The sequence below is a fragment of the Pan troglodytes genome, chromosome 2, assembly GCF_028858775.2.
Source record: "Pan troglodytes isolate AG18354 chromosome 2, NHGRI_mPanTro3-v2.0_pri, whole genome shotgun sequence".
NCBI classification, from domain to species: domain Eukaryota; kingdom Metazoa; phylum Chordata; class Mammalia; order Primates; family Hominidae; genus Pan; species Pan troglodytes.
The window spans coordinates 36,608,623-36,680,711 of NC_086015.1; the positions used below are offsets into that span (position 1 = coordinate 36,608,623).

A 72,089-nucleotide genomic window follows, 5' to 3' on the forward strand; every position below is an offset into this window, starting at 1 on the left:
TGCCTCTTCCCATTCCTTCATTCCTTCAACCAAAACATTTATATACCCATCATTTGCAAGACACCAGGAATAGAAGGTTGAGTGATAGATGGATGTGCTCAGAGTTGGGCAAACAATGGACAGTAAAAGCTACCCCATAGGGAGACATAAAGATGGTGCTAAGCAAGTCAATTGCCTCCTTAAACTGGTTGAGTGACCACATAATTTATTCCAAACCAAGGCACTTTTGAGAGTGAAAGAGGAGGTTATTAATAGCTACACCAGGATGACAGGCATAAACTGGGACAATCCTGGAGGCCCTATTCTTAGGGCACCACAAAGCCCTAGTTCCTTCCAGATTTTCTTTTTTCTTTTTAACTTTTGTTTGAGGGTACATGTGAAGATTTATTACATAGGTAAACATGTGTCATCAGTGTTTGTTGTGCAGATCATTTCGTCATTCAGGTATTAAGCCCAGTACCCAAGTTATATTTTCTCCCTCCATGCCCCCCAATCAAGTAGACCTCAGTGTCTGTTGTTTCCTTCTTTGTGTTCATATGTTACCATTTAACTTGCCCTCCCCTCCCGTCCCCTCCCCTCCCCTCTCCTCTCCTCCCCGCACCTCCCCTCCCCTCCCTCCCTTCCCTTCCTTTTCTGGTCAAAGACCTTTATTCTGGTCCTCATCGTGCAGTAAGCCACTTAAGCAGAACACTTTCTTCATCTCTGCTCCAAGCAGCAGCGGCTGCATCCAGGCCTGACTGGAAGACGGACACACGTTGTGGAAGATCTTGTAGGGAAAAGCCAACGGTTGAGATGGAGGCTTATACCGGTGTGAGTGAGGGTAGAACAGGAAGAGTATGTATGCAAGTGCCAAGACTGTTCTTCTCAACGCTGAAGCCTGCGGAGAGGGGCGAGCTGAAGGATGCAGATGAAGGCCGGGAACCTGCACTGCTGAGCAATCGACCTGAAGTACCTTCCAAAAAAGCAGATTCATCCACAGCTTCTGTTGCATTATCCAAATCTCTCCTCTGGAGGGTTTTCCTGTTTCCCTGTTGAGCACAGCAGTAGGCATCTTTTGCAATGGTCTCCACACACAGTTCCCCGGCTCAGGCCAGAATGACTGTTCTCTGTCCCGCCCGTGTCTCGTTGGGGTCAACCTTCGCCAAGGCCTTCGCTGGGCCCGAGGCAGCCTCGAGGGACGAACCCCAGGCACTCTCGTCGGGGCTTGGGGCTGTGGGACCTATGCCTCCCCACCAGGTTGCCCCTCCACTGCTTCCAGCTGCCCCTGAGTGCGCTGCCCGGCCACCTATTGTGTTCAGAAAAAGAAAGTTACCATTTTATCAGTTTATCTGTTTTTGTGTGTGCTTGTTTGTTTTTATTTTGTTTTGTTTTGTTTTTTAGACAGAGTCTCTCTCTGTGGCCCAGGCTGGAATGCAGTGGCGCAGTCTCTGCTCACGGTATTCTCCGCCTCTCGGGTTCAAGCGATTCTCCCACCTCAGCCTCCTTGAATACCTGGGGCCGCAAGTGCGTGCCACCACTGCCGGCTAATTTTTTTTTCTTTCTTTCTGTAAAGACGGGGAATCTCTCTGTATTGCCCAGGCTGGCCTCGAACTTCTGGCTTCAAGGGATCCGCCTGCCTCAGCCTCCCAAAGTGCTGGGATTACAGGCTTAATCCCACTGCAACTGGCCTGAATTAATTTTACTGTGTATATTTGAAGTTTATAGCATGATGTTATGGGATACATATATTAATAGTAAAATGGTTGCTTCAGTGAAGCAGATGAACATATCTGTCATCTCACAGATACTTCTGTTTTGTAACAAGAGCTGCCAAAATCTACTTGTTTAACAAAAATCCCTAATACAACACAATTTTATTAACTATATCCTCACATTATACATTAGCTCTCTAGACTTGTTCATCTTACATCCTTCCAGACCTTCAAATCCTCTCTTTGTCTTTCCCACTCTTCACCCATTTCTTTCCCTCCTGGCACAGGTCCTGAAATGTCCTATTGCGTTACCTCAAAAGCTAGTCACAGGAGAACAATGATTTGCTTTGGCAAGGCGAAGACAGTACCGAGTCATTGCATAATCTCCACTCACATTCGGAGTTTCTGAGCAGCTGCTCTGGAGGTGGATGAAAATAACCCATCATTTCAGTTTGTATAACCCATTCAGGTGAGAATACTATTTTTAAGGCACAATAATTTAAAAGCTCTTGCTGGCCTAGGGGGAAATATCTTCAACCCTTTAGAGAAATGAAGTGGGTTCTTGTCTTTTCTTTTCTGGCCAGTGTCCAGAAAGAGTTTTTTCTTTGTAGAGACATGAAATGATTCGCTGCTTACTTGCACTGAGGGTTTTAAAAACTGGTGCTAAAAATACCCAACTTAGAAAGTTTCAGACCATTGGAATTTAGGACACCTTCCAGCTTCATGGTCTTCATTTATCGAAATAAACTTAATGTCCCCTAATTTCACCTTGATTTTTTGGAGGTAAAAGTGATACCCTTTGAGTACTGTCAGATACATAAGGAATGAGGTTCTCTTAGTTTGTATTTCCCCAAAGCAGACCTTGAAACAAGGATCTGGGGGCAAATAGTTTATTCAAGACCAAAGTGAGAGAGTGGGTAGGGGAGACAAGGAAGGAAGGAAAGCTAATAAAGCATATATTAATAAGAATACTTCTGCTGTAGGCAAATTTTGTTCTTGTTGTTGTTCTTTTTGAGACTAAGTCTTGCTCTGTTGCCCAGGCTGGAGTGCAGTGGCACAATCTCGGCTCACTGCAACCTCTGCCCTCCCTGGTTCAAGTGATTCTCCTGCCTCAGCCTCCTGAGTACCTGGGATTACAGGCACGTGCCGCCATGCCCAGCTAATTTTTGAATTTTTAGTAGAGATGGTGTTTCGCCATGTCGGTCAGGCTGGTCTTGAACTCCACCTCAAGTGATCCGCCCACCTCAGCCTTCCAAAGTGCTGGGATTACAGGCATAAGCCACTGTGCCTGGCTGGCAAATGGGTTTTAATCCTGCTGAGTCTACTGGAACATGCCTCAAAAGTCTCCCACTGTGGGGTGAGAGAGTTGAGGTATTTATATTCCAATGCCCATCCCTTAGTGATTGAGAGCTGCTCCTGGAACATTAACTACCTGACACTTCTGAACTACTCTGAAGTGGACTGATCAACTCCTACTCCAAGGACAGGGAGTGTGCTAGAACAGAGAGACATAGGAAGTCCTCCAGGTAGGCAAAGAACATATGGGTGGGGCACTGACAGCATCTGCTACAAGGGTCAAATTTGGGTTCATCAATGAACCATGTATTCCTCACTTAAGACATATAGTATGGTCATTTGGAAAACCATTTTTGCCTTGCAAAGTCTGTTTGCCTTTAATAAAGTAGCAGAAAATCCAGCTGTATGTACTAGCTGTGGAGCAAGCACAATGTGGAATTAAAGCCCTCATCATTTGCAATTCCCATCCCCCAACTCCAGCGGCACTAAGAGTAAATGAGATCACCCTCTCTCTTTAGTGTCAGCACAAGTCTGGGCAGAAGATGACACCACTGACACTCAAAAACTGAGACAGCAGCATTTGCGAGATACAGGAAAGAATAGGGCTCCGACTCCATCATTATATCTAGACAATGCAAGTAGCAATGCTAATTACCTATGATAGCCATGACAATTAAATCCAGTGAGTAAAAGATGTCCAGAATAGTGCCTGGTGCCCATATTAGAACTCTCGCAGACAAATACGAAGGCCCAAATATGTACTGTTTTAATTCTTCTGAAAAGAAAAAACACTTGTTTTTTTTTTCCTGTTTATAAAAATAAGACATATTTCTGGTATTTGTAGAAAATGTAGAAAATACAGAAAAAGATAAAGGGGAAAACTAGAATTCCATCTTATGATCTTTGATAAACAAATATATATATAAAAGTTTAAATATATACATTTCAGCTCTTTTATAATATAATTGTATATTGGAACCAGTTGGATCTTTCTACATACAGCATATGGTTTTATTTCCTGGTTTTTTTTGTTTTTGTTTTTGTTTTTTGAGATGGAGTTTTGCGCTTGTCGCCCAGGCTGGAGTGCAGTGGCATGATCCTGGCTCCTGGCTCACTGCAACCTCTATCTCCTGGGTTCAAGCAATTCTCCTGCCTCAGCCCCTGCGAAGAGCTGGGGTTACAGGTATGCACCACTGCGCCCAGCTAATTTTTGTATTTTTAGTAGAGATGGGGTTTCACCATGTAGCCAGGTTGGTCTTGAACTCCTGACCTCAGGTGACCTGCCTGCCTCAGCCTTCGAAAGTGCTGGGATTACAAGCATGAGCCACCACATGCCTGGCCCATATCCTGTTTTTCATATGGTGTATAATAGGCTGTATAATTAATTCTGTATGCCACTGAACATTCTTTGAAATATTGCTATTGTCCGAATCATATTTAATCAGCTGGATGTTCCATAAATCATTTGGTGATTCTTCTGTGAATTTCCATTTACAGTAACTGTGGTGAACACTTTTGTACTGACCACTTGGCATCTGAGTATTTAGTTGGGATGTACTCTCAGATGTGAGATTACAGAGTCAAAAGGTAAGAAGGCCAAAAGTCTGGGACTGAGTTGTAAGGGACCATCTCCTACCAGTGGTCTTCAGTGGAAATCTGTGACATGATGACTCCCCTTGGCTGTGGAGCTGCAGGCCAGATCTGCCACCATATAGAATCAGAGACCTCAAGCTTGTAGAAACCCCGGAGATTATCTCCCCCCACACCCTCTTTGCTTTTCTGATAAAGGAACTGAATTTCAAAGAGGCTAAGTCATTTGCAATTTTTGGCTATTATCTACCATTTCTTTTGGACACACATGTAAGCCCTTGACAAGCCTCTCTGAGAGAGCACAAATGGACCAGACTTGGCCAGGCCATCAGACTCTGGTCTTGGGTTGTTTTTAGATATTAAATTACATCATGACACAGAAGATAGAAAGGCTAGACAGCTGGCTTCCCCGCCAGAAGGGAGGATATGCTCTTCCAGTTCTCAGGAGCCTGAAAGGGTACCTCCTTCATCAGCTGACTACACATAAGATAAACTATCTCTTCCTACACTTGGAAGAACCACGAGGTTTGGTGGACTGCCTTGGAGCAAAAATAAGCCTTCAGGAGAAACAGTCCACTGGGTCAGACTGAGTCAATAAAACCCACACTGGAAAGGGCAAAGTGCTTTTTTTTTTTTTTTTTGAGACGGAGTTTTGCTCTTGTTGCCCAGGCTGGAGTGCAAGGGCGCGATCTCGGCTCACCGCAACCTCCGCCTCCTGGGTTAAAGCGATTCTCCTGCCTCAGCCTCTGAGTAGCTGGGATTACAGGCATGCGCCACCACGCCTGGCTAATTTTGCATTTTTAGTAGAGATGGGGTTTCTCTATGTTGGTCAGTCTGGTCTCGAACTCCTGACCCCAGGTGATTCACCCACCTCGGCCTCCCAAAGTGCTGGGATTACAGGCGTGAGCCACCACGCCTGGCCAAGGGCAAAGCGCTTTCATGAGATTGGCTAGTTCTTTCCTTATTTATTAAATGGGGATTTGGACTCTTAGATATAGGATGTATTTTGCAGACATTGTCACAGCCGTACTTATATTTCCAAAAACATCAACCACTTTCTACAGCAAGCACCTGAGAAGTTTTATCTAAGAGCTTTCTCTAACTTCAGGAGTCTGAAGTTAGAGAAGCCTTGGTCAGGCCCATCAGGCTCTCCTCTACCAATTCTTTCTGGCATCAGCCCCAACTCACATCCTTTGGTTCAGGTCTGCCTCTTGGGAAACCCAACTGAAGACGATCTAGCCCTTTGAGAGTAATTGCAGGAAACCCTGATAAGAGAAACCAGTTAGTGTAGCAGATAACCATTGTTACAGATGTTAGATTCAGCAGACAAGCACATTCAAACCACTACTCTAACTGTTTTCCATGTGTTCGAAAAACTAGAGGGAAGATTGACCATGTGAAGAAGACATGGAAGATATTTTAAAAGCCCAGTGGAATTTCTCCAGATGAAACAGAAAAAGGGAAGCAACTCAGAAAAAATGCAGGCAATGGCTGCGGTGGAGAAGGATCCCAGGCTGAGAGGCAGAAGCCAAATTATAATTGTTACAATTAGGGTCAGGTACATAAAACAGGAAGAAAAATTAGCAGTAGCTTAAACAAGAGAGGTTATTCCTCTCTCATGTAAAATAAATTTTACAGTGCAAAGCTGAAGGGGAGAGTAAGAAACAATAAAGGAACCAAAAAGATCACCAATAAAGGAACAAGATTTATACTAGCATCACATTATCATCATGAGAAGTCTTAGAAATTCTGTCTCCTCTTTCTACAGAAGAAAGATGTAGTATATCAGAAACAGTGAAACTTCCCAAAGAGAACTATGAAAAGAGACTCTAAGATACCAGCTATTTAAGCAGCCTAAACACATCCAGTTCACATTCAATCAAAACCTCAGTGAGCTCCCACAAGAATGCTTTCAAGAAGCACGGAATAAATTTTGAGCAACAGAAAATAATACACTTTGGGAGGCCACGGTAGGAGGACTGCTTGAGGCCAGGAGTTCAAGACCAGCCTGGGCAACATGACGAAACCCTGTTTCTACAAAAAATACAAAAATTAGCCATGTGTGGTGGCATACACCTGTAGCCCCAGCTACTAGGGAGGCTGAGGTGGGAGGATTGCTTAAGCCCAGGAGTTAGAGACCAGCCTGACCAACATAGTGAAACCCCGTCTCTTCTAAAAATACAAAAAATTAGCGGGGTGTGGTGGTGCATGCTGTAATCCCAGCCACTCAAGAGTCTGAAGTAGAAGAATCACTTGAACCCGGGAGGTGGAGGCTGCAGTGAGCTGAGATGGCACCACTGCACTCCAGCCTGCATGACAGAGCAAGACTCTGTCTTAAAAAAAAAAAAAAAAAAAAGTGGCCCAGCGCAATGGCTCACACCTGCAATCCCAGCACTTTGAGAGGCCAAGGCGGGCGGATCACAAGGTCAGGAGATCGAGACCATCCTGGCTAACACAGTGAAACCCCGTCTCTACTAAAAATACAAAAAAATTAGCCAGGCATGGTGGCAGGCACCTGTAGTCCCAGCTACTCAGGAGGCTAAGGCAGGAAAATGACGTGAACCCAGGAGGTGGAGCTTGCAGTGAGCCGAGATGGTGCCACTGCACTCCAGCCTGGGCTACAGAGCAAGACACCATCTCAAAAAAAAAAAAAAAAAAAGAATATTCAAGTGATTACATGATTACAGAGGTCATGACATTGATTGGCCCTGTTGTGAAGGAAATGTACTTCTGTCATCCCACTTGACTCAGCCAGGAGTAATATTTGCAAAATAATGTAAACTCTGTTTCTTGAATTTCAGCATTTAGGAATAACATGGATGGTTGAACCCATGGATACAGAGGGCCAACTGCACATACAATGAATGCTTGAAGTGCACTGATCTTCAGTGAACAGCTCACTGACTCTTTACAGGTGTGTATACTAGAGCAGCTATCACTCAGATGGAGACATAGAACATCACCAGCACCCCAAAACATTTCCTCATGCTCCTTCCCCATCAATCCACCTCTTCCTAGAAATAATCCCTATTCTAACTTCTATCACCATTGATCTGTTTTGCCTGTTCTTGATCTTCGATAAATCAAAAAGTATATTTTCTTGTGTTTGTCTTTTTTCACCAAATATAATGAAAATTATTTCTATTGCTGCTACCTCAGTAGTTTATTCTTTTTATTGCAGTGTGGTATTCCATCATATGACTAGTCTAGAAACTGGGTTTTACCATGTTGTCCATGCAGGTCTCAAACTCGTGAGCTCAAGCGATCTGCCCACCTCAGACTCCAAAGTGCTGAAATTATAGGCATGAGCCACCATGCCTGGTCAGCATTGGGGAGTTTCAAGAACTATTCCAGCAAAGGAGGGGAACTTCACCACCACTGCATGTCCTAGGCTTGGAAGTCAGGCAGCATTGCTTCTGCTGTGTTCTCTTTGTTACAAGTAAGTCACCAACACACCCAGATTCAAGGGTAAGGAAAATAAAATCTACCTTTTGGTAGGTGAGTGGCAGTATGCTAGATGAGCATGTGGGAGATCCTTTGCAGCCAATTTTGGAAAAATACACTCAACCATGCTGTCCCATACCCAGTTTTTTTTCTCCATCGTCCTTTTTCTTATTGGATATTATCTTATTTATTTATTTGTGTTTAGTGAACCACCTCCCTTTACTGGAATATATGCCCTGAAATGGCAAAAACTCTCTCTGTTATTCTCTACCCTCTCACCAGTACCTGAAGGTGCTTGTACATAGTAGGTAATAAACATGTTGACTAAAATAGTAAAAATTTTGACCAGGCACCATGACTCTCACCTGTAATCCCAGCATTTTGGGAGGCCAAGGCAGGTGGATCATCTGAGGTCAGGGGTTTGAGACCTGCCTGGCCAACATGACAAAACCCCGTCTCTACTAAAAATACAAAAATTAGCTGGGCATGGTGGCAGGTGCCTATAATCCCAGCTACTCAGGAGGCTGAGGCAAGAAAATCGCTTGAACCTGGGAGGCGGAGCTTGCAGTGAGCCGAGATCATACCATTGCACTCCAGCATGGGCAACAAGAGTGAAACTCCATCTCAAAAAAAAAAAAAAAAAAAAAAGTAAGAATTTTGTATCAGGGAACAAGTAGATGCCTCTGGTCAATAAACCAATTAATAGAACTACAAGAATATTTTTAGACATGTGGACCTAACCGCTCAAAGAACTAAAACCAGAATTAGTTTTAAGGAGTTGCCTGTAGGGTACAAGATGGGAAGAGGAAAGATAGGGCAGAGGGTTAGTGCCGTTCTGTGGCATGTGTACGTATGACAATTTGTTTTGTTTTGTTTTTGAGATAGGGTCTCGCTCTGTCTCTTAGGCTGGAGTGCAGTGGCACAATCTCGGCTCACTGCAACCTCTGCCTCCCGGGCTGAGGCAAGCGATCCTCCCACTTCAGCCTCCTTGAGTAGCTGGGACTTCAGGCACCTGCCACCACTGACAGCTAATTTTTTGTATCTTTTGTAGAGATGGGATCTTGCCACATTTGTAGAGATGGGGTCTTGCCATGTTGCCCTGGCTGGTCTTGAACTCTTGGACTCAAAGTGATCTGCCCACCTTGGCCTCCCAAATTCCCAAAGCTGCTGTCTCCTGCAGCTTAACACCCAACACCATGCCTGGCCCGTATGACAGTTTTTAAAATCCATGTACTTATATTTCTTAGATATTGAAAATTTGCTACCTGCACCTGCTGCGTTCCCACCCTCTGGAGACCTGGGAACCTGGCTGCAGCCTGGGAAGGCTGGAGAAGCAGATGGCAGCACCCACCAGCTCCTCTCCCTGTCCCACCTCTTCCCTGGGGAACCAGACCCTACCTGTGTGGTGGTGGGTGGGCTGATTGTCAAGACATGTGTCATATACATTTGTATCAAAAATAAAGAAGTGACTATGAAAAAAAAAAGAAAATTTGAAGAGATTAAATTTTTAAAAAGGTGATTGTACAAAATGTGGAAAAACTAGAAGAGAATACAAAGGAATAAAGTATTATTTGTAATCCTGCCACCTAGAAAGAACCACTGTAAACAGTTTGGTCTATTATCTTCTTGTCGAAATTAAAATAGACAGTTCTGTGTCTTGCCTTTCCCTTTTCCATTCATTAATTCTCTTTTTGATCTAGTGCTAAGAGTCATACTCATTAATTCTGTTATGAGGATTTGCACTGGGCCAGAAATGCTGCCTGACAAACGTATTTGACCTAAAGTTAAAAATTCTGTTAGTTCTTGTTTCTCCTGCTAGAGGACTGCATAATTATACCCTTTATCTTTTCCTCTCTCCACCCTTGCAGTCCACCCGCACAATCCTGCTTAACCGTCTCTTAACCCTGCTCTCTTCCCCTTGTTCAGGGACTGCTTGAGCCCATCATTATCTCGTTCTCCTCAGCCACAGGACAGCAGTGTGTGTCTTTTTAAGCTATGGCCACATAACAAACTACCCAAAACACAGTGGTTTAAAACAACAAGGATTGTACTATTTTTCAAAATTCTATGGGTCAGGAATTTGAACAGGGCACAGCTCCATCATATCTATTCCATATGCTGTCTGCTGCAGCTTAACGCCCAACACATCTGAAGTCTCAACTAGGATCACTGGAAAGACCAAAGACAAATGAGACCCCTTAAATTGAGGTCATGTGTCTGGGGCTTCGCTCACACTGTCATCTGAGTGCTGGTGTGTTCTCTCCAGCGGGGTAGTCTGCCTTCTTACAAGGCAGCTTGGGGCTCCCAAGAGCTTAGACCTTGAACTGTGATGGCATTCCATTGGCTAAAGCAAGTCACAGGCCCAGCCCAGAGTCGAGAGGAAGGAAGCACACAGGGTACAAACACCAGGAGGCGTGGGATGCTGGTGGCCACCAATATATCCGACTACCACGCATCAGATGGACTGGAATCCAGATCCGGTCTACAGGCTATATTGCCTTGGCTTGATTTCTTCACTTCTCTTAGCCACCATTTCCTTTCTTATCTGTAAAATAATTAGGATATCATTTCTCCCGGGCAGAATCATTGTGTGCATTCAATTATGCATTGTGCCTGGAACCTTCGCTGCATGAGATTTCATAGAAGAGACTCAAGCATTAGAAAGGGTAGACTGTAAACCTGATGGGACCATGAGAACATAAGCTCCTGGCAACCCGAAAAAAATCTTTGGGAGAGCTTCAGACTTCCAAGGAATCAGAAGTTGGAGGCAACGGTGTTTAAATCTCAAACAAAAAAATGATCCCAGTGAAAAAAATAGATAATATTATATGGTTGCAGGAGTGCAGAAGTTTTTCTTCTTTTTTTCTCCATCTTGACTTTTTTCTTCTCTTTAGCAATCTCTTGTGTCTATTTTAAGTTTACTCTTTTTCTTCTTATCTCTTACTGAATAATTTTCTCTGCCAAGTAACCTCTTGTTCTAGCTCAAAACCTGGAACCTCAAGAAGCCCTTCCCATGTTTATCCACCTTCTTCTCTGGAAGAGTCCCCATAACTGGTCCCCACCAAGGCTGGAAGAAAGCAGAGCTCACACCCCACAGGAGGTCACGAGAATTCTGCCTGGGCTCTTCCTCCTGGCCTCCTGCCTTGCCATGTCCACTCTGAGGCCCCTCCCCCCACACGGTTCGAGGCTCCCTCAAAGGGATGTGTAAGCAAGTGACCTTTAACCCAATTAGAATCCTCCTGCAATCTGTGCTAATCTTCTTAGGTGTTAATATTTAGCATTACCTTGTACTACCCAGGTGCCAGTCAGGGCAGCTGCCTGAAGTCTTATCAGCAAACCCTTTAAAAACGCTTCCTTGCTTTTCTTCCCCCTGCTTTGTTGATGAGGATTCTGGGGCTGGCAAGGGGTGGGTAGAAATGACTCTTCCTTTGAAAGTCAAAGACTTAATGAAGGGCACAGGAACTATTTCTCAGAGTCACTATCTGCTGCAGGATAATTAGCACTTTATTAAAGGCGCATATTTAATGTAACAGTGAGGAAGGTGATTGGTGCTTCTCAAGCTTGAAAGAGTGGATTCTGGTCCAGTAGGTCTGGGGTGGGTCCTGAGTTTCCAGATATCTAAGCTTCAGGAGACACTGCTCCTGGTGGAGGTGGTCTGGGAACCACATTTAGTGTACTAGTCAGGGTTCTCCAGAGAAACAGAACCAATAGGATACATACCTTTATGATATATACACACACAGATGTAGCACACATGGGAAGTCCTCAATGTCATCGACAGGTTTTAAGTGAAATGATGTATAACAAAACCAACTCTACCATAGGCTAGATGATACAAACAAGACTTAAATTTCTATGGCATATTTCTGGTCACAAAAACATCAGCGAACTTCTAAATAAACACTTATTAACATTGAAATAAATATGAGTTATTCATACATTTAAGAAAAATTAATAAAAATAAGTAGGATAATCATTTACCCAGTTTTTGGGGAATCATTGAGTGATGGTGATTATAGTGGCTGTGAAATAAAATCAAGAAATCAATGTTTGCAAAGTGAAAATTGTAAGGAGCACCTCCTGTGACCATAGGGCTCATAAACAATCACATATAGGGAGGGCTCAAAAAGTGCTTTTGTCCCACATTGTTTATTGTGGTGCATTTGTATGATTATCAGATACTTTACACATTTTTATTTTATAATAATTTGTATTTATCCATTCATTTTCCAACCTTCTTATTCAAGTACAGGGTTGCAGTGGCAGGAGCTTATCCCAGCAGTTCAGGGGCAAAGCAGGAACCAGCCCTGGACAAGACCCATTCCATTACAGGGCACACTCATGTGCACATGCACACTCAACAGGCTGTGACCATTTAGACACACCAATTCACCTAATGTGCACATCTTTGGGATTCAGGAGGAACTCAGAGTACTGGGGGAAACCCATGCAGACATGGGGAGAATGTGCAAACTCCACACAGACAGTGGCCCTGGCCAGGAATGAATTTTTTTTCTCTTCGACATTATAATGAAATGACTTTGAATGAAACGATGTTATTGGCTGGGTGCGGTGGCTCCCACCTGTTATCCTGGCACTTTGGGAGGCTGAGGCAGGAAAATTGCTTGAGGCCAGGAGTTTGAGACCAACCTGGGTAACATAGCAAGACCCTGTGTCTACAAAAAAAAATGTTTTTAATAGACAGATGTGGTAGATTGTGCTTGTAGTTCTAGCTACTTGGGAGGCTGAGAAGAGAGAGAGAGGGAAGGAAGGAGGAAGAAAAAAAGGAAGGAAGTAAGAGAGGGAGGGAGGGAGGGGCTGACTCTGGGCACACCTAGGAGTTAGCCCTGCTCTGGAAGGAGCAGCTCTGGTTCAATGAAAGATTATTTTCTTTTTTTGAGACAAAGTTTCTCTCTTGTTGCCCAGGCTGGAGTGTAATGGCGCCATCTCGGCTCACTGGAACCTCTATCTCCCAGGTTCATGGGATTCTCCTGCCTCAGCCTCTGGAGTAGCTGGGATTACAGGCACCTATCACCACGCCCAGATAATTTTTTGTATTTTTAATAGAGACAGGGTTTCACCATGTTGGCCAGGCTGGTCTCAAACTCCTGACCTCAGGCGATCCACCCGCCTCAGCCTCCCAAAATGCTGGGATTACAGGCATGAACCACTGCGCCCGGCCTCAGTGAAAGATTGTTTAACCTCACCAGTTGAATTATTTCCTGGGTGAAGCCCCAGTGATGGCACTTGCTTGCATCAATAGCACCCTTCTATCTCCCTGTCTCAGCCTAGGCACTTGCTTCCAAGCTGAAACTACCTGCTATATCTCTATATTTAAGAGATATAAGAAGTTTAATTTTTCCTTTGGATAAAGGCAATTAGCTAACACAAATGACAACCTCAATTACCAGGTGAATTTAGGATGAACTATGTGTAGGAAACAGTGCAACCAAATCAAATAAAGTGGGTTGCTCCAGGTCTTATAAATCAAAAGAGTGGGCTGGGCACGGTGGCTCACACCTGTAATCCCAGCACTTTGGGAGGCTGAGGCGGGCAGATCACCTGAGGTCAGTAGTTCGAGACCAGCCTCAACATGGAGAAACCCCATCTCTACTAAAACTACAAAATTAGCCAGGTATGGTGGTACATGCCTGTAATCCCAGCTACTCAGGAGGCTGAAGCAGGAGAATTGCTTGAACCTGGGGGGCGGAGGTTGCGGTGAGCCGAGATCGCCCCATTGCACTCCAGCCTGGGCAGCAAGAGCAAAACTCCGTCTCAAAAAAAAAAAAAAAAAAAAAAAAAATCAAAAGAGTGGTCATCCCTTTGCAGCAAGCCATTTCCCATAATACAGAGGTCGGGGGGTCAGGGCCCTTCTTTCCAGAATCACAGACTCTGGTAAAGTTCAACATTGTCAACATACAATTAGTGATTATGTTGTGAATTCTTGACCAATAAAACTGATAATTTAATTCCTAGTTAAAAGAAAAAAGAAGGAAGGGAGGAAGGAAGGGAGGGAGGAAGGAAGGAAGGAAGGAAGGAAGGAAGGAAGGAAGGAAGGAAAGAAGGAAGGAGAAAGAAGGAAAGGGCCAGGCACAGTGGCTCACACCTGTAATCCTAGCACTCTGGAAGGTCGAGGCAGGTGGATCACTTGAGGTCAGAAGTTCGAGACCAGCCTGGCCAACATGGTGAAACCCTATCTCTACTAAAAATACAAAAAGGAGCTGGGTGTGGTGGCACTCGCCTGCAGTCCCAGCTATTCGGGAGGCTGAGGCAGGAGAATTGCTTAAATGCAGAAGGCTGAGATCTTGCCACTGCACTCCAGCCTCCATCTCAAAAGAAAAAAATGAAGAGGAGAGAGGAGGGGAGGGGAGGGAGGAAGGAAGGAAGGAAGGAAGGAAGGGAAGGAAGGAAAGGAGGAAGAAGGGAAAGAGAAAGAGAAAGAAAGAAAGAGAAAGAAGAAAGGAAAGAAAGAACCGCTATTATTCAAGGACCTGCTGTATACTGCTGTGTGTGTATACACACACATACACACACACACTTAGCAAGGAAATGCTACTAAGTAGTAAGGAAGGGAAGGGATGGGCTATGGACATCTTTCTGCAGCTCTGAGAAGCAGCAAACAACTCTCCATTTTTCCAGACATCTCTTAGCAGCAAAGAGCTTGGGATTTTGAGTCAGACAAGGCTGAGGCTGTCTTCTACTCTGCTTTCTACTCCTTGTGGTCTTGGGCAAGTCATTTGAGCTGAGAGTCAGTTCCCTCATGTAAAAAATGGGGTGGGGATAACATCAATCTCTCTGAATTGTTCAGGGGATGTTGTGCCACAGTGAGTATGATGGCCTAGCAATGCCTGGCACATAGTGGGCCTCCACAAATGGTACCACGTCTTGCTATTGCAAGGATGGAATCCAGAAACCTAAGCAAGCACTCACTGTCTTCAGCTTTTCCATATTCAGAGTGAGGATGTGGCTTTGTTTTCACAGGTCGAGAGTTAATTAACAGCAGTGTTAGTGGGTGTGCTCCCATGTTCAGATGGATCTCTGCTTTGATGGGTACACTTCAGCCACCCTAGGGCAAAATGAAGTCATGCTTTGGAAGCGGGAAGAGAAGGCCTCCTTCTCATTAGCTGTCACACCCTCACATGTTTAAGTGTTTTTCATAGACTTTGTTTTCCATTATTAAGTGACACCCTTAGTAACAGACATCCTTGTCACAGATCCTTCTCAAATGGCAAAAAATGAGAACATTTCACAGTTCTTGTGAGTTCAAGTCCATTTTTTTCTCCTTAACTCACAAAAGCATTTTCTTTGCCTCCATGTGTTTTATTCCTAAGCTTCTGACTTTCCCAGACTTCCTACCTAAGCTGCCATACCTGTAAATCCTTTAAAGGACTTACTCTGTTTGTCTGAACTTTCAAATTACTTTAATATAACTACGGACTGTTCTGCTGATAAGCAGAAGATAGGACCAACTTATTTCTCTGGGTTTCTCCTGTTTTGACTCTTGCCATTTACTCTGACGTGTTATTTAAATTTTACTGATGATTCAACAGAAGCTGCCACCAGCAAAACCAGTTGTTTTGTGCCTGAGAACATCCTTCTGCTGGCCTAATTGTCTGTGATGACAACAACAACCTGATTTCTTTGGCTTTCTCTCTCAAGATGCTTGGGAAGAGTTGTAGCAACAGCATGTATGATTAATTCATTAACATATCTCCAAATTTCTTTCTCCTTACTTATAGGACTGGTTTATTATAGCAGTTTTAAAAAGACTAGATCTTGAGCACAGTCATCGTCTCTTCATTTAGCAAAATGAAGCAAAATTTAGCAAAACTCCTAAACTGCAATTGCTACGATTTCTAAATTAAGAGAACAAAATTGGGCAATGGGAGGTATAGAGTATAGAGTTGTCAAGAAAGAAAGGAAGTTAATGGAGCCAGGCTGAAGAGTGTGACTTGGGAAATCAAAGATGGTGCCCAAATGGTTTACTTCGCTAGCTGCGAAAGTGTATTAACCAACCTGATTTGCATTTCAGAGACCTCCTGAATTCAAGTTAAGGGTTTTTTGTTCTTGCTGTTTGTTTGTTTGTTTGCTATTTGAGACGGAGTTTCGCTCTTGTAGCCCAGGCTGGAGTGCAATGGCGTGAACTCGGCTCACCACAACCTCCACCTCCCGGGTTCAAGCGATTCTCCTGCCTCAGGCTCCCGAGTAGCTGGGATTATAGGCATGCGCCACCACGCCCGGCTAATTTTGTATTTCTAGTAGAGACGGGGTTTCTCCATGTTGGTCAGGCTGGTCTCAAACTCCTGACCTCAGGTGATCCGCCCGCCTCGGCCTCCCAAAGTGCTGGGATTACAGGCATGAGCCACCAAGGTTGTTTTTTTTAAGCCTTAAAGCAATTTAGCAGTAATTAGTATATAAAATGTTTTACATTTAAGAAACAAAGATAGGTCGTGAGATAGGTTAATTAATTGGGAGGAAATTTTGATGAAGAAAAAATATAAACAAAAGCAAGAGGAGTATAAATTTGTTTTTCCTCCAGAGACCACATACTCAAGCAATGTTGATGAAATTCAACACAATAGTAGAAGAAAGAGAAGAAATACTTTCACTGGATTCTTGGAGGCCCTTACTCTCGATTGAATGCTCCCAGGTGGTCCTTCAACTTCTTATTTTTAATGATCCCTTGGTATTAACTTGTTAAAAGGTTTAAGTGTTAATTGCTAATGTCTAATCATTTAACTTGTTTTCTTTAAGTTTTAAGTGTTTACACTAGTACTAAACAAGTATCTGGCTAGGATGTTAGGAAGAAGTTTCTGAACTGGGACAGAGTTTAGACTAGAATGATGACCCCCAAGCTTTCTCCTAACGTCAAGATTCAACAAAATCCTTGGTTCTAGAACAGTCTAGGGATTTTCCTCTCTCATAGCCCTTGGCATTTAGAGTACAACTCTGGGTATGCTGGGGTGTTCTCAGGTCCTTTTATTTTGCTGCCTCTAACCAAAGCTACTGGTCTTAGGCCAGAGGGGTGCTTTGCCAGTAATAATTCCTTTTCATGAAAGGAAGTGTTCACATTTCAACCCCATTATTGAGTGTAAGTTCTAAATCCTTCCCTGCTGTTCCTTGGAATTGTAATTTAACATAACTGGTGGCACCAGAACGCAGTAAAACACATGCTTCTACTTGCGAGATTATTATGTAAATGATGCAGTTTCATTATTGCCTTTCGGAGCCATCCTTCATGTACTAGTACCTATGTGAACTGTTTTTCAAAGGGTTCAATAGAGAAAAATGTTAGAATAGTTGTAATTAAATTAATTCTTTTTTACTTTAACTTTTATGATTTTTAGTGTGTTTATTACAGAGTAATTAGAAAGCATAGTAAAGAGAAAAATAACAGTAGCACTTTATGTGGAAGGCTGTTTTTGTTGTTATACTAGCAGAATTTGAGTTTCGTGGGTCCATGGCTGGGGGTGGCATCCTTTAACATTTTTCTCTAACTGGGATGCCTTCTTTTTTGAAGAATCTTATCCCTAGAAAAGTTTGTTTTATTGAGGAGGATTTCCATGAAAATTATACCTATTCTAGACTTTTTTAAAAGGCAATTCCAATAAGTAAACTAGAAATTAATAGGTTTTTGAAATTCAACTTCTGAAGATTTCAAAGTCCCTAATTCTGGTCCTGAAATCGAATCACTCTGGGAAAATACTCCTCCCACCCCAATTCTATTACACACTTTTTTGGTTTTTTGAGACCGAGTCTCACTCTGTGCCCAGACTGGAGTGCAGTGGCGCAATCTCAGCTCACTGCAACCTCTGCTTCCCGGATTCAAGCGATTCTCATGCCTCAGCCTCCTGAGTAGCTGGGACTACAGGCATGCGCCACCACACCACACTAATTTTTGTATTTTTAGTGTAGAGGGAGTTTCACCATGTTGGCCAGGCTGGTCTTGAATTCTTGACCTCAGGTGATCCACCCACCTTGGCCTCCCAAAGTGCTGGGACTACAGGCATTAAGCCACTGTGCCCGGCCTCTATTACACATTTTAAGGTTAAAATACATGTACATGAATCATTAAAAAGTTCAGAAAGATATAAAATGAAGCATAAGAGCCTTCCTTCCCCTTCACCTCCAGTTTTTCCCCCTAAAGGGACTTAAGTTTCTTCTCTATACTTCTAAAATATGGGGATCAGGATCAGATGAGGTCCCTAACCTCTTGGAACCTATACCCTTGTAGAGGAGCCCATTATTAATGAAATGATCAGACAATTACAACATTGCAATTGTAGCAAGTGCCTACCAAGGAAAGCTATTAGGTGCCATGAGAGCCTGTAGCTGGGGTACGTGCCCAGGAGATGGGAAGGCTGCAAAGGTTTCCAGAATGAAGTGACACTTGAGTTGAAAGGGGAGATAGGAATTAACTAGGTCAAGAGGACCGGGTGGAGATGGAGAGTATTTCAGGAAGAAAAACAGCATGTGCAAAGCCCTGTAGTGGGAGGATGGCTCATATGAAAGACTGACAGGCAGAGAGTGAACAGCACAAAGGGAGCATGGGAAAGATAAGGCCAAGAGGGAGACAGAGGCTAGACCATAAAAAGCGTTACAAACCATATGAAGAATGGTTTCCATCCTAAGAGCAAGAGTGTGACAGATTGGTGCCCATCTATTCTACCCTTTGGTGTGACTGCAGAGGCTGGAAAGCTAAAAACTACATTCACAAACACCTTGCAACTAGGGCACTGGAGGCGTCTAGATTCAGCCAATCAGATTCACTCACATGAGGCCTAGAAGGTGGAGATGAGGCAAGTCCATGCTTCACTGTTTCTGCAGTTTCTGCTGGTGAGCATGGTCCAGAGCATAGTTAGGAAGTGCTCTGGGGTCAAGGGGTCCAATGTTCTAAGAACATATGGGGGTGTTTTAAATTTATTTATTCATTTGGCCATTGCAGATCTAGGAGAGGCAGCATTACTCTGGAGCCAACAAGTATAGCAGTAGCAATGCCCTCATCCCTGGATAAGATCATGTGCTATGGAGCCCACAGTTCCAGTGGCAACTCCCAGTTTCTCCATTTGGGATGAAGATAACAGCTCCCTTAATAGTCCAGTTCTATTGTATTCTGAAAGTCATTCCTGGGGACCCAATTTGGAACCCACTCCCCTTAGTTCTCCCAACAGTTTCATAAGCACTTAATTCCCTGTATCAAACTCCTTTTTGCTGGGAAGAGTCATAGGTAAGTTGTCTGCAAACGAACCCTCACAGATAAAAATCAAAGCTAGTGTAACTTTTGAGGCAGGAGAGTGCTAAGATCAGATGACCTCAATATGGAAAGTTAGCCGGAGGGCTTTAGGGTGGGTATGTGAAGGCCAATTAGAAAGCTATTTGTTCAGGGCCGGGTGCGGTGACTCACACTTGTAATCACAGCATTTTGGGAGCCTGAGACAGGTGGATTACTTGAGATCAGGAGTTTGAGACCAGCCTGGCCAACATGGCAAAACCCTGTCTCTTCTAAAAATACAAAAATTAGCTGGGCACAGTGGCAGGTGCCTGTAATCCCAGTTACTCGGGAGGCTGAGGCAGGAGAATTGCTTGAACCTGGGAGGCGGAGGTTGCAGTGAGCCTGGATTGCGCCACTGCACTCCAGCCTGGCCGACAGAGTAAGACTCCATCTCAAAAAAAAAAAAAAAAAGGAAGAAAAAAGAAAGGAAAATGTTTTGTTTTGTTTTAATTTTCTTTTGTTTTCTTTTCTTTTTTTTTTTTTGAGATAGAGTTTTGCTTTGTCGCCCAGGCTGGAGTGCACTGGTGCAATCCCACTCACTGCAACCTCTATTTCCCAGGTTCAAGTGATTCTCCTGCCTCAGCCTCCAGATTAGCTGGGATTACAAGTGAGCACCACCACTCCTGGCTAATTTTTGTAGTTTTAGTAGAGATGGGGTTTCGCCATGTTTGCCAGGCTGGTTTTGAACCCCTGACTTCAAGTGATCTGCCTGCCTCTGTCTCCCAAAGTGCTGGGATTACAGGCATGAGCCACCGCGCCTGGCCTAATATTTTGTTTACTTAAGTGCAGTGACCTTGTTTCTAATCATAAGGCCGAGTTTCCCATGATTGGTGTTTTAAATGGAATATTGATGTTTATGTGGAATATTTTTCTTTCGCTCCCTGTGGATAAAACATCTTAATAACCATAGGATCAGAATCTGAAGCTGCTAGAAATCAACACCCTAAGCGTTCTTTCATCCATCCCCATTCTCAGCAGGATCCAGCAAGAACATCCCAAAGAAATGAAAACTTACTTGTTTTGAAGAGACACAGCAAAGATACTGTGGGGCAAGGGAGAACAAACCAACAGTAAAACATGTACTCCAAGCAAGAAAGAGGTTTCTGCTTATACTTTTAAAAAATCATAAAAGATGAATTCATTATTATCCCAAGACATCTTGAATCAGAAATTTGGGTACCTAATTATTCCATAAAATTAAAATGACAGCATCTTTGGAGAGACAGTTGCCTGGCAACTCAAACCAGGAGATTGTCTTTAGATCCTCTGCAATCATGTGTGTCTATTTTGGTTTTTGTGTTGAGCTCATTTCCTTCCCTACAATCCAAAACTGAACAATTTCTGGAGTAAAATTCCACTCAGAAAAAAGACTATTTTCTTTCAGAAGATATTTTTATTAGTAAGTGCAGCTGTCTGCATGCAGTTGAATCGCTCTATTTTCAGGGCTGGTGTGTGAACATATGAGAAAAGAAAAAATCCCAGCTGAGAGGAGGTTTCAGATGGAGTGTATGTTTTGAGACCAAAAGCCAGACACCAGCTTTCTAAGAGAAAAATCTGGTTCAGCATCTCACAAAAGATCAAAGTATAATTTAACCAGGTGAGAGGACCTTTGCAAACTCCTACCTCTTCATCGAAGCAAGGAGGGCTATCCAGGTAGGCTTTTCCTTTTCAAGATTAGAAGCCCTGAGTCTCCCATCTCCTGAATTAGTGATCTGGTTCCAGATTTTTTCATTCTGCATATAGACCAAAAAAAGTTAGATAACTGCATTATTTATGATTCTTTTTATTATAAGCAAGAGAACTCAAGTTGAGAGAACTTACACAAAAGAGAATTTACCAAAAGATTTGGGACACTCACAAAAGGCCCTCCAAATAACTTGGAAATGGGCAAGAACCACAGAAGGGTCCAGAAGAAGCCTGTGCTGAGATAAGTCAATTTCAACAGTCTATTCTGTCTTTGTATTACTCACTCAAAACTCATAATCCCAGCATAGAGTGTTGAATTGGCTGAGTTGAGATTACGTGTCTGGGCCTGCTGTACTAGGGCAATAAGAGGAAGAGTCCTGTGGGAGGAACACGCAGTAACTCCTTCAGCTTCTAGATGGAGGGGCGAGTATCTAGATTTACAGTCACAACAAGACTGTCCACAAAGAGGGAAAGGAAGCAGATTTCCCAAAAAAGAAATTCTGGGGCCAGGTGCAGTGGCTCACACCTGTAATCCCAGCACTTTGGGAGGCCAAGGTGGGCAGACCACGAGGTCAGGAGATCGAAACCATACTGGCCAACATGGTGAAACCCCATCTCTACTAAAAAAACACAAAAAATTGGCCGGGCATGGTGGCACGCCCCTGTAGTCCCAGTTACTCGGGAGGCTGAGGCAGGAGAATCGCTTGAACCCAGGAGGCAGAGGTTGCAGTAAGCCGAGATTGCGTCATTGAACTCTAGCCTGGCAACAGAGCAAGACTCTGCCTAAAAAAAGAAAAAAGAAACTCTGGTTCTATTAGGAAGAGGGAATGAAGGCCAAAAATATCAAATGTTCATCACTGTCTAAGTTGAGTTCCCAGAAGAAACCGAGGCAGGGATTCTTGTACTAGAGACATATTGAAGATGTACTTTCAGTAGAAACCTGTAAGAAGGTAAAGGATAGAGCAGGGGCAGAGGTGAAACAATGATAGGGTTTCAGCTGAAGTCTAATTTCAGCCTGATCCCATGGACGGTGTGAATTACATCACAGAGTCATCGTCTTTAAGGAAAGGGCTCAACATTTGTTTATCTCCCTGCCCCCATATCAGTCAGTCATTGGGTGCATGATGCCCTGATAGAAAATATAACCTCCCAAGTATTTCTAGAGAAAAGCGTACGTTTGTGCCATTAGCAGGCAATGCTTATAGTAGCTGGGGCTGGGAATGCCAGCACAGTAAAGGGGATGAGGGTGGTGCACTGACATTATTGACTACAATTATAATAATAAAGGCAAGGTACCTGAATTTAATTTGCTAAGTCCAGACTTCCCGTCTATGAACTGCCACATCCCATGATTACCATAGGACCCTGGGACTACCACTAATTCTGGGACAGAATAAAGGAAAGAGATGGATTATTTATTGTGCGGCTGTTTCATTGTGGAAAATGATGTAATTAACAAAGAAATGCCAATAGAGAGTATAAAGAGGTAAATTTTCTTTAACCATTTCTCATTTGCCCCAAGAACTCTGCACTGGCAGCAAGCTGCACTTTTTTTTTCCCCTAAATTATAAATGGGTTAAACAAAAAAAGATGTGGAAACTTACAGACATTTTCAATGAACAATGGCTAAAGGAGAGAGGGTTCTAGGAAGGAGGGCACCGAAAAAATTTAAACTAATATACTTTCTAATGCATTTGAAGAAATGAACCAGAAAAAAAATATTGAAAAACTCTTATAGACCTAATGGGCAATTTGGGAATAATTAGTGATACAGGCACAGAAAATAAAACAAACAAAAGGTTGTTAACTCTAGAAAAAAACCAAAAAGTTGTACAAGAAAGAAAATGTAACTACAATTAACAACACTTACCACATAAATAAGCAACATTACTCATTATATTATGATTAATATAAAATATATACATAAAGGGAAAGCCATTGAATAGAATTTGATCCTCGTCATCCATAATGGGAGGATATGCTGGGTATTTGCTTATTTGTTCTTAAATTCATTTCCTGCCTTTCCCCTTCCCAGGCTCATATTGCACAGGCTACTTCTGTAAACTATGCTTCCAAGATCTCGATGACTGTTTTGGCTGAGTTCAGCCAACAGGAAGTGGTAGCCAGGGATTGGAGGATGGCAGTGAAGGAGACACCAGGATATTTCTCCTTCCCACTCTTTCTGCCTTAGATAGAGCCCCTCTGGCTCTGGAGATAATAATGATTGTTTCCTGCAGCTGCTTAAGTTAAGGGTACCTCCGCTTCCCCTAATTATCCTTCCAGGTTTTCTAAGCCAGGGTTCTCAACCTCAACACTATTGACATTTTGGTCTGGATGGCTCTTTGTTTTGGGGGATTGTCCTGTGTATTATAAAATGAGTTGCAGCATTCCTTGAGAGACTCCATCCACTAGATACCAGTAGTCACCACCCAGCTGTGACAACAAAAATGTCTCCAGAAATTGCCAAATGTTCCCTAGGGGGCAAAATCACCCCTAATTAAGAACTAAAGGCTGGGCCGGGCGCAGTGGCTCACACCTGTAATCCCAGCACTTTGGGTGGCCGAGGTGGATGGATCACTTGAGCCAGGAGTTTGAGACCAGCCTGGCCAACATGGTGACCATGTTGAGATGTAACCCATCTCTACTAAAAATACAAAAATTAGCCAGGTGTGGTGGCGTGCACTTATAATCCCACCTGCTCAGGAGGCTGATGCAGGAGAATCGCCTGAACCTGGGAGGCAGAGGTTGCAGTGAGCCGAGCTCGTGCCACTGCACTCCAGCCTGGGCGACAGAGTAAGACTCTGTCTCAAAAAAAAAAAAAAAAAAAAAAAAAGAAGAGAAAAGAAAAGAAAAGAACTGAAGTTCCAACCCCTTTATAACTGTATTAAATTTTCTCTACTAAATTTGCTAAGGGTTTTAGTTTTCTGACTTGAAGCTGACTGATTCAGAAAGCTATAAACAATGTCTAAATTTGATCAATCAGAAATTAACACAATAAGCATATTATTTAGAAATATGCAACCAATAAAAGAATAAACAAATAAGAGTATTGAATGTAGTTGCTTCTAGAGTGTAGGACTGGAGAACAAAGGAGAGGTGATTTTGAACTTTTTAATATTTTGTTTTTTAAAATGTATGCATATATAGCTAATAAAAATAAAATACTGGGGCCGGGTGCGGTGGCTCACGCCTATAATACCAGCACTTTGGGAGCCCGAGGTGGGAGGATCACGAGATCGAGACCATCCTGGTTAACACGGTGAAACCCCGTCTCTACTAAAAATACTAAAAATTAGCCGGGTGTGGTGGCGGGCGCCTGGAGTCCCAGCTACTCGGAAGCTGAGGCAAGAGAATTGCGTGAACCTGGGAGGCGGAGCTTGCAGTAAGCGGAGATTTCGTCACTGCACTCCACCTGGAGCAAGACAGTGAGACTCCATCTCAAAAAAATAAATAAATAAAATAAAAAATAAAATACTGGGAAAAGAGAACATGAGCAATTCAGTATTCTAAGTAGAAAGCTCCAGGGAGAGGCTTAAAATTCTTATTCTCAAAAACTGATTAAAGAAGTGCTTATTCTGATCTTTTGTTTTTAATCTTACCTAAACCATATTCTCTTATATTTTACCCAGAGCCAAGTATGGCAGTCACCTAGCTTTTATAAATGAGTCATATTTATTTCTTTTCCAAGATATCTCCAGGCTGCCTCCTCCCAAATTGTTTTGGCTGCAGAACTGGCTTACCTGGTTGTAATCATGTAGTAGTCAGAGAAAACTACTAAAGGCACTATTGTAAATATTACAGGAACACTGAAATAACATTAGAGTCCCTGGATCTGTGTGGGTTGTGTCCCTCCAGAAAAGGTAGAGGGGAAGGTTTGCAGATGTTGCTTTACTGACTTGTGTCCATGTTTCTTATTTCAATAGCATGCCTTTCCCAAATCTCCATTCATCTCATCTCCCAAACACTGTGATTTCTACCATCAGCTCTGGTTTATCTTTGTCTCTCCCCATCATAGCAACTGAAACAAAGTTTTCAGATTGAATTCTTGATTTGCTTGATTGCCATGACTGTGTTCCAGTTATTTTGGAAATGCATCCGTCTGATATATGACCAACTAATAGAAGGCAGTTTTCAATCTTCTAAAACATAAAACGATGGAAATATATGTATGTGTGTGTATTTTTGTGTGAATAAATATATAAATACATATACCAATATGACATATATTATACATGCATCTATATATATTTTATATACTAAATACATACGTGTATGTTTTTGTATATACATTAATATTATCATATGCATTTATTTACATGGAAATACTTTTTGTTCTGACTAAAAAAGTAATAGATACTAATTATGGGAAAACTAGGTAATACAAAAAATATAAAGCAATAGATAAAAACTGGCTGGGCACGGTGGCTCACACCTGTAATCCTAGCACTTTGGGAGGCTGAGGCGGGTGGATCACCTGAGGTCAGGAGTTCGAGACCAGCCTGGCCGACATGGTGAAACCCCTGTCTCTACTAAAAATGCAAAAAAGATTAGCCAGGCGTGATGGCAGGCACCTGTAATCCCAGCTACTCGGGAGATGGAGGCAGGAGAATCGCTTGAACCTGGGAGGTGGAGGTGGCAGTGAGCCGAGGTCGCGCCGTTGCACTCCAGCCTGGGCTACAGGAGCAAGACTGAAAAAAAAAAAAAAGAAAGAAAAGAAAAAGAAGAGAAATAGATAAAAATCATGAATACTCCTAAAGTTCAGTAATAGCTACTGTATGAGTCAAAATTAATTTCAGCTACAATTACCCAGAAAAAATATCCAAAATAACATCAAATAAAGGATATTTCTCTAATATAAAATGTCTGGCCACTGGCTATCTAGTGCTTGTACAGTGGTTCCAAATCCATCATAATCCATCAACTTCCAGATCTTCACTCCATCATTCTTAAAACCCCCATCCTCATGGTCTAAGATATCTGCACTCCACCTGGGGCAAGACAGTGAGACTCCATCTCAAAAAAATAAATAAATAAAATAAAAAATAAAATACTGGGAAAAGAGAACATGAGCAATTCAGTATTCTAAGTAGAAAGCTCCAGGGAGAGGCTTAAAATTCTTATTCTCAAAAACTGATTAAAGAAGTGCTTTACACTTCTTTAATCAGTCATTACATGATGAAGTCATTACATTCACATTCCAAGTAGCAGATTGGTGAAAAGAGGCAAGCAAGGTACAAAGAACATGTCCTTTTAAAGTGGTTTTGTTTTTTACTTTTTTCTTTAACTTTAAAAAATATGTAGGCTGGGTACAGTGGCTCATGCCTGTAATCTCAGCACTTTAGGAGGCCAAAGCAGGAGGATCACTTGAGCCTGGGATTTCAAGACCAGCCTGGACAACATAGTGTGAACCTGTCTACAAAAAATTTAAAAATTAGCTGGGCCTGGCAAAGCACACCTGTGGTCCCAGCTACTTGAGAGGCTGAGATTGGGGGATTGCTTGAGCCCAGGAGGCTATAGGGAGCTGTGATCACACCAGTGCACGTCAGCCTGGGTGACAGACTGAGACCTTGTCTCTAAATAAATAAGTAAATAAATAAATAATAGAAATAGAGTCTAGCTATGTTTCCCAGGCTGATCTTAAACTCCTGGACTCACGTGATCCTCCCAGTTTAGCCTCCCAAAGTGCTGAGATTACAGGTGTGAGTCACCACATCTGTGATAAGGTGGTTTTCGAAGAAGCTGCCATGCAATATATTTTATAACTAATTGACCAAACTCAGTCACACAGCCACATAGCTGCCAGAAAAAAGGGAAATATAGAACATTTAGGTGGGCACTGGAGTGGGAACAACAGAATAAGGATCTCCAAAAATCTACTCCTCCATAACAGTAATAAAAACACTGAAAAAAATAGTCAAAATCAACTTTTTCAGAATACTGGATATTAATCAAAGGCTTGCAACAATCCAAAAAGCATTTCTTGAAGAAATTGGCTGAATCGTGGTTAAAAAAAAAAAAGTGAGCTTTGTGACATTTTAACTAGCCCTGTTTACAGATTCTCTCCCCACATGAAGAAATAAAGAAATACCACTGGTAATGGTAACTACATAAGTAAATACAAAAAACAGTATAAAGGTAATTTTTGTTTGAAATGTTCCTTTTCTCCTATCTGATTTAAAAGATAACTGCATAAAACAATACTTACAAATCTATGTCAATGGGTATATAATGTATAAAGATATAATTTTTATGTCAATAATAGAACAAAGGGGGAGGGAAGGAATGAGCCATATAGGGAAAAAGTTTGTCTATACTATTGAAATTAATCTGGTATTAATACAAACTAAATTGTTTTAAGTTTAGATGTTAATTGTAATCTCTAAGGCAATCACAAAATAACTCAAAGAATCCTAAAATAAATTAGAAGGGAATAAAAATGGTACAGTAAAACACATTTAACGATATAGGAAAAAATAGGAAAATGGCAATTATAAAGCCTCTTATTCATAATTACACTAAGTGTAAATGGTTTAAACACTCCAATTAAAGGCAGAGATTGGCAAAATTGATGAAAAACATGATCCAACTATATTGTGTTTACAAGTGACACACTTTATTTTTATTATTATTGTTATTGTTATTATTATTATTTTATTTCAATAGGTTTTTTTGGGGACAGGCAGTGTTTGGTTACATGAATAAGTTCTTTAGTGGTGATTTCTGAGATTTTGGTGCACCCATCACCTGAGCAGTGTACACTGTACCCAACATGTAGTCTTTTATCCCTCACTCCCTAACCCCCTTTCCCCCAAGTTCCCAACGTCTATTGTATCATTCCTATGCCTTTGCATCCTCATAGCTTAGCTACCACTTATGAGTGAGAACATATGATGTTTGGTTTTCCATTCCTGACTTACTTCACTTAGAATAATGGTCTCCAATTCCATCCAGGTTGCTGCAAATGCCATTATTTCATTCTACAAGAGACACACTTTAGGTTCAAGATATAAAGAGCTTAAAAGCAAAAGAATGGGAAAAGATATACCATGCAAAGAGTAACTAAAAGAGAGCTAAAATGGCTGTATTAATATAAGACAAAATGGACTTAAGACAAAAAATTGTTACTAAAGACAGAGGCCATTTTCTAATGATAAAAGAGTCAGTCCTCAAGAAAGTGTAACAGTTATAAACATATATTAACCTAATAACAGAGCCAAAAAGTAAATGAAACAAAAACTGACAGAATTAAAGGAAAAATAGACAATTCAACAATAAGAGTTGGAGACTTCAATACCTCACATTCAGTAATGGATAAAACAACTAGACAGAAGATCAACAAGAAAACAGAATGCTTAAATAATACTATAAACCAACTAGGTCTAATAGACATCTATAGAACACTCCACCCAACAACAACAGAATACACATTTTTCTCAAGTATATATAGGCCACTCTCTAGGACAGAACGTATATTAGGCCATAAAATGCATATCAAAATCTATCACTGTATTTTCTTTTTTTTAATAGAAGGGACTTTTATTATTTTTTCAGAGAATTCAGACAGCCATTGATTAAACAGAGCCATTTCTCAGCGCTCTTTTCTCTCCATTTAAGAAATTGGAATACAGCATGATGAGAATGATGATGCCAAAACAAGATTGCTGGCTCACATCATCTAGGGTACAAATACGCACTTACTTAATCACTTGACACTTCACTGAATGCAAAGCAATATTTAGCATCTTTGCCTTCGTTGTACACAGCTGAAGCGGGAGCCCAGGGAGGGGAACACTGCATGGTTTTCCTTGGTGGGGGAGGTGTGCACCCTGCAGACCTGTCGTGTTGGGGGAAGATCAGCCCATGTTCTGTCGGTTGCCATAGCCCCCAGGATGGGTGTCCTTCCAGTTATCCCACTCCCGAACTCTGTACAGTGTTCATCATCCTCTCCCTCCTTCACTTCTTGATACTTCTGTTGCTGAGCTGCTTTTCTGATTTCCTCTGGTGTTGCAGTGGCTATTCCCTGATCTGGCAATGCTCCATATTTCCGATGTTGTTCATACCAGTCACTCACTGTCATAGTTGCCAGACTTGGATAACTAGCTCCAAATAATTTGGCTTGGGCTGTGTTCCGCGTGAGAATGAAGGATTTCACTGGAGGCCTCTCCTGGAGAGATGAGTTAGAAGCTAATGACTGTCTTCAAGAGTCTCTCTCAGGATCTTTATTTCCTGGTCAATGCTCTCAATCTCTTCTAAGCTGGTATCAATCCACCTCTGAAGGTGAAGAAGATAATATTCACGAACATGCTCATCATCTGCTTGACCACTTTCCACAGCAGATTTCATTGCAGACAACCTATGGTCCAACTCCTTCTTCTGCTTGTATCTCTCTATTTTAGCCTGCCTTTGAGATGCCATAGCAACGAGGCTAGGATAAGCCATGGAGGAATTAGCAGTGTGATTTTCAGCTGAGTTGTTCTTGGTTTTGGGCAGCTCAAACTCTGCAACGTGATAGTAATGGCACTGAGTTAAGTAGTTAATAAAATGTTCTCGAGCCCGCTGCAAGACGCTTGCTAGGGTTGACTTGTTTCATGGTGAGGGCTCCTTGAAGTGCTGGCACCAACAGGTACTTCAGCTCGGTGAAAGCAATCTCTTCCAAATCTTCATTTCAATTGAACAAGTCGAGCTGCGATAACATTTCGGGAGACTTCTCAAGGAGGCCCAGGCCCTTGAACACCTTCTCCTGGACTATCTGGTAACCGGTGGTTTCAGCTGCTAATTCTACTTCGTCCAGAAGCTGTTTGCCTGTTTCGAGCAGCATGGGGAGCCGCGGCAACAGTAACTCATCTTCAGCAGCCATCTTGGGGAGGGAGGGTGTATTTTCTTTTTAAGAGAGACAGATCGCACTATTTTGCCCATGCTGGACTTAACCCCTGGGCTCAAGTGATTCTCCTTCCTCAGCATCCCAAATATCAAAAATGTTAAAATTTTAAATGGATTGAAATCATTCAAATTATCTTCTTCAATCACAATGGAATCAAATTAAATTCAATAACAGAAGGAAATCTGGAGAATTTGCAAGTATGTGAAAATGAAACAGTACACTCATAAATAACTAAAGGGTCAAAAGAGAAATCACTGGTGAAATTAGAAAATACTTTGAGTTGAATAAAAATGAAAACACAATATTCAAAAACTTATGGGATTCAGATAAAACAGTGCTAACAGGAAATTTATAGCTGTAAGTACTTACAATTTAAAAAAAAGAAAGATGTCAAAACAATTGCCAACCTTCCTTATCATGAAACTAAAATAAGAAGAGCAAATTAAACCCAAAGCAAGTAGGAGGAAGGAAATAATAAAGATTCAAGCAGAAATAAATGAAATACAGAACAGAAAAGTAATGGAGAAAATAAAATCAAAAGTTGGTTCTTTGAAAAGATCAACAAAATTGACAAATCTTTAGCTAGACTAGGAAAAAAGAGAGAAGATGCAGGTTTCTAAAATCAGGAATAAAAGAGGGAACATTACCACAGAGTTTACAGAAATAAAAAAGGTTATAAGGGACTACTATGAATAATTGTATGTTAACAAATTAGATAACCTAGAAATAGAAAATCTCAATAGAGTTATAACAAGTGAAGAAAATGAATTAGTAATCTAGGCATCAATGTGCCAAGATAATCAGGATTCTTAATGTTAAGGAAGAGGAAGATTGCAGGAGGCTACCATCAGTCTCTGCCACAACTACTGTTGACACTTAGGTTGACACTCCTAGAATAATATATATGTGTAATTTATCATGTAGACCATTTGGTGACTTAACCAATTTGGTTTATTGGAAATTTAAAATGTAACAGCATTTCAAAGGAAGAAAGCCTGAGTTATTCACTAAGTTTACTACCTTGCCAAATTGGCGATTTGTCCGTAAAGAAACAATTGGTTGTTTTTTCTTACTTCGTTTTCTAACAGGGTAATGTGAAAGCGTTCTCTGAGAGAGCTCATGTAATTCCACAGCTCCAGTTACTAACTGTACTAATTTCTCTAAAACTTTTTCTCTAGCCTAATGTTTTCTCTTAAGCTCCAGAGCCTTATACCCAGGGGCTTCCTGAACATCTCCGCTTGGATGTTTTGCACGTGCTTCCAACTCTAGATGTCTAAAACTAGACTCTCTGGGTGTGGCCTTTCTTTCAGTTTTTTTTCTTTCAAAAGATGTGATCTCACTATGTTGCCTAGGCTGGCTTTGAACTCCTGGGCTCACGCCATCTTCCCACCTCAGCCTTCTGAGTAGCTGGGACTAGGCATGTACCACTGTGTCCAGCTTGAGTGTGGCCTTTCTGATTAAAAGGTAGCATTTTTGGCTGGGCGCAGCGGCTCACATCTGAAATCCCAGCACTTTGGGAGGCAAAGGTGGATAGATCGCTTGAGCCTAAGAGTTTGAGACTAGCCTGGGCAACATGGTGAAACCCCATCTCTACAAAAAATAAAAATAAAAAATTAGCTGGGCATGGTGGCATGCGCCTATAGTCCCAGCCACTTGGGAAGCTGAGATGGGAGGATCGCTTGAGCCTGTGTGGATTTATCTAATCTGGATATTTCATATAAATGAAATTGTACAAAATGTGACATTTCGTGTCTGGTTTCTTTCACTTAGCATAATATTTTGGAGGCCATCCACATTGTAGCACACATGAGTATTTTGTTTCTTTTTATGGCTGAATAATATCCCATTGTATTTCATTCCATAATTTGTTTATTCTCCATTGATGGACAGTTAGACTTTTTCTACTTTTTGGCTATTGTGTATAGTGCTGCTATGAATGTGTACATGTACTTGTTTGAGTGCTCATCTTCAATTCGTTTGGTATATCCTTAGTAATGAAATTGTAGGGTCATATGGCTATTTTATGTTTAACTTTTTGAGGAACCGCCAGTTTTTTACTGTGACTGAACCATTTTGCATTCCTACCACAAATTACCTGTGTTCCAGTTTCTTTACATCCTTACCAACATTTGTCATTTTCTGTTTGTTTGTTTTTTAAATAACAGCCATCTTAATGTTTGTGAAATGGTTTCTCACTGTGTTTTTGATTTGCATTTTCCTGATGATTAGTGATGTTGAGCATCTTCTCCTGTGCTTATTGGCCATTTGTATATCTTCGTTTTTGTTTTACTTTATAATTCTTTATGCTTAAAATAATTTTTAATAGAGACAGGGTCTCACTATGTTGCCCAGGCTGGTTTTTCTTTTCTTTTCTTTTCTTTTTTTTTTTGAGACGCAGTCTTGCTCTGTCACCAGGCTGGAGTGCAGTGGCGTGGTCTTGGCTCACTGCAACCTCCCGCCTCCCATTCTCCTGCCTCAGCCTCCCGAGTAGCTGGGATTACAGGTGCCTGCCACCATGCCCAGCTGATTTTTGTATTTTTAGTAGAGATGGGGTTTTACCATGTTGGCCGGGATGGTCTCGAACTCCTGGCCTCAGGTGATCCGACCGCCTCGGCCTCCCAAAGTGCTGAGATTACAGGCGTGAGCCACTGCGCCTGGCCATCCCCCCCAGGCTGGTCTTGAACTCCTGGCCTCAAGCAGTCCTCCTGCCTTGGCCTCCCAAAATGTGGAGATTACTAGCATGAGCCACCACACCCAGCCTGTATATCTTCTTTGGAGAAATATCTATGTAATTCCTTTGCCTTTTAAAAAATCAGATTGTTTGTTTTCCTGTTCTTGACTTGCAGGAGTTCTTTATGCATTCTGGATATTAATCCCTTGTCAGATATATGATTTGCATATATATTCTCCCATATCATAGGTTATTTTTTCACTCTGTTGATAGTGTCCTTTGATGCATGAAAGTTTTTACTTCTGATGAGTTCAGTTTATCTATTTTTTCTTTGGTTTCCTGTGCACTTGGTGTCATATCCAATAAATCATTGCCAAATCCAGTGTCATGAAGTTTTTCCCTGTTTTTGTCTAAGAGTTTTATAGTGTTGCTCTTATGTTTAGAGCTTTGATCCATTTTGAGTTAATTTTTTTCTTTTCTAGACCTTTGATAATTAAGTTAATTTTTCTATATAAGAGTTCAACTTCATTCTTTTGCATATGGAGATCCTGTTTGCCTCTTCTACTCTTTCGTTTTTAGCTTTTTATATTTAATGCATGCTCATGTGGAAACAATTTTGAAGTTACTAATCCATTTTCCCATCCTCAGTTATTTTTTTTTTTGCAGCCTGAATAAAAGGCTGGATAACTGTCCCCAATTATTATTTTATAACAGCTTTATTGAGATATAATTCACATACCATACCATTCACGCATTTAGAATGTACAATTCAGTGATTCTTAGTGGCCCTATCATCACAATAATTTTAGAACATTTTTATCACCCCAAAAAGAAACTCATACCCTTTATAGCAGTCGCCCTGAGAGGTGACAGCATGCGCCCTCGCTCGCTCTCGGCGCCTCCTCGGTCTTGGCGCCCACTCTGGCCGCGTTTGAGGAGCCCTTCAGCCCACCGCTGCACTGTGGGAGCCCCTTTCTGGGCTGGCCAAGGCCGGAGCCGGCTCCTTCAGCATGCAGGGAGGTGTGGAGGGAGAGGCGCCAGCGGGAACCGAGGCGGCGCGCGGCGCTTGCGGGCCAGCTGGAGTTCCGGGTGGGCGTGGGCTTGGCGGGCCCCGCACTCGGAGTGGCCGGCCGGCCCTGCCGGCCCCGCGCAATGAGGGGCTTAGCACCTGGGCCAGCGGCTGCGGAGGGTGTGCTGGGTCCCCCAGTAGTGCCGGCCCACCGGCGCTGCACTGGATTTCTCGCCGGGCCTTAGCTGCCTTCCCTCGGGGCAGGGCTCGGGACCTGCAGCCCGCCATGCCTGAGCCTCCCCCCTCCCTCCGTGAGCTCTTGTGCTACCCGAGCGTCCCCGACGAGCGCCGCCCCCTGCTCCACAGCGCCCAGTCCCATCGACCACCCAAGGGCTGAGGAGTGCGGGTGCAGGGCACAGGACTGGCAGGCAGCTCCACCTGCCGCTCCTGTGAGGGATCCACTGGGTGAAGCCAGCTGGGCTCCTGAGTCTGGTGGGGACTTGGAGAACCTTTATGTCTAGCTAATGGATTGTAAATACACCAATTGGCACTGTGTATCTAGCTCAAGGTTTGTAAACACACCAATCAGCACCCTGTGTCTAGCTCAGGGTTTGTGAATGCACCAATTGACACTCTGTATCTAGCTACTCTGGTGGGGACTTGCAGAACCTTTATGTCTAGCTAAGGGATTGTGAATACACCAATCGGCACTCTGTATCTAGCTCAAGGTTTGTAAACACACCAATCAGCACCCTGTGTCTAGCTCAGGGTTTGTGAATGCACCAGTCGACACTCTGTATCTAGCTACTCTGGTGGGGACTTGGAGAACCTTTGTGTCAACACTCTGTATCTAGCTAATCTAGTGGGGACGTGGAGAACCTTTGTGTCTAGCTCAGGGATTGTAAACGCACCAATCAGCACCCTGTCAAAACAGACCACTCGGCTCTCTGTAAAATGGACCAATCAGCAGGATGTGAGTGGGGCCAGATAAGAGAATAAAAGCAGGCTGCCTGAGCCCGCAGTGGTAACCGGGTCAGGTTCTTTTCCATGGTGTGGAAGCTTTGTTCCTTTGCTCTTTGTAATAAATTTTGCTGCTGCTCACTGTTCCTTTGGGAGCTGTAGCATTCACCGCCAAAGTTTGCAGCTTTACTCCGGAGCCAGCGAGACCACGAAGCCGCCGGGAGGAATGAATAACTGCAGATGCGCCACCTTAAGAGCTGTAACACTCACCGGGAAGGTTCGCAGCTTCAGTTCTGAGCCAGCGAGACCACGAAGCCGCAGGGAAGAACCAACAATTCCAGACGCGCTGCCTTAAGAGCTGTAACACCGCGAAGGTCCGCAGCTGCACTCCTGAGCCAGCGAGCCACGAACCCCACCAGAAGGAAGAAACTCCAAACACATCTCCACATCAGAAGGAACAAACTCCGGACACGCCGCCTTTAAGAACTGTAACACTCACTACGAGGGTGCTCGGCTTCATTCTTGAAGTCTGTGAGACCAAGAACCCGCCATTTCCAGGCACAACGTCTCATTTTCTCCCAGCCATTCCAGACTTAGGCAACCACTAATCTACTTTCTGTTTCCAGAGATTTGCCTATTATCAATATTTCACAAAAGGATCATACAATATGTGGTGAGCTATTTTTATTCACTAACACTTAAGACCAAAATATGTGGGTTTTTTTCCCTAATACCAGCCAAATTCTCCAGTTCTCCAGACACCAACTGGGTGTCGAACAACTCAATTTAAATCTGACACACTTTCCACAGAATTAGTGTCACACCAAGTTAAGGACTCATTCATACAGGATCATCCCCACTTCAGTCACCAATTGCAAGTGCAAGGTTGCTACTTTTACTTCTGACCAGCTAGCTATAAATTGGGGATCTCATGAGACCCTACTCAGGCCTAGTGATTTACTAGAGTGTCTCACAAAACTCAGGGAAATGCTCTACTTGCCATTACCAGTTTATTACAAAGGATACAAGCTAGGAAAAGAGAAATGGAAGAGAAAAATAAGACAAGGTAGACGGGCAAGGGAAACAAAAGTTTCTATGTCTGCTCTGACATACCACCCTCCCAAGTACCTTGATGTGTTCACCTACTTGAAAACTCTTCAAACCCAACATTTAGGGGTTTTTATGGAGATTTCATTACTTATCCATGATTGATTAAATCACTGGTGATTGGTGATTAGCTCAATCTCCTGCCTCTCTCCTGTCCAAGGAGGTCAGGGGGTGGGAATGAAACATCCAACCCTCTAATCATGCCTCGTCTTCCTGGAGACCATCCCCCATTCTACAGTTATCTAGGAGTTACCAGCCACCAGTCATTTCATCAGCATGCAAAAGATACTCATTACTCCAGAGATACCAAGAGTTTTGGGAGCTTTGTGTCAGAAACTGGAGTCAAAGACCAAATATTTATTGTTTATTACATACATGTAGTTTTTTGTAACTGGCCTCTTTCACTTAGCATAATACTTTCAAGGTTTATTCAGGCTGTGATCAGTGGCTCACACCTGTAATCCCAGCACTTTGGGAGGCTGAGGCAGGCAGATCATCTGAGGCCAGGAGTTCAAGACCAGCCTGGCCAAATGGTGAAAACCTGTCTCTACTAAAACTACAAAAATTAGCTGGACGTGGTGGCAGGCGCCTGTAATCCCAGCTACTTGGGAGGCTGAGGCAGGAGAATCACTTGAACCTGGGAGGTGGAGGTTGCAGTGAGCCGAGAATGGCGTGAACCCAGGAGGCGGAGCTTGCAGTGAGTCAAGATTGCGCCACTGCACTCCAGCCTGAGTGACAGAGCAAGACTCCATCTCAAAAAAAAAAAAAAAAATTATATATGTATATATATATGGTTTGGTTTGGTTTGGTTTTGAGATGGAGTTTCACTCTTGTTGCCCAGGCTGGAGTGCACTGGTGCAATCTCGGCTCACTTCAACCTTCGCCTCCCGGGTTCAAGCCATTCTCCTGCCTCAGCCTCCCAAGTAGCTGGAATTACAGGCGCCCACCACCACACCCGGCCATGGTTTTCTTTTATTAATCTGCCTTTTGTTATAGGGGCCTCAGCCATGGACCTTTTGATGGGTAAGATATTATTATTTTTCTTTCCCACAATATACTCACTAAACGTCCAGCAGTGGAAATGGTGTGCATGTCATTTGTGATTTTGATGAAATATTATTGCATTAAATTTAGAAAAGCAGTTGACATACAGTAAAGAGTTAACTTGAGACAATGAATGTCATGGGATAATGCTTGATTTGGTAAAAGGTTTCATCTAAATAGTTCTCGTTGTCCCTTAGCATAGGGAATTTCTTACTCAAGCTAGTCTTGTTTAATAAATTTCCATTTTCCAGCATTTGATTAATCTTGACAGTTGGGGTGTAAGTGGTGATCCCAGCACTTTGGGAGGCCAAGGCAGGTGGATTGCTTGAGTCCAGGCGTTTGAGACCAGCCTGGGCAACATGGTGAAACCCCATCTTTATAAGAAATACAAAAAAACTGGGGCCGGACGCAGTGGCCCATGCCTGTAATCCCAGCACTTTGGGAGGCCAAGGAGGGAGGATCATCTGAGGTTAGGAGTTCAAGACCAGCTTGGCCAATACGGTGAAACCCCGTCTCTACTAAAAATACAAAAAATTAGCTGGGCGTGGGGGCGCACACCTGTAATTCCAGCTACTCGGGAGGCTGAGGCAAGAGAATCACTTAAACTAAGGAGGCAAGGTTGCAGTGAGCCAAGATCACACCACTGCACTCCAGCCTGGGTGACAGAACAAGACTCCATCTCAAAAAAAACCAAAAAACCCAAAACCAATTAGCTGAGCCTGGTGGCATGTACCTGTAGTAACAACTACTAGGGAGACTGAGGTAAGAGGATTGCTTGAGCCCAGGAGATCGAGGCTGTAGTGAGCCATGATTGTGCCACTGCACTCCAGTCTGGGTGACAGTGCTAGACCCTGTCTTTAAGAAAAAAACCCCCAAAAACTTAACAATTGGGGTTCTCCCTGGAAACACTGCAGCAAGATGCTACACCTTCCAGAAAGCATAAAAATAATTCTCTATTTATTTGTTGCCTGGCAACAATACTCTTTATTTTTATTCACAGGGAAATTTCAGAAATATTTGCTGATCAGTGCAACTGTGGCAAGGAAGGGGAAAAGTGAAAATAGCTCTCTTAAGATTCAAAAATTGATATGGCAGTTTAACCTTTTTCATTTTTACAGACCTAGGTGGTGCTCATGACCCTAAAGAGCAAAAAGCATATCAAATATAAAGGCAGAGTGAATATGATCAGAGAGGATCAAGGGTCTTTGGGATACACTACGTGAAAGTGTTGCAGTTCTCAGGAGGTACGGGTTCAGATTGCATTTATAAGGCTCAACAATAGGGCTCAGGCTAAATTTTATTTTATTGTCCATCCTGATTAGTCCCTGTGGTAGCAGTATTTTTGTTTCACAACTCCTTCTTCCTTCCCCAAGCTTGCTATGGTTTACTATAGATAAAGTATGCTTCTCCATCTAACTCACGTTGGGCATGGTCAATACAATGTGGGTGGATGTATCATATGCTATATCTGACCAGAGACTTTATATGAGTTTGTGAAATTTGGCATGACCTCCTGCATTTCTGCCTTTTGCTTTGAGGAGAGAATGCCCCAAGTAGCCATTGCCCGTTTAGCCTGGGTCCTGGAATGAGAAACACATAGGAGAGACCCAAACCTAAGCCCAAGTGAGCCTGGACAACCCACATGCAGTGCACAGACCAGTGAGTGAAAAATAAATATTTGTTCTTATGAATCACTGACATTTGGGAGTTATCTGTTGTGCAACACTATTGCATTAAATCTTGACTAATACAATCATTGAGAAACTAATTGTTCTCATCAGTGCCTATTGTGAACAATCAAACAGACTAGAATGTGCGCAATGGGTTTCAATCAGCTGTTCCCATTTTCCCAGGCATCAGTCAGATGGAGCAAAGTCTATGTAAGAGACCAACTGGCTTGTCTTGAGGATGCTGAGGGTGTTCTTAAAAGGGAAATTTGTGGGGGTTTTTAAAAGTCTGTGTTTATATACTAGACACAAATATTCCAGAAATATTATTGGTGGGAAAATCAAATTACAGAACATAATGAGAGTGACTTGTATGGACACTCTCATTCAGAAAAACATGCAATCTAGCAGCTTCAGAATTTCTATATAGGTGGGCTGGATGTGTACATAACAATCTCATTAGAAGGGAGTTGGGACAAACAAGGAGGCTTGACCTTGTATTTGCATAGCACCTTAATATAATTGAAAAATATCCCAATTGGCTATATCAAATAATTGGTTGGAGAGAAGCTGATGAAGATTATGTGGGAACTCTAAAACCCCACACTCACACATAATCCCCAGCTGAGACAGTGTTAGATTAAGTGTATCTATAAATATGTCAAGAGGGGACATAGAAATGTACATATCAAAATGTTAATCGAAATTATAAGTGAAAAGTGAAGTTTGGGGGAATCTTTACCGTCTTCTTTGTACTTATCTGTATTGTTGGAATCTTTTGCACTGAACATATATCATTTCCCCCAAAACAATGAAGCTATTTTCTACAGAGAAAAGGAATTCTACTGACCTCCCCTTTTTCCTTTATCTCAATTTAATCACCTAAATGGTGCCTAAAAATCCCTAAATTTTAGTTTTCCCCACTATGTCTTTTTTTTTTTTTGAGATGGAGTCTCTCTCTGTCACCCAGGCTGGAGTGCAGTAGTGTGATCTCAGGTCACTGCAACCTCCGCCTCCCGGGTTCAAGTGATTCTTCTGCCTCAGCCTCCCAAGTAGCTGGGACTACAGGCACATGCCACCACACCCAGCTAATTTTTTTTTTTTTTTTGTATTTTTAGCAGAGACAGGGTTTCACCATATTGGCCAGGCTGGTCTCGAACTCCGACCTTGTGATCTGCCTGCTTTGGCCTCTCAAAGTGCTGGGATTACAGGTGTGAGCCACCTTGTACGCCCCCCCACTATGTCTTACCTTTTTTTTTTTTAAGCTATCATCTTTTTCTCAAAACAACCAAATATAAAAGAAACAACACAAGGCATCTAAAAGAGCCCTGGTCTGATGGCTAAGATTCCAGTTCCAGCTCTCTATTTCTCTCGGGACCTCGGCCTCCGCATCTAAAAAGAGAAGGATTGAACTAATTAGAAGTTACAAACTCAGGTGCCTATAGGAACCAATGAGGAGCCAATGAGAGAAGCAAGTGGGGCTGTATTGCACGGGAGGATACCAGCCCAGCTAAAGGAGGAAGCCTTTATTCTGTACCACAGAAGAAGGCTGTGCTACAGGGTTTCAGGCCCAGGGTTGCAAGATCTTGCAATTTATTAAGTCTGGAAATCAAGTTTTTATATGAAATCTCCTGGTTTTTAAATGTTGGCAAGTAAAATTTTAAAATGTTTTGTGAATGCCGGGTACGGTGGCTCACACCTGTAATCCTAGCATTTTGGGAGGTGGAGGCAAGTGGATCACAAGGTCAGGAGATCGAGACCATTCTGGCCAACATGGTGAAACCCTGTCTCTACTAAAAATACAAAAATTAGCCAGGTGTGGTGGCGCGTTCCTGTAGTCCCAGCTACTCAGGAGGCTGAGGCAAGAGAATTGCTTGAACCCAGGAGGCGGAGGTTGTGGTGAGCCAAGATCGCGCCACTGCACTCCAGCCTGGGCGACAGAGCGAAATTCGGTCTCAAAAAAAAAAAAAAAGTTTTGTGAATTCCTTTCCGACCAAAAACCTCAGCTATGAATCCGTCTGGCAGCCAGTGAGTAACACTGGGTCAGATGACCTTCAGGCTCCTTGTGTCACTCTCCTGGAGCCCACCCAGGGGCAACCTAGTGACAGGAGACCTCACAGTTCCCAAGATAGCATTGTTAAAAAAAAAAAAAAAAAAACTATTTGTTTTGTTTTTTAATTAAACAGATCAAGTAAGAGATAATTTATTTGTATGTCAAAAAATTTATCTAACTAATGGGCTTGCTAAATGACCTCTGTGGCTCAATTAAAATGAATATACCAAAACATGATTTCTTCATAGCCATGGGGATCACGGGATTATGCAAAGCAAACATTCCAGGCACTGTTCTAATGTTTTAAAGTATTATTTTATTTAATCCTTACTCTAATCCTGTGAGTGAAATTTATTGCCATACCCAAGTCATCTAAGTTTTCTTTTATGTTATATTCTAGGAGTTTTAGAGTTTTGAAGTTTACATTTAGTTTTATGATCCATTTTAAGTTAGTTTTTGTGAAAAGTTTAATATCTGTTATCTAGATTTGGGTTTTGTTTGTTTGTTTTACATGTGGATGTCCAGTTTTTCCAGTACCATTTGTTGAAAAGACTATTTTTGGCCAGATGTGATGGCTCATGCCTGTAGTGCCAGCACTTTGGGAGGTTGAAGTGGGCGGATCACTTGAGGTCAGGATTTCGAGACTAGCCTGGCCAATATGGTGAAACCCCGTCTCTACTAAAAATACAGAAGTTAGCCAGGAGTGGCGGCTTGTGCTTATAGTCCCAGCTACTCAGGAGGCTGAGGCAGGAGAATCGCTTGAACCCAGGAGGTAAAGGTTGCAGTGAGTCGAGATCACACCACTGCACTCCAGCCTGGACAACAGAATGAGACTCTGTCTGAAAAAAAAAAAAAGAAAAGAAAAGACTTTTTTTTTGCTCCATTATATTGCCTTTGCTCCTTTGTCAAAGATCAATTGACTGTATTTATGTGGGTCTATTTCTGGGATCTCTGTTCTGTTTTATTGATCTTTTGTTTGTTTGTTTGTTTGTTTTTGAGACGGAGTCTCACTCTGTCACCCAGGCTGGAGTGCAGTGGTGTAATCTTGGCTCACTGCAAGCTCCCCCTCCCAGGTTCACGCCATTCTCCCGCCTCAGCCTCCCAAGTAGCTGGGACTACAGGCGCCTGCCACCATGCCCAGCTAATTTTGCTTTTGTATTTTTAGTAGAGACGAGGTTTCACTGTGTTAGCCAGGATAGTCTCGATCTCCTGACCTTGTGATCCACCCGCCTCAGCCTCCCAAAGTGCTATGGTTACAGGCGTGAGCCACCGTGCCTGGCCTTGATCTGTTTGTTCTTTCATCAATACCACATTGTCTTGATTACTACAGCTTTATATTAAGTCTTGAAGTCAGGTAGTGTCAGTTCTCCAGCTTTACTCTTCTTCAATATTGCATTGACTATTCTGGGTCTTATGCCTTTCCATGTAAACTTTAGAATCAGTTTGTTGATATCCACAAAATAACTTGCTGAGACTGGGATTGGGATTGCTTTGAATCTATAGATTAAGTTGGAAAGAATGACATCTTGACTCTATTGAGCCTTCCTATCCATGAACGTGGAATATCTCTCCATTTATTTAGTTCTTCTTTGATTTTGTTCATCAGAGTTTTCCAGTTTTCCTTGTATAGATTTAGTACACATTTTGTTAGATTTATACCTAAGTATTTCATTTTGGGGGGTGATAATGTAAATTATACTGTTTTTAATTTCAAATTCCACTTGTTCAGTGCTGGTGTATAGGTATATAGTTTCCTTTGTAATGTTTTTGGCTGCTTTGGTATTAGGGTTTAGTTAGGAAGTAGTATCCCCTTCTGCATCTATCCTCTGAAAGAGAAAGTAGATAATTAGTAGAATTTCTTCTATAGACATTTGGTAGAATTCACCAGTGAATCCATCTAGGTCTGGTGCTTTCTGTTTTGAAAAGTTATTAATTATTCACTCAATGTCTTTAATAGATACAGGCCTATTCAGATTGTCTGTTGCTTCTTGTGTGTTTTGGCAGTTTGTGTCTTTCAAGGAATTGATCCATTTCATCTAGGCTATCAAATCTGTGGGCATAAAGCTGTTGATAGTATTCTTTTATTATCCTTCTATTGCCCATCATATCTGTAGTGATGTCACCTCTGGAATTTCTGATATCAGTAATTTGTGTTCTCTCTTTTTTTCTTGGCCTAACTCATTGTTTCTTAAACCTATGTTAGTCAGATTTTTGTCCATACCACTTCCCAGAAACTGCCTTTGTCAAGGTCAACAATGACCTTCACTTGTCAATTCCAAAGGTCAGCTTTCAGTCTTTACCTTTCTTGACCTATTGGCAACACTGGACCCAGCTGATCACTCCCACTTCCTGGAAACACTGGCCTCACTTGGCTTCTATGACACCACAATTCCCCGATTTTCTTTCTGCCTCCTGTGGTTCTGTTCCTGGTCCTTTGCTGTTTCTTTCTAATCCCCACAGCCTCTTAATGTTAGAGGAGTTTAGGGCTCAGACCTTGGACGACCTCTCCTCTTTTCTAACCTCATTCTCATGGCAAACTCATCCAAATCTTATAGTTTTCAATATCACTATATGATGATGACTCTCAAAAGTATCTCTAGTACAGACATCCTCTCCCCTGAATTCCAGAACTGTGAACTCAGTGGTCTACTGAATATCTTTATTTAAGACAAATGGGGCATCTCAATCTTTTTTTTTTTTTTAAACAAGCTCGGGCAAATTTTATTAAAGGAAAATTTTGCATCGTTTACTTTTCACCAGTTTGTTCTGGCATGCTTCTAATGATGTCAGAGTCACCTGGATCAATGATAGCCAGTGTGCACACTCTGTAGTATTTTCCACATGCTGTGCCCAGTTCAATATTATTGCCACTGTAGTGATGGACACCAGTTTTGGCCAACATTGCATAGTACTCTATTTCGGATTTCCTCAAAGCTGAGCAGTTGTTAGCAAGAATGACCAATTTAGCTTTGCCTTGGCTTCAGAGTCTGCTTGTACCCCAGCACGTACTTTCCACTTTTCATAACGAGTTAGAGCCTAGAGTTGATCGACTCCAGTGACTTTTTCATCTTCTTTGCGGCCACCATCTTCCTGCCTTAGGTGCGAGACGGCCCTCAACCAAGAGCAGCCGCTAAGATGGCCAGGAAGCAAGAAAAAAAAAAGGGCATCTCAATCTTAACAAGTTCAAACTGAGCTCCTAATATTCTACCTCAAACTTACTCCGTCTGCTCTCTTTCACATCTTGGTTCTTGGGTTGGCATCTTCCATGGCTCTTCTTTTTCTCTTATACCTCCCGCTCACCCATCTTAGTCTGTCAGCAAATTCTCCTGGCCCTACATTCAGAATATATCCAGGTATAACCATTTCTTATCACTTCTGCTATCATCTGGATCCAAACTCCTGTTACCTCCCACATGAATTATTTAATTAGCCTCCTTTCTTGTCTCACTACTTTTATACTTGCCTCTGAAAATCTATTCTCAACATAGCAGCCAGAAAAATTATGTTAAAATGGAAGTCAGGATGGGGTGATGGCTCACACCTGTAATCCCAACACTCTGGGAGGCTGAGACAGGAGGATCACTTGAGGCTAGAAGTTTGAGACCAGCCCGGGCAACATAACAAGACCCTGTATCTACAGAAATTTTAAAAATTAGCCTGGTGGTATGGTGCATGGCTATAGTCCCAGCTACTAAGGAGGCTAAGGTAAGAGGATCGCTTGAGCCCAGGAGTTTGAGGCTGCAGTGAGCCATGATTGTGCCACTGCACTCTAGCATGGGTGACAGAATGACACCCTGTCTCACAAAAATAAAATGGAGATCAGAGCATGTCACTCTTCTGCTCAAATCCCTGCAGTGGCTTTCCATTTCTGTCAGAGAGGAAGCTAAAGTTCTTATAGTGCCTGAGATGCTCTGTATAATGTGAATGCCCTTTACCTGTCTGATTCATTTACTACTCTCCTTCACACATATTTCTCTCCATTTATACAAATGGAATTTGTCCTTGTTTTGCCTCAAACTTGCCAGTATGGCTACATCTTAAGGGCCTTTGGAACATCCATCTATTTGAAGTGATTCTCCCCTGCCACCAGATATTCATATGGCTCATTCCCTTTTCTTCTTCAATTTTTGCTCAACTGTCACCTTCTTAAGGAGGTCTACCCTGCCCACCCCATTAAAACATAGTCCCTCCCCTCCTCCCCTGAACACTTTTTCCTTGCTTTACTCTTTTCCCATGGTGACTTATCCCCTCTATCATACCACAGAATTAGCATAGCTCTTATGTTTATTATTTACTGCCTATCTCCTGCCAGCTAGAAAGGCAAGCTCTTTGAAAGCAAGGATTTTGTCTATTCTGTTCTCTGAAGTATCCCCACCATCTAGAATAGTGCCTTCACAGTGAGAAGGACCTATATTAGGACTTTTGACATCATTGACATTGTTTGGAATTCTTTTATGTTAAAATTATGAGATTTAGTAAATGTAAAAATATAAAATACATTACACAATATATCACATCATATTTGTCACCCTGTCTGTGCATTTCTGTGTATATATAAAACTAAGAACCTAAAAATATTAGGTAGTCTGAAACTCTTTTGATCTCTGAGGGACTCTAAGTGAATATTTCAGAGTTGCTACATTTGAAGAAATCATATTTATTGATGTACATCTCTTAAGGAGGCAAATTAAGAATTCTTAGCTGGGTGTAGTGCTGCAAGCCTGTAGTCCTAGCTACTTAGGAGGCTGAGATGGGAGGATCGCTTGAGCCCAGGAGTTCAAGGCCAGCCTGAGCAGCATAGTGAGATCCTGCATCTTAACAACACCAAAAAAATTCTGTGAAAAATAATTGTTTTCTTTTTTTTTCGAGACAGAGTCTCACTCTGTCACCCAGGCTGGAGTACAGTGGCACGATCTTGGCTCACTGCAACCTGGGCCTCCCAGGTTCAAGTGATTTTCCTGCCTCAGCCTCCTTAGTAGCTGGGATTACAGGTATGCACCACCACATCGGGCTAATTTTTGTATTTTTAGTAAAGACAGGGTTTCACCATGTTGGCCAGGCTGGTCTCGAACTCTTGACCTCAAGTGATTCACTCACCTCGGCCTCCCAAAGTGCTGGGATTATAGGAGTGAGCCACCATGCCCAGCCAGTATATGCTGTTTTATTTATTTTATCCAGCATTTTATTTGTGAGATTCATCCATATTGTCCATAGTTGTAGGTAGTTAATTTTTATTGTATTATGGTATTCATCACATGAATATATCATGATTTATTTACCTATTCAACTGTTGATGAGTAGTGAGATCGTTTCCCGTTTAGGCTATTACAAATTGTGCTTTTATGAATATTCAAGTACATGTATATTATAGGTCAAACTGTGTCTTCCAAAAAGATATATGAAGTCCTAAACCTCTGGTCCATGTGAATGTGACCTTATCTGGAAATATCTTTGCAGATATCTGCAAAGTTAGATGAGGTCATATCCAATTTGGGGGACTCTAATCCAGTATGACTGATATCCTTATAGAAGAGGAGGAAAGAAACCAACATAGAGACACACCGGGAGAACTCCATGAGAAAACAAAGGGAGAGATTGGAGTGATGCTGTAAACCAAGGAAAGACAAAATTTGCCAGCCATCTCTGGAAGCCAGGATAAAGGCACGGAACAGATTCTTCCTCAGAGCCCTCAGAAGACCCAGTCCTACCAACAGGGTTGATTTGGGACCTCTAGCCTCCAGAACTGTGAGAGAACAGATTTCTGTTCTGTCAATACATTTCTAATTTGTGCTTTTTTACAGCAGCCTTAGGAAACAAATACAATGTCTTTTGGAGAACTTATGCTAAGCAGTTTTCCAAAGTGTTTGATCATTTGGAGCTGGGCACAGTAGTGCAGTCCTGTAGTCCCAGCTACTCAGGAGGTTGAGGTGGGAAGATCCCTTGAGCCCATGTGTTCAAGGCCAGCCTGGGCAAGAAAGTGAGACCCTGTCTCAAAAAAAAAATAAAGTGCTTGGTCATTTTATATTCACACTAGTTGTATATAAGACTTCTAGTTACTCCACGTCATCACTAGCACTTGGTATTGTCAATCTTTTTAGCCCTTCTAATGAATGTGTAGTAATATCACACTGTGGTTTTAATTTCTTTAATGACTAATGTTGTTGGACGTATTTTCATGTGCTTATTTGCCATCTATACATCTTTAGTAAAGAGCATTCAAATCTCTTGCCATTTTTAAAATTGGATAGGTTGTTTTATTATTGAGTTTTGAAAATTCTTTGTATATTCTGGGCACAAGTTCTTTATCAGATAAGTGTCTTATAAATGTTTTCTGCCAGGCTATAATTTGCCTTTTCCATCTCTTAACAATATCTTTCAAAGAGAAAAAGGTTTGACTTTTGAAGAACTCTGATTTACTAATTTTGTTATGGATTATGCTTTTGGTTTTGTATCTAAGAAATCTTTGCCTACCCCAGGCTCAAAATATTTTTTTCCCTAGCTGGACACAGTGGCTTATGCCTATAATTCAAATGCTTTAGGAGGCCAAGGTGGGAGGATTGCTTAAGGCCAGGAGTTCAAGACAAACCCGGGCAACATAGCAAGACCCCATCTCTAAAAAATAAAATAAAAAGATTAGCTGCATGTGGTGGCACCCATTTGTAGTCCCAGCTACTTGGGAGGCTGAGTCAGGAGGATTGCCTGAGCCCAGGAGTTTGAAGCTGCAGTGAGATATGATTACACTACTGCACTCAGCCTGGGCAACAGGGCAAGATTCTGTCTCTAAAATATATACATATTTTTTCCCTATGTTTTTCCTGTGAACTTTTAGTAGGGAAAAACTGTCAGTTTCTCAAAATCTGCTAGTTTCTCAAAATGTTTCCCAGTTATCTCAGAAAAAAAACACATTTCAACTGTATTATTTCTCTGCCTTGGCTGGGTGCAGTGACTCATGCCTGTAATCCCTGCACTTTGGTAGGCCAAGGCGGAGAGATCATTTGAGGTCAAGAGTTCGAGACCAGCCTGGCCAACATGGTGAAACCTCGTCTCAACTAAAAATACAAAAATTAGCCAGGCGTGGTGGCGGGCGCGTGTAATACCAGCTATTCGGGAGGCTGAGGCAGGAGAATCGCTTGAACCTGGGAGGCAGAGGTTGCAGTGAGCTGAGATCGCACCACTGCACTCCAGCCTGGGTGACAGAGCCAGACTCTGTCTCAAAAAAAAATAATAAACTGCATGTTTCTCTGTCTCAAGTTAAAAAGAAACAAAATAATTCAACCAAACATATCACAAATTCAATTAACTGATACAAGTAAGAATAAATTATGTTGACTGGAATTATCATTGTCATTTGAATCTCAGCAGGATATGAAATTAGCTCTTCTAGATAGAAGCAAGATTAGGACATCATTGTTGTAATGGTCATTTTAGTTTCAAAGGACAAAAACCCAGCAAAAATGAAGAGGTGGATTTCTGGCTTTGGACATATCTAGACTACAAACTATAGCATCTCTGCCTCACTCTCTATTGCTCAGTTGTGCTTTCTTCTGGCTTGTCTGTATTCTCAAGAAGACTCTGCCAAGTCATGACAAATATGGCACTTTCTGGCACCACAAAGCAAGGAGGGAAGAGGTGGTTGTTTAGTAAAATTTGCTAGAAAAAGTGGCCCACATTTTGGGGGAAAATAAAGCTGGATTCCTCCTTAATATCACATAGAAAGGTGATTTCCAATGGATTAAAGACCTAAATTTGAAGATAAATATATAAAGTTAAATAAGAAAATGTGGGAGACTTTATGTTGAGAAGGAATTCTTCAATGAAACTCAAAAGCGTAAGCCATAAGACAAAAATGTGATAAATTTGATCAACTCTTCGTATTCAGTGAAGACCACTGTGGAAGAGTTAACAAACAAGTAACAAGATAGGAGGAGACAGTCTTAATGTCTAAAACTGATAAGTGGCTAATATCTAGAATATATAAGAGATTCATACATCAACAAGAAAAAGACAGGAACCTCAGTAAATGAGTAATTAATAAACGACAAAACCAGTCTATAACAGGCATATGCTGGGATACTCAAGCTCATTAGGAATCAGAGAAATAAGAATGAAAGACCACTGAGATTTCACTTTACACCTCTGGCAAAAATTAGAAAGATGGATAATGCAACTGCTAGCTGGCACTGGGGATTTTTCAAGACCTCTTTTTTTAAAAAAAGGAATAAACTTACCCTGTGCCACAGAATTTATCCCTGGTTAAATATCCCAAAGGAATTTTGATACTGGCCCATATGAAGACAAAGGAAAGAGTATTATCATAGTCTAGTTTGTATTGATGGGAAACTGGATGCAGTCTGAGAGGTCACACTGGAGGAGTCAATAGGCAAAATACAGTGGAACACCATGCAGCTGTTAGAAAAAAGGGATTAAATAAATATGTAGCAACACGAACAAATCTTTAAAACAGTGCTGATGTACTTATCAGAATATCATTTATGTTAATTTAAAATACATGCATACAAATCAGCAGTACACATTTAGAAGGAAGATCTGTAAACAAAATGTGGATTTTAAATGCCTTGGAGTGTTTGCCAGCAGTGGGAAGAGGATGGAAAGGGAAACAGGAGTAACAAGAGGATCAAGAAATAAAACGCAAGAGGTCTTGTGTGGACTGTGATAATGATGTCATGAACAATGACATCACTAACTCAGCCCTCTACATCTGAGATTCAACAAAAGAGAAACGTAAGAATTGCACCGATCAGACAGATGAATTGAGAATATTTTTTTGTGAAGGAAATGGTTTAATTCCAGAAAGAAATTGAAGATGGACACAAACTCCTTGGTGCACTCTATTTCTCTTCCCTTAAATCTGGGCTCTGTGACTGCTTTACCAATAGAACTGTGGCTAAAGTGACTGTGTACTAATTCTGGGCCAGCAAAAGTTCTGGGCTTCTGCTTCCTCCCTCTTGGAATCCTCACTCTTAGGAAACTCCCTCTCAGAACCCAGAAACATGCTGTGAGAAGCCCAAGACACATGGAGAGGCCACGCGTAGACGTTTCATCAGAGCGGCCCAGCTGAGCTCCAGCCTGGAGCTGTGAGCCATGACAGCCAGCTAGGCTTTCCAGCCCAATTAAGCCCCAGGGCAACTACAGCCCCAGTTGATATCACAGGAGCAGGAGACCTACCAGCTGAGCCCAGTCAATCCACAGAATCATGAGGGTTTACACATGTTGTTTTAATCCACTATATCTTGGGAAATTTGTTACACAGTGACAGATGAACCATATAATTGCCACATCATTAAAGAATAATCAGAAGCATCCAAATCACAGTGATGCTCAGAGTGATCCCCAAACCACAAATCATTTCTTCAAAATTTACAAAAAGGAAAGGCAAAAAGCAAACCAATACTTTTTTTTATATATATATACTTTAAGTTTTAGGGTACATGTGCACAACGTGCAGGTTTGTTACATATGTATACATGTGCCATGCTGGTGTGCTGCACCCATTAACTCGTCATTTAGCATTAGGTATATCTCCTAATGCTATCCCTCCCCCCTCCCCCCACCCCACAACAGTCCCCAGAGTGTGATGTTTCCTTTCCTGTGTCCATGTGTTCTCATTGTTCAATTCCCATCTATGAGTAAGAACATGTGGTGTTTGGTTTTTTGTCCTTGCGATAGTTTACTGAGAATGATGATTTCCAATTTCATCCATGTCCCTACAAAGGACATGAACTCATCATTTTTTATGGCTGCATAGTATTAAAAAGCAAACCAATACTTTAAGAAGGGATGTGGTGATATTGCAAATCAATCAAACAGGATGAGATTTTACAGCTACAGAAGGGTGGAGGTTTAGTGGTCTGCCAGAAGTCCTACCCCTCCCAAATGGCCCAGAATGTTGGGGAGGCCACGAGGTCCGTTTCTTTCTCACTTTTCCTGTCCTTTCATACCTTGGTATTTCAGCCCAACTATTTGATCTGTAAACAAGGATTCTCTACTTTATTGCATGAGGTAATGTATATAAAAATACTTGATAAAATGTAAATACCTATAAAACAGTTATATATTTTTAAAATTTTAATCTATTTATTTATTTTGAGATTAGGTTATGAGACTGGCTAATTTTTGTATTTTTGGTAGAGGTGAGGTTTCATCGTGTTTTCCAGGCTAGTCTCAAACTCCTGAGCTCAAGCAATCTGCCTGCCTCAGCCTCCCAAAGTGCTGGGATTACAGGCATGAGCCACAGCACCTGAGCAAACAGTTATAATTTTAAAGCTTAATTAACAAAAAGCCCTTCCATTACTGTATCCTCAATTTCTAGGTATAAAGAATTTTAAAGGCTGGGCACAGTGGCTCACGCCTGTAATCCCAGCACTTTGGAAGGCCAAGGCAGATCACTTGAAGTCAGGGGTTCGAGACCAGCTTTGGCCAACATGGCAAAACTTTGTCTCTACTAAAAATGCAAAATTTAGCCAGGCATGGCTGCATGCATCTGTAATCCTAGCTACTGAGGAGGTTGAGGCAGCAGAATCGCTTCTGGAGGCGGAGGTTGCAGTGAGCTGAGATCATGCCACTGCACTCCAGCCTGGGTGACAGAATGAGACTCTGTCACCAAAAAAAAAAAAAAAAATTTACAAACTACAAACCACTGTATTCGGGTTGCTTTCATATTTAGTCTGCTGAATATTTGATCTGGACAATGTTATATGTATTTGGGACATCTATTTAAAATCAAGAGATTTCACACAAAAATTTAAATGTTTATTTTCTCCTGAAAAACTGGAAGACGTGACAACATGAAGTCCTTGCATTTTCTAATGTCAACAATGGATGTCTTACCCCAAGCTCCACTCACAAAAGCAGAAACTGAGACAAGGATATGTGTTCAGGAGTTTGTTTTGGGAAGAGATCTGGGGACAAGAGAGAAACAAGGAAGAAATGCCAGTGCAAGGATGTGTTGCAAGGTCACTGCTGTAGGCACCTGGAGCTCAATTCCACTGGGGACTCTAAGGAGCTGTGTAGGATGAGCCTCAGTTTTGTGCCTGAAAACAGAAGAGGGATTATTTATCTATCAGCTCCTATCTCCCCTTGGTCAACAGTTACACCATAAGGTGTTAACTCTCGAGCTTCCAGGTTCGCCAATGCAACCGCATGGCTGAACAGATTCTTGCAGCCATCCCATTCAGCAGCATGGCTTTCGGAAGCCCCAGGGGCAGAAAGCAAGAGATACACAGGGCAGCTGAGGCAAGATATTGTTAGTTTACACTTGTTCACAGCCAGTTTCTGCAGCAACTACTGGAAGAGATGGTCAAAAGCCGGGAACACAATGTGGAGGAGCGGAGCAGCAAGTGCCTCAGGTCGCCAAATTTAACAAATTAGGATGAGCTTGTTTTCATCTATGAGAATCCACTCAGAGCTGTTGATTTTTAAAACTTTTACTTACCATTTTCTTCTATTTTTTAGCACCATGGGCTCCTCTGCTCCTGCCCCAGTGTATACAAGTCTTCACGGAGAGGGCAGCAATGTGTTCTCTCTGCACAGAGGCTCTAGCTTGGACGAGCTCTATAAAGAGGTCAGTGACTTCCCAGGATGCCAACACTCTGCTTCTGTAAGTCAAGACATAAGTGCCTAATGACCAGCTAGGAGGATCTGACTCTTCTTAGGTTCTACTCCTGTTTTCTAGATGTTTTATTATTATTATTATACTTCAAGTTCTAGGGTACATGTGCACAACGTGCAGGTTTGTTACATATGTATACATGTGTCATGTTGGTGTGCTGCACCCATATATTTCTAGATGTTAAAAGGCAGCCTATTTATTAAAAGTATAAACTTGCCTGAGTTTGAATTGGCTCTACCTCTTACCGTGTCCTCTCTGTGCCTGAGATTTCTTATCTGTAAAACAGAAATTTAATATAACCTATGTTATATTAAATTAAATTATATTATATTAATATAATATTAAATTATATTATATTAATATAATATAATTTAAATTAAATTATATTATATTAATATAATATAATATTAAATTAAATTATATTATATTAATATAATATAATATTAAATTAAATTATATTAATATAATATAATATTAAATTATATTAAATATAATATAACCTATATTATATTAAATTATATTATAACATATGTTATATATAACCTATGTTATATTAAATTTAAATATAATTAAATTATATTAAATTAAATGTCATAGGCTTATGGTTAAGATTCAATGAGTTAAGCTGGACAGGGTGGCTTACACCTGTAATCCTAGTGACTCTGGAGGCTGAGGCAGGAGGATTGCTTGAGCCCAGGAGTTAGAGGCTGCAGTGAACTATGATCATGCCACTGCATTCCGGATGGGGAGACACCTGTCTGCTAGAAAAAAAAAATTCAATGAATTAATGTATGTTAAGTATTTAGAACAGTGCCTGGCACTGAGTAAGTAAGCCCTTGGTAAAAATCCCGTTCCGTGTTGTCCACATATGTGATCAACTCCAGCTGTCCTCTTTGGGTAGGAAGAAAAACTGGTATGCATCTAGTTATTGAGGGGTTAACAATGCCAGAACCCATTGCCTTTGTTAAATTCCCCACAGTGCAACACATAGAAAATACTATTGATGGGGCCTAGGACATGCCACCCTAAAATATGATGGTAGAAGACCAGAATATGCTATCCCGGATGTGCCCCTTTGGCATAAGGATTATTTTTGAGAAACTGCAGACACAGGAGAAGCTCAGAAAAGTTACCCTTTTGTAAGACAAACTGACATTTATGAAGGAAATCTCCATTTTTAAAGGTGTCTTTCTCTCTGCACCAGAAAGAGAAGGATAACTAAATCACTAGAGACTCTTATCGATGGAGAAATAATTGCCTTAAAATGTCCTAACAGGCAGGATGTGGTGGCTCACGCCTGTTATCCCAGCACTTTGGGAGGCTGAGATGGGCAAATGGCTTGAGCCCAGGAATTTGCTACCTGCCTGGGCAACATGGCAAAACCCCATTTCTACAAAAATTAGCTGGGCATGGTGGTGCATGCTTGTAGTCCCAGATGGTTGGATGGCTGAGGCGGGAGGATCACCTGAGCCTAGGAGGTAAAGGCTGCAGTGAGCTGAAATAGAGCCACTTCACTCCAGCACGGGCAACAGAGTGAGAGCCTGTCTTAAAAAGAAAAGAAAAAGTCATAACAAAACTTGCCCTTATTATCTAGAACTAGAAATACCATTTGACCCAGCAATCCCATTACTGGGTATATACCCAAAGGATTATAAATCATGCTGCTATAAAGACACATGCACACGTATGTTTATTGCAGCACTATTCACAATAGCAAAGACTTGGAACCAAGGCAAATGTCCAACAATGATAGACTGGATTAAGAAAATGTGGCACATATACACCATGGAATACTATGCAGCCATAAAAAATGATGAGTTCATGTCCTTTGTAGGGACATGGATGAAGCTGGAAACCATCATTCTCAGCAAACTATCGCAAGGACAAAAGCCAAACACCGCATGTTCTCACTCATAGGTGGGAATTGAACAATGAGAACACATGGACACAGGAAGGGGAACATCACACTCTGGGGCCTGTTGTGGGATGGGGGGAGGGGAGAGGGATAGCATTAGGAGATATACCTAATGTAAATGACGAGTTAATGGGTGCAGCACACTAACATGGCACATGTATACATATGTAACAAACCTGCATGTTGTGCACATGTACCCTAAAACTTAAAGTATAATAAAAAAAAATTGCCCTTATTAAGATGCTTTTCTTGATCATCTCTCCCTAACCAGGCTTTCCGCATACCCTTCTTCCTTTGTTTCAGGAAACATGGTGTTTAAGCCTGACCTCTAAGACAACTTTTTGAGATCTACTCTAGGAGATTTACTTATTTCTCTGGGTATCTCTCATATGTACAGGATATATACTGCTATTAAACTTCTGATTGCTTTTCTCTTGTTAATAAGGAGTAATTGGCTGGGCACAGTGGCTCATGCCTGTAATCCCAGCACTTTGGGAGGCCAAGGCGGGTGGATCACAAGGTCAGGAGATCGAGATCATCCTGGCCAACATGGTGAAACCCCATCTCTACCAAAAATACAAAAATTAGCTGGGCATGGTTGCGCACACCTGTAGTCCCAGCTACTCGAGAGGCTGAGGCAGGAGAATCACTTGAACCCAGGAGGCGGAGCCTGCAGTGAGCCAAGATCATACCACTGCACTCAGCCTGGTGACAGAGCAAGACTCTGTCTCAAAAAAAAAAAAAACTAGTAATTAATAATGCTCCTCTTTTTACAAATGGGGATACTAAAGTATCAGAGTGATACAAATAATGAAAGGTCACACCACTTGTTCCTGGAGGTGAGATTTAAGCCCAAGGGTTGGGTGCTATGGCCACTCCCTTAACTATTCTTCTAGAGCTGGTGTTCTCCTGCCTCCGCTCCTGTCCCTTCCAGGACCCAGCTCTCTAAAGCAGCTCAGGAGGGTGATCATGTCCTCAGGCCTTTTGCTTTTTAATTGGTAACATCTGGAGCTACAAATTCTTTCATGGCCCAAAATGAATGAGGCTACATTGGTAGAATTAATAGGCAGTGGTAAGATTTTAAGCTTGTGCACTCAGCCTGGCAATGTCAATAATCCTCCTTCTAAAAACATTGTCACTGCAATAACCCCAGCCCAGTTAAAACTGCTCAATGTAGGCTGGGCATGGTGGCTCATGCCTATCATCCCAGCAATTTCAGAGGCCGAGGTGGGCGGATCGCTTGACCTCAGGAGATCAAGAACAGCCTGGGCATCATAGTGAGACACCATCTCTACTAAAAATATGAAAAAATAGTCAGGCATGCATAAAAAAGGATGAGTTCATGTCCTTTGTTGGGACATAGATGAAGCTGGAAACCATCATTCTGAGCAAACTATTACAAGGACAGAAAACCAAACACCGCATGTTCTCACTCATAGGTGGGAATTGAACAATGGACACAGGGTGGGGAACATCACACACCAGGGCCTGTCGTGGGGTGGGGGGAGGGGGGAGATATAGCATTAGGAGATATACCTAATGTAAATGACGAGTTAATGGGTGCAGCACACCAACATGGCACATGTATACATATGTAACAAACCTGCACATTGTGCACATGTACCCTAGAACTTAAAAGTATAATAATAAAGAAAATAGGCATGGTGGTGTACACCTGTTGTCCCAGCTACTCAGGAGGCTGAGATGGGAGGATCGCTTGAGCACAGGGGGCAGAGGTTACAGTGAGCCGAGATCAAGACACTGCACTCCAACCTGGGTGACAGAGTGAGACCCTGTCTCAAAAAAAAAAAAAAAAAGACTGCTCAATGATAAGGACAATAGTAACAAACACTACAGAGTACTTACTAGGTGCCAATTCCACAACAAGTGTTTGACATGTCTCATTTAATCTGCTAAACAATGAGTTGAGTACTGCTGTTACCCCCCTGCCATGTTTCAGATGAGGAAACGGAGGCTTACAATGCTTAAATTAGGGTCACATGTAGCCAGGAAGCAATGCTGCTAAAATATCATCAAAGGAGCCCAATTGCTTCCTTCTGTAGTATTTTATTTCCAGAATGTCTCCTAAACCACTAGCTTTTCTATAAATCTGCACGCACCATCACCCGCACTACAATAAAAAAAATAATCAAATGATAATCTTAATAAAAGCATTGAAAACATTATTTTACATCTCCAAACCTGTGTTTGTTCCCATCTGTGTTTGAGTGGGTAGGAGAAAATTCTGGTTACCTCCTCATTAGTCAATCCTCCTCCACCAGACTGATTCAGCCCCATAAACAATGGATATAATTATACTGAACAATGGTGTGTTCATTTCCATGTCTAGACATAGAGTTTACATTTGAAAACAAAAGAGAACAGAAAAGAGAAAGCACCCTACTGGTTTGTTTGTTTTAAGGCAGAGTCTTGCTCTGTCGCCCAGGCTGGAGTGCAGTGGCAGGATCTCAGCTCACTGCAACCTCCACCTCCCAGGTTCAAGCAATTCTCCTGCCTCAGCCTCCTGAGTAGCTGAGATTACAGGTGCCTGCCACCACGCCTGGCTAATTTTTGTACTTTTAGTAGAGACAGCGTTTTGCCATTTTGGCCAGCTGGTCTTGAACTCCCAACCTCAGATCATCCACCCACCTTGGCCTCCCAAAATGTTGACATTACAGGCATGAGCCACCGTACCCGGCCCCTACTGTTTTTTAATTATCTGTTGCAAACTTTTTCTTAGCCTGGATGCTTCCCTTTTGATTAGGATATTCAGAGTATCAGGAATTTTCTTGAAAAACATTCTTATGTAAAGCTAGCGGTGTTAATTTAGGAGTAAAACACAAATACATTTAAACAGTCTCTAGTCTGAGTAGAAACAAGTCATTTTAAACCATAAAGGATTGAGAAAATCATGAATGCGTGAAAGTTTGATGAAGAATAAGTCATTTTCATAGTATCAAAGTATCCTCCCACAAATTACATGTTAATTGTCAAAAGAAAAATAGTAACATGACAGTGGCAAGACCTGGACAAGCTTCATCAAATAATCCAAGTTAACATCATCAATATTGGGACAAACTGACATCAGGAAAACTGATATGATGTGTCTCCAGAAATGATACACTAAAATGATACACTAAGAATGGCACATCATTTCTGCTCAAAAATGCATAACCTGAATCTAATCATGAAGAAATTTCAGATAAATTAAAATCAAGGAACATTGTACAAAACCAGCCTGTGTTCTTCGAAGGCGTCAGTGTCATGTACAACAAAGAAAAACTGAAGAACTATTTTCAGATTAAAGAAGAACAAAATACAATTTAATGGGTTTCAGTATGTTTACAGAGTTGTGCAGTCATCACCACTATCGAATTCCAGAACATTTTCATCACCCCCCAAAAAAGCCCATTCCTATTAACAGTCCTCCCTCCAGCCCCTGGCCATCACTGATCTTTCTATGTCTATGGATTTGCCTATTCTGGACGTTTCTTATAAACAGAATCACAATATGTGGCTTTGGAGGCTGGCTTCTTTCACTTAAGATGTTTTAAAGGCTAATCCATGTTGTCATGTGTATCAGTACTTCATTTCTTTTTATGGCTGAATATCATTACATTGTATGGATAGACCACATTTTGTGTATCTATCTGTCATTAGTTGATGAACATTTGGGTTGTTTTCACCTTTTGGCTACTATGAATAATGCTGCTATGAATATTTATGTATAAGTACTTGGGGGACTTTTTTTTCTGTTTTTTTTTTTTTTTGAGACAGCCTCACTCTGTCACCCAGGTTGAAGCGCAGTAGTGCAGTCTTGGCTCACTGCAACCTCTACCTCCCAGGTTCAAGTGATTCTCCTGCCTCAGCCTCCCAAGTAGTTGGGATTACAGGCATGCACCACCATGCCCGGCTAATTTTTTGCATTTTTAGTAGAGATGGTTTCACCATGTTGGCCAGGCTAATCTTGAACTCCTGGCCTCAAGTGATCCACCTGCCTCAGCATCCCAAAGTGCTGGGATTACAGGTGTGAGTCACCACACCCAGCCTCAAACGTATGTTTTCAATGCTCCTGGGTATATACCTAGGAGTAGAATTGCTAGGTCACATGGTAACTCTATGTTTAAGTTTTTGATGAACTTCCAAGCTGCTAGCAAAAGTGGTTGTACTATTTTACATTTCGACCAGGAAATATGTAAGGGTTCCAATTTCTCCACATCTTTGCCAACACTTGTTATTGTCCATCTTTTTTATTATAGCCATTCTAGTGAGTATGAAGCAGTATCTCATTGTGATTTTGATTTGCATTTCTCTAACAATTAATGGTGTTAAAGATCTTTTCATGTGCTTTTTGGCCATTTGTATGTCTTTAGGGAAATGTCTGTTTAGATCCTTTGTCAATTTTTAAATTGGGCTATCTTTTTACTGCAGAGTTGTAAGAGTTTTTAAGTATATTCTAGATACTAGACCCTATCAGATATATGATATTCCAAATATTTTCTCCCATTCTGTAGGTTGTCTTTTCATTTTTTTTGAGAGTGTCCTTTGATGTTCAATAGTTTTTAATTTTGATAAAGTCCATTTTATCTATTTTTTCTTTGGTTGCTGGCTGTACTTTAAGTATTATAGATAAGAAACTATTGCATGATCTGAGGTCACAAAGTTTTATGCCTATTTTCTTCTAAGGATTTTACAGTTTTAGCTCCTTGGGATTTTGAAAGCAAACATACTATATTTGGGTGTGCTGCTCCAACCCACTTAGCATAAAGGAACCAATTTTGAGTGATGTCCCAAAGCAATAAAAAACTCTGCAGCAAATCCCGGCTGTGGTACAAGCCACTGTGCCACTTGGGCCTTTGGACACATAACACTTTGAATGTTCTTTGGTTAAAAAAAAAGAAAATTTATTTTGTATTTATTTATTTATTTTTTGAGACAGAGTCTCGCTCTATCACCCAAGCTGGAGTGCAGTGGCATGATCTTGGCTCACTGCAAGCTCCGCCTCCTGGGTTCACGCCATTTTCCTGCCTCAGCCTCCCCAGTAGCTGGGACTACAGGTGCCCGCCACCTGGCCCGGCTAATTTTTTGTATTTTTAGTAGAGACAGGGTTTCACAGTGTTAGCCAGGATGGTCTTGATCTCCTGATCTCTTGATCCGCCCGCCTCAGCCTCCCACAGTGCTGGGATTACAGGCGTGAGCCACGGCGCCCAGCCAAAAAAAAAAAAATTTTTAAGGTATTAGACAAAGCCACTGGTGAGCCCCAGGAGGAGAATCTTAGCACACATATGTACAATTCTGGAGCAAAGTCATGCCCTCTTTTGCTGTTAATTATTCTCCTTTTGAGAAGCAGTTTCTGATTTACTACTAAGCCCTGCTAGAGACTGAATGTTTGACTATGGGAAGTCAAGCATAGCCATGTGCTTTATCATGATGTTTCAATCAATCATGAACCACATGTACAACAATGGTCCCATAAGATTATAATGGAGCTTAAAAATTCCTATTGCAAGGTTCAGCATAGTGGCTCATGCCTGTAATCCCAGCACTTTGGGAGGCCAAGACAGGAGCATCACTTGAGGCCAGGAGTTTAAGAACAGCCTGGACAACACAGTAAGACCCCATCTCTACCAAAGTAAAAATTTTAAAAAATCTAAAAATGAATTCCTATCACCTAGTGACATTGTAGCTGTTATAACATTGTAGCACAATACATTACTTGTGAATTTATGGTGATGCCGATGTAAACAAACCTGCACTGCCAGTTGTGTAAAAGTGTAGCACTTACAATTAGGTAAGCACATAATACTTCATAATGATAATAAATGACTTGCTACAGGTTTATGTATTTACTATACTATATTTTTAATCATGGTGTCTACTCTTTGTACTCATTAGAAAAGAAAAAGGAGTTAACTGTAAAACAACCTGAGGCAGGTCCTCCAGGAGGAATTCCAGAAGAAGGCATTGTTGTCATAGGAGATGACAGCTCTATGCACGTTATTGCCTCTGGAGAACTTCCAGTGGGAGAAAATATTGAGGGAGAAAATAATGACATTGATGACCCTGACCCTATGTGGACCTAGGAGAATATTTGTGTTTGTGTCTTAGTTTTTGGTTTTCTTTTTTTTTTTTTTAATTTTTTTTGAGGTGGGGTCTGGCTCTGTTGCCCAGGCTGGAGTGCAGTAGCACAATCTCAGCTCACTGCAACCTCTACCTTCCAGGCTCAAGCGATCCTCCCACCTCAGCCTCCTGAGTAGCTAGGACCACAGGCATGCACCACCATGCCCAGCTAATTTTTTGTATTTATAGTAGGGATGGGGTTTCACCATTTTGCCCAGGTGTGGTGGTGCATGTCTGTAATCCCAACTACTCAGGAGGCTGAGGCAGGAGAATCGCTTGAACCCAGGAAGGGGAGGTTGCAATGAGCTGAAATCGTGCCACTACACTCCAGCCTGGGCAACAAGAGCGAAACTTCACCTCAAAAAGAAAAAAAAAAAGTCTTTAAGTAATTTTGAGTTGATTTTGACTGAGCATGTTGGCTCATGCCTGTAATCCCGGCACTTTGTGGGGGCGGAGGTGGGTGGATCTCCTGAGCTCAAGTGATCCTCAGCCTCCCAAAGTGCTGGGATTACAGGCATGAGTCACTGTGCCCAGCCTTGTGTTTCTGTCTTAGCTTTTAACAAAAAATTTTAAAAAATAAAAAACAAAATACTTTTTCTTTTTTTTTTTTTTTGGATACGGCCTCACTCTGTCGCCTAGGCTGGAGTTCAGTGGCGCAATCACAGCTCACTGCAGCCTCAACCTCCTGGGCTCAAGCTATCATTTCACCTCAACCTCCTGAGTAGCAGGGACTACAGACACACACCATCATGCACAGCTAATGTTTATATTTTTCATAGAGACGAGGTTTCACCATGTTGCCCAGGCTGGTCTCAAACTCCTGAGCTCAAGAGATCCACCCAGCTTGGCCTCCCAAAGTGCTGAGATTACAGGCACACACCACTGCCCACTGTGCTTGGCCCAAAAATTTTAAAATAGAAAAAAACTTATACGATAAGGATATAAAGAAATAATATTTTTGTACAGCTGCACTATGTGTTTGTATTTTAAGCTAAGTGTTATTACAAGAGTTAAAAAGATTTCTTAAACTTTATGAGGTAAAAATATTATTGAAGAAAAAATATTTTTTATACATTTAGCATAGCCTAAGTATATAGTGTTTATAAAGCCTACAGTAGTGGCCGGGCGCGGTGGCTCATGTCTGTAATCCCAGCATTTTGGGAGGCCGAGGCGGGTGGATCACCTGAGGTCAGGAGTTCAAGACCAGCCTGCCCAACATGGCGAAACCCTGTCTCTACTAAAAGTATAAAATTAGCCAGGCGTGGTGGTGCATGTCTGTAATACCAACTACTCAGGAGGCTGAGGCAGGAGAATCGCTTGAACCCAGGAAGAGGAGGTTGCAGTGAGCTCAAATCGTGCCACTGCACTCCAGCCTGGCAACAAGAGCGAAACTTTATTTCAAAAAAAAAAAAAAAAGTCTTTAAGTAATTTTGAGTTGATTTTGGCTGGGCATGGTGGCTCATGCCTGTAATCCTGGCACTTTGGGGGGGCCGAGGCAGGTGGATCACCTGAGGTCAGGGGTTCGAGACCAGCCTGACCAATACGGTGAAACCCCGTCTCTACTAAGAATACAAAAATTAGCCGGGCATGGTGGCCCACACCTATAGTCCCAGCTACTCGGGAAGCTGAGACAGGAGAATTACTTGAACCTGGGAGGCGGAGGTTGCAGTGAGCTGAGATTGCACCTCTGCACTGCAGCCTGGATGACAAAGCAAGACTCCATCTCAAAAAAAAAAAAAAGAAGTGTATAGCACCTCCCCCTTTTCTCTCTCTCTCTCTCCTGCCAGCCATGCGAACATGTGCCTGCTTCCCCTTTGCCTTCTGCCGTGATTGTAGGTTTCCTGAGGCCTCTCCAAAAGCAGAAGCCTGTACAGCCTACAGAACTGTGAGTCAATTAAATGATTAAACCTCTTTTCTTTATAAATTACCCAGTCTCAGATACTCAGGTATGTCCTTTTTTTTTTTTTTTTTTTTTTTTTTTGAGACAGAGTTTCTCTCTTGTCACCCAGGCTGGAGTGCAATGGCACAATCTCAGCTTACTGCAACCTCTGCCTCCTGGGTTCAAGCAATTCTCCTGCCTCAGCCTCCCGAAGTAGCTGAGATTACAGGCACCCACAACGCCCAGCTAATTTTTTTGTAATTTTAGTTGAGAAGGGGTTTCACCATGTTGGCCAGGCTGGTCTTGAACTCCTGGCCTCAGGCGATCCACCCGCCTTGGCCTCCCAAAGTGTTGGGATTTCAGGCGTGAGCCACCACACCCAGCCATCTTTTCTTTGAGACAGAGTTTTGCTCTGTCGCCCAGGCTGGAGTGCTGTGGTGCAATCTCAGCTCACTGCAACCTCCACTTACCAGGTTCAAGCAATTCTCCTGCTTCGGCCTCCCGAGTAGCTGGGACTACAGGCACCTGCCACCATGCCTGGCTAATTTTTGTATTTTTAGTAGAGATGGGGTTTCACCATGTTGCCCAGGCTGGTCTTGAACTCCTGACCTTAAGTGATTCACCTGCCTCAGCCTCCCAAAGTGCTGGGATTACAGGCATGAGCCACCATACTTGGCCTCAGGTATGTCTTTATAGCAGTGTGAGAACAGACTAATACACCTGCCAAGCCATGAGGTGATGCATGTGCAGCAATCCATCATCAGGCGGTGGTGGTATATATGATACGGAATGAAGCATGCCTAGAACGCATAAGTAAGTCAGATAGGCACATGGCTCTGACTTGTTCAATATCTGCTCCTCCTTTGACACCTACTCTTGCTGCATTGCTGCCCCTCCATCAATCCACATCCATGGTCTTGTGTAGACTCTCCTATGACAAGCTTTGCCAAAAAGCTCACACCTGGCTTACAGATACGTCCATATAATGTATTGACTAATGGCTACTGGACAGTGCAAATATTGTATACTTTCATCATTGTAGAAAATTCTATTAGAAAGTGCTGACTCAATTTTGCTGATTGCATTCCTTCTGGTTTATTTAACGTGTTCTTCTGCCTTCCGAATTTTCTGTAGTTAGATCTAGAGGCTTAATCAACTTTCTTTTTGTTTTGTTTTATTTTGTTTTGTTTTGTCTATTTGCTTGCTTGATTGATTGATTTTTTGCAAGACTGCTTCATATTGTGTTCTTCAATTAGGAGGCACATAAAAACTTTATCTCTCATGATCAGCTATTGATGACCAATAATAGATCAATTACTCCATTAGAGATTTACATGTAGTTATATTCTGATTTTTTCATTTCTTCTTTGTGTATCAGCTGGACTACTTCTATAAAGAACACTTCCACTTCCCCTCATCTACTATTTGGTGACATAGAGGTACTGTACCAAATAGTGGCATTGGAAAGGCAGCATACATACCTGATTCTCTACTTTTATTTTCAAGCTTTCCAAATGAGTTATTTTCTACCATCCTGCAACAGTGACTAAATAATTTGTTTGAGCAGCACTATAAACTCATGAATTTACATTTATTTTATGTGTTTCAATCCATTGCATTTTTTTCTTTTCTTTTCTTTTTTTTTTTTTTTTTGAGACAAAGTCTCGCTCTGTCGCCCAGGCTGGAGTGCAGTGGCGCTATCTCAGCTCACTGCAAGGTCTGCCTCCCGGGTTCATGCCATTCTCCTGCCTCAGCCTCCTGAACAGCTGGGACTACAGGCGCCCGCCACCACACCCAGCTAATTTTTTGTATTTTTTTTAAATAGAGATGGGGTTTCACCGTGTTAGCCAGGATGGAACCATCCACTGCATTTTTTAACACTCAGATTATCTCACATTTGACCAGTGCAACCTCTTTAAGTTGATTTCTGAATACTTTTGACACCAACCTCTTTGATAGCTTCCTTGAAAGCTGCTTTGACGAGATGCTCCAGGCTTATCTTGCATATTTCATTTTCTATCCCAGACTTGGAAGCAGCCATTTTCCCCAAAGAGTCTTGATTTTCCCGGTGTGAAATGGTCTTTGAAAACCATCCTCTGGGTGCTTAGGGTGCTCATTTCTCTTTGGTTTATCACTGTTTCTAGACCTTTTCAATGGGCAGATCTGGGAAATGTAGAGAGAAGAAAAAGACGAACAACCTCATAGAAAAATGGACTAGAGATTTTAAAAGACACTTCACAAGAAAAACAAATGCAATGTACTTTAACCATATGAAAACATGCACAACCTTGTTCACAGTAACAGAAAGTTAAACTGATTCTGACAATTTCTCATCTCCCACACTGACAAAATCTAAAAGTTCGACAACAAACTCTCTTGGCAAGTTTGTGCAGAAACAGACACTCAAACATTGCTGGGGAAATGCAAACTAGTAAAGCCTATATGGAGGAATCTGTCTATATCTAGCACAGTTACATATGAATTCATTTTTTTAACCCAGGAATCTTATCTCTCAGACTCTATCTTAGAATACCCTGATGAAAATATGAAAAGGTATATGCACATAGCTACTCATTGCAGCACAAAAGATTGTGAAAACCATACAATGGCTATAACATAAGACATGATACATCTACACAATAGAATGCTATGCAGCTATAAAAAGGAATAAGGAAGAGTTGAAGATTTTTATAAGGGCTATGAAATGATGCCTAAGATAAACTGTTTTGTTTTGTTTTTTTGAGATGGAGTTTTACTCTTTTGCCCAGGCTGGAGTGAAACAGTGCGATCTCGGCTAACTGCAACCTCCGCCCCCACGAGTTCAAGCGGTTCTCCTGCCTCAGCCTTCCCAGTAGCTGGGATTATAGGCACCTGCCACCACGCCTGGCTAATTTTTGTATTTTTTGTAGAGATAGGGTTTTACCACGTTGGGCAGGCTGGTCTCAAACTCCTGACCTCAGGTGATCCACCCACCTCAGTCTCCCAAAGTGCTAGGATTATAGGCTTGAGCCACCGTGCCCAGCCAGATAAATTGTAACACACAAAAAAGACCTGTGGAGAAAAGCATATAGAATGCACAACATTATATCTATACAGATAGAAGGGTTCAAATATGCATGTACGTGTATATGTATATGTATGTAATCAATATATAGTCAAATCTAGAGAAACTCTAGGCTGTCTGCTTTGAGTCCTGGAACTAATGAGAAAGAGCAGTTCTCTGCTGAAGATGCCTTCTGCTAGCATGTGAACTTGAGGTTTGTGGGGGTTCATGTTGCCACTATGCGGAAAGAGATTGCCTGAGAATGAAGCCGACAGGGAAAAAGGCAAAGGTAAACAATGAAGAGGAATTCTCAACTACATTATCTGAGCAACTGAGTCTAGTCAGCTCCACCCCTGCACCTTTCAATCATGTGAGTCAATAAATTCCAATTTGCATTACAACCATAGATTCCTGAATGATAGTGTATTACAGGATATTGGAAAAGTCTTGGGCACCACTTCAAATCCTCTTCCAGAGGTGAGCTGGAGCTGGCTTCCACTAGCTTATAGGAGCCCATTGTGCACATCTTACCCCTTCTATTCAGTGACATCACATTGGCAGCTTGAAATCGACCACAGTGGGAATATGCATGTGAAGGAAATTGGCAAATGCTACAGATCAGGGCTTCCTCCCAATCTTTGGAAGCTGGTCGTTAAGCATTTACTCACACACTCCCACACTACTGTCTTGGACTCTTTTTGTTTAAGCCACTGCTACAGTGACCACTTACAGGCTTCAACCAATATCTCACCAAGCTTTTCATCTCCTGCCCTGACCCTCTCTAAACCAATTCAGCACTTACATGGAGCAACTTCTGATTAACAGGGGCAGGAACTGATCCATAACTGTTTCCCCTTCTCATCCTAACTTGGAAAGTTTTGCTGGGTTTTTGTTTTTTGTTTTTTGTTTTTCAGACAGGGTCTCACTCTGTTACCCAGGCTGGAGTGCACTGGGGCACCATCACAACTCACTGCAGCCTCAACTCCCTGGGTTCAAGTGATCCTCCCGTCTCAGCCTTTGAAGTACTGGGACTACAGGAATGTACCACCATGCCAGGCTAATTTTTAAATTTTTTGTAGGGACAGGGTCTGACTATGTTGCCCTGGCTGACCTTGAACTCCTGGCCTCAAACCATCCTCACGCCTCACCTCAGCTGGAAAAACATACTGTAGAAACACACTGAATTTCTGCAGTGTGTATACAAATTACTATCTACAGATGAATCTGAGGTTTATGATCAGAGAACAAGATACATAAGCAGTCAGTAATGCTGAAATGAATTTACAAGCCGACGTAAAATTGGCTTATTCCACAGAGAGAAGGAATTCAATTTTATTACCGCCTGTTAAAATGTATCTCTCTGTGGGCCGTGACTCTTTCTATTGACCTATTGTTTTTCATTTTCTAATTTTATCCATTAGCCAGCCTCCTTCTGACCTGGAGTCAGGGTGACAGTCTTGTTTGGTGACTGCTCCACATAGCTAACTTCAACCACTGTCTTTTATTTGCCAAATTCTGAATAAAGTCAGAGGCTTATATAGTTTCTGCAGTGTGTATACAAAGTACTATCTACAGATAAATCTGAGGTTTATGATCAGAGAACAAGATTTGTTTTGTTTCGTTTTGAGATGGAGTCTTGCTTTTGTCCTCCAGGCTGGAGTGCAGTGGCGCAATCTCGGCTCACTGCAACCTCCTCCTCCCTGGTTCAAGCGATTCTCGTGCCTCAGCCTCCAAGTAGCTGGGATTACAGGCACACACCACCACACCCAGCTAATTTTTCTATTTTTAGTAGAGACAGTGTTTCATCATGTTGGCCAGGCTGGTCTTGAACTCCTGACCTGAAGTGATCCATCTGCCTCAGCTTCCCAAAGTGCTGGGATTACAGGTGTGAGCCACTGCGCCCGGCCAAGATTTGTTGATAATCTCACAAACCAAAAGTAGATTAACACTAAGTATCTTTGTGCACCTTGTTGGTTTCTCACCTTCTGTTTTCTCTCAAAAGAGTTAAATAGGCTGGGTGCGGTGGCTCATGCCTGTAATCCCACCACTTTGGGAGGCTGAGGCGGGCAGATCATGAGGTCAGGAGATCAAGACCGTCCTGGCTAACACGGTGAAACCCCGTCTCTACTAAAAAATACACAAAAAATTAGGCGGGCGCGGTGGCAGGTGCCTGTAGGCTGAGGCAGGAGAATGATATGAACCCAGGAGGCGGAGCTTGCAGTGGGCCGAGATCGCACCACCGCACTCCAGCCTGGGTGACAGAGCGAGACTCCATCTCAAAAAAAAAAAAAAAAAAAAAAAGAGTTAAATGGAATACAAACCAGCAGGGAACTCCCACATCAGTTACCAGGGTTCTGCTATCTCTCACTAAAGCTAACAAGACTGTCAATCCCCCTCTCCCTAACCACTAGTTTGAAAATCCTCCCTACTTTATAATACTTTGCCAGGGGCTAAACCCTTCATAGAAGACAGGTGTAAGGTACAGAGACCTTGACCCATACTTCAGGCTGATAGGTGTTTCCAATCAAGAATGGTAGACGTCATTTCTGTATCTTGGCAAATGTGAATAATGCTGCAATGCACATGGAAGTGCAAATATCTCTTCAATGTTCAGATTTCTTTTATTTTTATTTATTTATTCTTTTGTTTATTTTTTGAGACAGAGTCTCACTCTGTCACCCAGGCTGGAGTACAATGGTATGATCATGGCTCATTGCAACCTCCACCTCCCAGGCTCAAGTGATTCTCCCTTCTCAGCCTCCCGAGCAGCTCGGATTACAAGTACACACCACCACACCCAGCTAATTTTTGTTTTTATTTTGTAGATAGGGTTTCACCATGTTGCCCAGACTGGTCTCAAACCCCTGGGCTCAAGCAATCCACCCACCTTGGCCTCCCAAAGTGCTGGGATTTGCAGGCGTGAGCCACTGCGTCCAGCAATGTACAGATTTCAATTCTTTTGTTTTATTTTTATTTTTATTTTTTTGAGACGGAATCTCACTCTGTTGCCCAGGTTGGAGTGGAGTGGTGTGATCTCAGCTCACCACAACCTCCACCTCCCAGGTTCAAGTGGTTCTCCTGCCTCAGCCTCCCAAGTAGCTGGGATTACAGGTGCCTGCCATACACCTGGCTAATTTTTGTATTTTTAGTTAAGACGGGTTTTCACCATGTTGGCCAGGCTGGTCTTGCACTCCCAACCTCAAGTGATCTGCCCGCCTCAGCCTCCCAAAGTGCTGGGATTGCAGGCGTGAGCCACCGTGCCAGGCCAATTCCTTTGGATATATACCCAGTAGTGAGATTTCTGGATCATATGATAATCCCATTTTTAGTTTTTTGAGGAACCTCCATACTGATTTCCATAGTTGCTGTACTAATTTACATTCTCACCAATAATATACAAGGGTTACCTTTTACTCCACCACTTGTTATTGTTCTTTTTTTTTTCTTTTTTAGGTAGGGTCTCCTTCTTCCACTCAGGCTGGAGTGTGGTGACGCAATCATCTCACTGCAACCGTACCTCCTGACCTCAAGGGATCCTCCTGCCTCAGCCTTCTGAGTAGCTGGGACTACAGGCACATGCCACTGCACCTAGCTAATTTTTAAATTTTTGTAGAGATGGAGTCTCACTCTGTTGCCTAGTCTGATCTTGAATTCCTGGGCTCAAGCGATCCTCCCACCTCAGCCTACCAAAGTGCTGGGATTACAGGCCTGAGCTACTACGCCTTGCCCTCTTTTGTCTTTTTGATAATAGCCATTCTCACAGATGTGGGTTGATATCTTACCATGGTTTTCATCAAGGGATAAATGGATACAGAAAACATGAGATATATTGCAGCCATAAAAAATAATGAGTTCATGTCCTTTGCAGGGATATGGATGAAGCTGGAAACCATCATACATCAGCAAACTAACACAGAAACAGAAAACCAAACACCGCATGTTGACACTCATAAGTGGGAGTTGAACAATGAGAACACATAGACACAGGGAGTGGAACATCACACACCGCGGGATCGGGGGCAAGGGGAGGGAGAGCATTAGGACAAATAACTAATGCATGCTGGGCTTAAAACCTAGATGATGAGTTGATAGGTGCAGCAAACCACCATGGCACATGTATACCTATGTAACAAAACTGCACATTCTGCACATGTATCCCAGAACTTAAAGTAAAATAAAATAAAAATAAAAAAATAGGCCAGGAGCGGTGGCACACACCTGTAATCCCAGCACTTTGGGAGGCCGATGGGGGTGGATCACCTGAGGTCAGAAGTTCATGACCAGCCTGACTAACGTGGTGAAACCCCGTCTCTACTAAATACAAAAAAATTAGACGGGCGTGGTGGCACATGCCTGTAATCCAAGCTACTTGGAAGGCTAAGACAGAAGAATTGCTTGTACCTGGGAGGCGGGGGTTGCGGTGAGCCAAGATCATGCCATTGCACTCCAGCCTGGGCAACAAGAGCAAACTCCATCTCAAAAAACAAATAAATAAATAGGTAAATAAATAAATAAGTAAAAATGTGAGATATATACACAATAAAATACTATTCGGCCCCCAAAAAAAGAAAAGAAAATTTTGTCATTTGTGGCAACTTGGATGAAGCTGGAGGACATTATGCTAAGTGCACTAAGCCAGGAACAGAAAAACAAATACCCCATGATCTCACTTGTATGTGGAGCTAATAGAAGTAGAGAGTCGAATGGTGATTACCAGGGGCTGAGGGGAGGGAGTGGAGAGGGAAATAACTGTTAATTGAAGGGCACAAAGGTTCAGTTTGGCAAGAAGAGTAAGTTCTAGTGAGCTACCCCACAGCATGGTGACTATAGTTAATAATAGTGGATTATGTCTTTCAAAATTGCTCAGTGAGGAGATTTTCAGTGTTCTTATCACAAAGAAATAAGTATGTGAGGTGACGGATATGTTAATTAGCCTGATTTAATCATTCTACAATGTATTCATGTATCATAACATCACAGTTTACCCCATAAATATATACAGTTATTATCAGTCAATTAAAAATGAAATATGGCCCGGCGTGGTGGCTCATACCTGTAATCCCAGCACTTTGGGAGGCCAAAGCAGGCAGATTGCTTGAGTCCAGGAGTTCGAGACCAGCCTGGGCAACATGGAACATGGTGAAACCCTGTCTCTACAAAAACAAACAAACAAAAATTAGCTGGACATGGAGGTGCATTCCTGTAATCCTAACTACTAGGGAAGCTGAAGTGGGAGGATGGCTTGAGCCTGGAAGGTTGAGGCTGCAGTGAGCTGTGAGCATGCCATTGCACTCCAGCCTGGGCAACAGAGTGAGGCTCTGTCTCAAAAAAAAAAAATAATAATAATAAAATAAAATATAAGGGACATGAAATAAAGCAAATTACCATGACAGGAAGTCAGGTAACAAGCCTTGCCAGTCTACAAGTGCTTTGGGACAAGATGTAGGGACAGCTGAGTGGGATTTCCCAGCATTTCCTGCAATTGAGCAAGGTTCAACTGCTTGCAAGGTTAATGAAATATGTCTAGTCACCAAAGGAAGTTAAACAGTAGCAAAGATCCAAAACAAAGTTACCTGCAGGACAAGATACCTAGGTTTATTTCCATTTGCATTATTTGCTATAAATAGTGAGGCCTTGGCCTCCTTGTACCACCCTAAGGAAAAGGACTACTGTTCTTTCTTTGGTTTTATTGATAAATGAAAGAGCAAAGGTGGAAGGTGTACCCACAGTCGGTAAAATTCTCAGACTGAACCAGCTGGACTGAGGAAGAGAAACAAGAGATGGTATGCATAGGGATATCTGGTAGTCCAGACAGAAGTAAGTGAGAGAAGAGATATTTCTTCTCTGAAATATATCAGAAAGATAGTGGCTAATCCATCACAGACACAACAAATACAGGTTGAGTGGAGGAACACAGACCCCAGTCAGTCTCACTATGTGGTTACTTATGTATGTAGTTAAGCTAAGTTATTTACATTCATGTTGGAACTGGACCTACAAGGTTTAAACCTGACAGTTTTGAGAGAGACATTATCAGACACTCAAAAAAAGAAACCTGTTTAAAAATGCCTACCCTGGCTGTAGAATAATTTGTGATATGATACCACCTAGTGGTCAATGGTAAATGTATGTTTTCAAGTTAAGCATGTACAAGCAAAGGCACAAAGATATTCAATACATATGTAAAATGCATGTCCACAAGGATCACTGTCCTTTATAACCTGATAGTCAAAGTTTTGAAAACCATTGTTTTTCATATATATTTTCCCCTTTTAAATTGTTTTCTCTACCTTTTCCTTAATGGTAGTTAGTATTCCGTGGTATGGAGTTGTCTTCATTTATTTAGCCAATCTTCCACAATGATCTTGTGAGATATTTTCCAATTTTTTGCTATTTCAAAGCATATTACAACCACCATCTTTTTACATGTAACTTGTCTTCCTTTGCATGATAACTGTGCAGACACATGTCAATAGAGGGCTCTGGCCGGGCCCGGTGGCTCACGCCTGTAATCCCACCATTTTGGGAGGCCAAGGTGGGTGGATCACCTGAGGCCAGGAGTTCGAGACCAGCCTCGCCAACATGGTGAAACTCCGTCACTGCTAATAAAACAAAAATTAGCCAGGAGTGGTGGTGCATGCCTGTAATCCCAGCTACTTTGGAGGCTGAGGCAGGAGAATTGCTTGAACCCAGGAGGCAGAGGTTGCAGTAAGTTTGCGCCATTGTACTCCAGCTTGGGTGACGAGCAAAACTCCACCTCCAAAAAAAAAACAAAAGTTCATTTCTTTCTTGTGCGGAAATAAAGTATAACACATACAATTATGTACAGCACATAACACTTGGTAATGATATTTAAAAATTATGTTACTAGGTTATATATTTACTATGCTGTACTTTTTTCATTATTTTAGAGTGTACTCCTTCTACTTATTACAAAAAAAGTTAACTGTAAAACAGCCTGAGGCAGGTTCCTCAGCAGGTATTCCAAAGGCAGGCACTGTTTTTGTTTGTTTGTTTGTTTGTTTTGAGACAGTCTCGCTCTTTCACCCAGGCTGGAGTGAAGTGGCACGATCTCAGCTCACTGCAACCTCCACCCCCTAGGTTCAAGCAACTCTCCTGCCTCAGCCTCCCA

The 72,089-nt window shown here is 42.0% G+C and overlaps 1 long non-coding RNA gene and 2 pseudogenes across 1 annotated transcript; 1 reads left to right on the plus strand and 2 right to left on the minus strand.

The window, feature by feature from the left end:
* Positions 1 to 7,223: 7,223 nt before the first annotated feature.
* Positions 7,224 to 9,449, plus strand: LOC134809519 (uncharacterized). Its single transcript, XR_010155447.1, has 3 exons — positions 7,224 to 7,491; positions 7,818 to 8,016; positions 9,269 to 9,449. It is a non-coding gene; the product is annotated as an uncharacterized LOC134809519 (long non-coding RNA).
* Positions 9,450 to 28,518: 19,069 nt separating this feature from the next.
* LOC470779 (immunoglobulin-binding protein 1-like) lies at positions 28,519 to 29,836 on the minus strand (annotated as a pseudogene).
* Positions 29,837 to 43,096: 13,260 nt separating this feature from the next.
* LOC107970467 (large ribosomal subunit protein eL30-like) lies at positions 43,097 to 43,472 on the minus strand (annotated as a pseudogene).
* Between the last annotated feature and the right edge of the window lie 28,617 nt (positions 43,473 to 72,089).